Raw genomic sequence first — 72,089 nt, forward strand, 5'->3', positions numbered from 1 at the left:
GGTGAAGCATCTTAATAATTCATCCATCACTGTTAATGACTGATGTGTTACTACAGCACATTTATTAATCATTTATTATCAACAATATTCCAAACGTAACTATCAAATAATGACAAACACCAGCCAAAGTTTTAAATTCAATCTGGCAACCCCAAATCTGTTCTTATTAATAGCTTTCGACTCATCTATAAATCACACCCAGGGAGTGATTAATTTAGAGTTAATAAAGTCGAGTTTAAAATTCATGTTAGAGGATATCTTTCAGTGGTTTCTGAAGACAGTCAATGCAAACATTGGAAAATAAATCAAATGTAAATTAAAGCTTATATTTAAAATTTCCACTATTTTGCAGACCACAGTTGCACAGAAAAACAAAAACAAAGGTTCATGCAGCAGTAGTGTATTCAGGGTCCATGCGTGCTTTGCTGTTTGTTTAGCTCACTGCCTCTCCATTTGTTTAAGTATCATATTTGTGAATACGGTGTGAGCACACACTCAGACACAGGCACATGCACACATGCACACAAACCATTCATCACCTGCCCAAGACTCTGAATTATCTCTGCGCTTCAAGGTCAAGGAGATGCAGCAGGTAAATTGAAGTCTGAGAGGTCAGCAGTGTTTGATCTCTCTGTTCTACCCAATCCGAGAGATGAAGACAGGAATAGACCGATGCTTTCTTTGTTTAAATGTTGATGATTAGAGACATTTCCTTACTTAATCTTTAATGGGACTTATCTCTCTTCAGCCACTTCTAAGCCCATTTCCTCTGACCCTTGTTTCTTTCCACCACCCAGCAAGAAGCAGTTTCTCACCTCTGCACATATTTCACACAGAATACAGCTGTCACTGTTCCTCAAACACTTCTGCCTTATTGACATGGTGAGTGTTTCCAGTGTGTGCGAAAGTTCAGCACACACAATTACATTGTCTGATTTTCTGTTTGCAATCTGCTTGGTTGTTATTGTGCAGAGGAGGATATTACCCTCATTACCTCATGATGAAGAGCTCAGTAGATGGTCATATCACTGATTTATCCTGCCCGCTTTGTCTGTGTGACTGATGGCGTTGTACTCACAGGCCAATCCCTCATCAAACTGCACAGTCACTGACAGCTTAGGATTTATAAATGAAGCAAACATTTTCAGGACAATTGAATCACCTTCACAAAACACTTTAATTGAGTCATCTGTATCTTTTGACTTCCTGTTTTTTTTTTTAATCTAAACATATCACAACTTTGTTAAAACGAATAAAACTCTGCTATGCCTCCAAATTTGTTTTACTTTGCATCTTTTTCTTGCTGCCTCTCATTACCTTCCTTTGCTCTGTGGATCTCCAAATGTGCATGTGTTGCACGTGTTGTGTGTGTGTGTGTGTGTGTGTGTGTGTGTGTGTGTGTGTGTGTGTGTGTGTGTGTGTGTGTGTGTGTGTGTGTGTGTGTGTAGTCACTGAGCACATGGCTGCATGCACGTGTTTATTTGTTTCTCTGGGAGCACTGCATGCATGGGTGTGTGTGGTGTGTGTGTGTGTTTGTGCATGCTCATATATGTGTGCGCGCGTACGAGTGTGCTCGTATGGGGCAGAGCAGCCAGCTGGGTTGGAGGGGTAATAAAGAAGGAGAATCAATAGGCCATGCAGTAGAGCCAAGGTGCTGCCATTTATCACACCGCCTCCCTGACTTCCATCATTCATCATGCCCAATGAGGCAGCAAATAGGAAAATGACTATTTGTATCAAACACATCTGCACTCATCCACTGAGGTATTTTATTCCCATTAACTCAAAGAGTAGAATACGCCAGTTTCAGCTGCTGCTGCTGTTGTTGCTGCTGTTTGTGTGTGTGTGATTCTATTTGTTCAGGCTTGTAGTTGTAGATTCATTGGGAACACATTCGTGGCTGCTGTTGTTTTTTCCCTGGGAAAAAAAGAAGAAAAAACAAAACAAAACTGAATGTGTGCTGTGAGCCCTCCAATCCCTGAGTTGATGTGTTTAGTCTCTATCTCCCTCTCTTTCCCTCACTTGACTGTCTCCCTCCTATTATCCACATTCTTTCTTGTTTCAAAACCTTCCTCTTTCTGCACCCATGGAGTGATGGGGCGAATAATATCGTGGCGCCGAGAAGCCATTACATTAAGCTTGCCTTTCATTTTCACCTATAAATTAGCAACGACACTGGTCTGCCCAGGGGTTGAGGTGTATATCTGTATGTGTGCATAGCCTGTAGTACTGTGGGGTGTAGAGGGGTGGACTGTGGTCATTATGGTCTAATATCCCATGAAATGGTGAAATTATTATGCAGCCTATTTTATGAGCTGCCTGTGAATATTAAAGAAGGATATTTTGTGTGCTATCCCTCACATAAATCATTGTGATTGGGTTTGTTTTTGGCTTGCGTTCGTCTTTGCTCTTCAAACTCAATCAAAATGTTTCTTTCTTTGAATAAGCGGATGTTAGCCCACAACCTCAATGTGTAAACTCTTTAAGAGCTAAAAAACAACAGCCGTTGTTTACCCTTTGGGGAAGATTAAAAAACAAAATAATACTCGTGGAAATGTAAAGTTCAGCAACAAATTGTATCCACAACTATCTTTTTTAAGCCATTTATCCCAAAGCATCATAGTTCAAACATTAAAAGACAGCACTTCACTGAGAAATGTTAATGAGCTTGCTTTCTTCTTCTTCTTTTTTTCTTTTACATTTCTACACCAAACAATTAATTACAAAACGTATCTGAAGGTTAATGGAAAATAAATAAAATCTATAGTCCCAGCCCTTCATCAAAAACAACAAACAATTCACGTCTACAATCATTTGCAAACGTGCGCAGAAGAAAAAGGGGGGGGGGGGAGAGTGGCTGGCAACAACAGTACCTGCACGCATTAACCTGCCATTATTCTTGTAACACAGTCTGGACTGTGAGAATGGGCGCTGCTCATAAACACAAGCATGCAGATATGCACAAAAGCATACTTTACATCGCAAGATAAGGGACAATCTTCTTTGCTGCAGCTTTGAAGGAGAACGTAATGTACCAAGGTCACTTAACACATCTATCTCTCAGACATTCATCAGTGCTCTTAGCGTCCCTCTTTACTGCTTTCTGATATACGGCTCTCAGTGGGCTAAAGCCCTTACACGAGGACACACACTCCACCAGCACTATTACCAGCCAGGTGGATCCTTCATGTACTATTCAATCTAAAGTACACCACAGTGTTGGAGAGTCCCACTAACTAACCTCTATTTTTTTTGTATTTACATTTTCAGTCACTGATAAAAGCAATGTTTATAATTATGTTAATGTGTGTGAAAAGGGTATTTCCTCTTATTGTAGTGATTATTATATTTAATATTTGATATGCTCGAGGTGGACTGTGTAAGAGGCAACTAGGGTTAACATCATTACCTGCTCACAGCCTCATAATCATTACTGATTGGACAAATTTCTAAAATTACCTTCTTTATTACCAATTACATAGAACACTTAGCTTTCTCAATATCAATCAGCACACTGTGATAATGCATAATTAAGTCTCGCAGACCAATCTGGATGAATTATCTAATATAAACCTAATGACAAAATCAAAGGCTTCTTAATAAAACCCTTGAAGCCATATTGTTTGTTAACTGATTGAAACTGGAAAAGATAACTGTGGCCCATCTAATGCTTAATAAATCAGTGCAGAGGCATAAAGCAAATTCCTCCACAGACCACAAATACATAATCTTATGCACCCTATTGCTCTACTACTGCGCATTTATGTTGGATTAGATATCAAACAAAAACATTTTTTAATATTTAAATACTATTTTTATTTTATTTTTTTTACTAAACAAGGATTGCTTCAACATTTCCCCTACAGAGAACCGTAAAGCTCATGTAACCACCTCAAACACCGAGTGCTTCTGGAGCGCACAAGGAGACGTGACCGTGCCCTGCGCACCCCCACCCAGCTTCCTCTGGGAGCTGAGGCAAAGTCACCGACCGCAAGGGGATGGCTTTCAGATTCATAAAATTCATAGAATTTTTCACAAATGGATGAACACAATTTCCTCCCAATTTCCTCATTATGCAAATATGCAAAATATCAAATCTAGACCAATTAGGGGCAGCCACAGCTTCAAATTTACCGGTTTAAGCCGTAATTGCAGAAACCCTCAAATAATTACGCGGCTAATTGGGAATATTTGTGACAGATACAACAAATTCTCCCCACAAATTACATTTCACCCGAGGAAACACCGCGCCCCTGTGAAATCCTATTGAGGTCTAATTTCTCTTACATAATGAAAGGAACTGAAAACTTGTTATCACATTTGAGCACTACGCAGCTTGGTAATGTGGAATGATCAAATAAATTAAACTGAAATTCATACATATTTCTCTAATCTCTTTCAAAGGCACTTTATTTGTATAGGAAATAACTCCAGGTCGTTCCACTATGAGTAATAAGAGACAGTTAGAGCGCATGAGCACTAAGGAGAGGCAGGGTGCATGTAGGACGTTGTCATTTCCAGACGCGTGAGGGAAAATCACGCAGTCACCTTCAAAACTTCAGCAATTTTTACTGGAGTTTCTGCATCCGGGAGCCTCTGGTTTGTCTTCTGGCTACCTGGGGTCTATCAAGTCCTCGCAGGTGACCCCCTGTAACTGTGCGCGATGCACACAAACGGGCTGCACACTCATCCACGTCGACACACATACACGGTCCATAAACGCCTGGAACTGAAATGGAGCCGGTCTATGTAAACAGGCAGTGCGCCCGCGGAGCGTAACTGCGCCTATTTGTCAGAAAGCCTCATAAATACGACCGCTTCTGATATCTCCATTTCTCCGCCCCGCCGGACATTGTATAAATGGGGAGCACAGATACAGCGAGCAAAGGCTCCAGTGTTTGTTTTTTAAATTATTTATCCATCCATTTTCTTAACACCTTATCAATCTTAGGGTCACGAGGGGGAGGCTGGAGCCTATCCCAGCTGACTTAGGGAGAAACGCAGAGTACAACCAGGACAGGTCTAAAAATAATTTATAGAGACGTCAGAATAAATATGTAAATCATATTATACATATTTAACCTGTTTCTAATACCCTGCATTTTAGACTTTATGGATAGCATTCAGAATTGTTTAGGAAAATATTGGCTTAATTATGAAAAAACTGCCGGAGAAATATTTATTCGATTAAATTTAAACATGTGATTTTACTTTGTAACCCCAGATCCTCCCACTGTGCAATTAATTTTAAATGAAATAAACATATTTTCATTAAAATGACCTATATGTTTTTTTTAAAAAAACTTTTAACAGAAAGCGTCGTCAGTCATAAATCCTAAAATTAGAGAAGCCACGTTTTAAAAATGTAATCATTTTGTCAGTCAGTGATTCTATTGCTTCCTAACCTTTAAAAGTGCCATGATATTTTTCCAGTTTGTGCCATCAATCATTTTGTTAGGGAAGTTGTCACTTTTGTGGAGTGGTGGATATCTCATTTTCTTACGGGAAATCCCTCCTCATAATAAAAATTACCTGTTTGAAATACAGGATCTATTTGCACATGTCTATACAAAAAAGAATAGGAGAATATTTGTGTGTGTGTGTGTGTGTGTGTGTGTGTGTGTGTGTGTGTGTGTGTGTGTGTGTGTGTGTGTGTTGTTCATACACTCTAAGGTCATGCTGGTGTGATTGATGAAAGGACAAAGTGTTAGCACCAGAGACAGGAAGTGGACCCTGCCGGGGAAGACTGAGGTGAGGCGTTTCTGTCACATGGAAACCCAATTCATCCCTCCCCTCCCTGCGCATTCCCACAACACCGCAGTCTATTTCAGTCTGTTTGTATGAGTAATCAGTTGACCTCTCCTCTTTCTTTCTCTCTTCCTCTCTCTCTCCCACTTTCTCACACACACACACACACACACACACACACACACACACACACACACACACACACACACACGCACAAACATTCACACCTCAGTCAGCCCCGTTTATGCTGTGATTTTCTGGACACGACCGTCACTGACATCGGATAGATGAGGCTAATCTCAGCCGCAGGCAGGCTGTCAGACAGCTTTGCTGAGGTTCAGTGTGTAAAATGGCGCACGACTGCCACGCACGGATTTTTTTTTCTAAACGCCCTTTACTTTTGATAGACAAATCTTGACCAGAAAAATAAGATGCACATACCACGGCATGCGATGAAACCAAACAGACCACTAAAAGCAGTCTTAACACAAAACCAAATTTCAGGCCAATGTTTAAAGCACAATTCTAGTGTTTGGTTACATTCATTTTTCCATACGTAATGTAAAAAGAAAAAAAGAAAAAAAAAAGAAAAAAGTTTTTAAAAAAATTTCCACGACGTGTCGAAACCGTTACAAACACCATTTAACACAATGTCAAGATCAAGAAAGCAGGTTTCACACAAGTGGGATTTATTTTACATTGCACGCGGGTTCCTGTTTTTTTAAACACTCATGCAAGTGTTCGCGCGACAACCGAAGCTTTGATTGTGTGGTTTTGGGAAAGGACGGGCCATGTCATGTGAAGAACATGTGCACGGTTAGCTACACGTGAGTGTGAGAGTGTGCATGTGTGCGCATCATCTCTAATGCCCTGTTAATTGCCTGACAGTGTTCCTACACACACCTCTGCTAATGTTCCGCTTGCTATTCAGTCTGTGGCCTGCCTTCCTCCTGCCTCTCCTCTTCGCGCGTGCTCTCTCTCTCTCTCAGGCACGGATTGTTCTGTTACAACAGCAGCAGGAATCTCAAGCGCTAATTAGCTTACCGCACCAGAATTGTGATCAGAGTCTCGCGCGAGATGTAACACAAATAACTGCGGGATTAAGAGTAAAATACCAAGGATTATTATTGTTGTTATAATCTCGTGTGGCTCGAGGTCATCGGGGCACTTAGGTACGTGAGGTTTAGTTACACAAGTTCAGCACTTTGGACAGCGCCTCATTGCTTCGTTCAGGTGTTTCTGACTTGAAGGAAAAGACCGTCACACCTTCTCCTCCTTAAAAAAGCCATTTCCTTCTTCTAGCTTTCTTTAATCACGACAATTAGACCCAATATTTTCCCCCAGACTCTGACAGACGTCGCTTGTAAGTCTCTTTTCTCTCCGAGCGTGCCGCCACTCTCATTACACACGCTGATTAAAGCATAGATTAGCCAGCAGTGGCCCTGCGCACTCCTCACCAGCAGCTCGCTCAATATCAATTAGAGGCTGCGCCAAAAGCAGCTAGTCCACCGGTGGCCCCCCGTCTCCTGATTCCAGCCTCCTAACAGCGCTGGCACTCCGCTGCCTAAGAATAAATAAATAATAATATTACCAGGATTAACAAAGAGAACAGTATAGGGGGGAAAGGGGGAGGATAAAGGCGTAGAATAAAGGGAATCGCAGTTAAGACAGCATTCATCAAATAGTATCTCTGCGACTGTAAGAAACTTGTTGACCAAATTTAAACTTATGCAATCACAGATCTGAGAGACTTTTCTTATCGTGCCCAGACTCGCTTAATCCAGAGGCTCAGATTCAGAAGCAAAATGAGGGAAAAGTCACTTAGGCCTATTAGTCAAGGCAGTGTAGCCTACCTCTGCGGAGTTCGCTGCAGAAATGAACAGTGTGTGGACACAGAGCGAAAAGCCTTTCAGCACACCGTCAGTAGGTCGCTTCGGCTTAGAGGAAATTAATTCCCATTTTTCCTCGTCTCTGACCTCTTTGGCTCGGTAGAAATGAGGCTAATAGTGGCTGATTTCATTTACTGGTTACATTATCGGATATAGTTCTGTCTAACCTTATTGAGTCCACGTCTTAAACACCAATCTACCTATATTTTTAGAAGAGTGGAATAAGTCGTGTTTGGGTATAACAGACCCACTCCGTTCAATTAGGCTTGAATTTCATTTGCATAATGGTAGTTTCCTCATTTTCTAAGAAAAGCATGGGTTGTTTCCGAGTTAATGTAATTTAACTGGCCTTAGTTTGTCAGGGATTATATTTTTGCTGTGAGCAGCGACGCTATGCAGAGAAACGCGGACTATGTGAAGCGTTTGAAAGAAAAGCACGGTGCAGTTTCTTTTTCTTTTTTAAAGAACTGCTTGTTACATTATTATCGACAAATATAAACAGTGCTATTTTAGTCTCTTTTCTTTCATGGAAATTTATGAATGTTTGAAATGTGAAATATAACTGATCGTCATGCAACCGCAGAAGCAATGAAATGCATTTTAAAGCGAAGAACTCCGACCAAATCTCCAATAAGCACGTGGTAAACACAGTTTTGCTCAACCACTTCACAACCTGCGGTGTCCACTAACAGACAGCCTGTCCAATTAAAAGTGGCCATTGATTATAGATAGCTACCTGCTGGCATATGAGGGAGACAATGTTGGATGCTATGCCACTGCCAATACAGGCTACAGTTAGCCATGCACTAACCAGAGCTGACACCAGCATATTAGATCTGGACTGGGTTAATTCACCTGCAGTTGGCCCCTGTGTTGGCTCCACAGCGCAGTGGTTTACCTGCCCACTCTAAATGCTGATCATTAAGTTGCTTCCAGCAGCCATGATTGGTGCAGAGGGGCTCATATCATTGATTAAAAAGGAAGGCTGATATCGCAGTTATTTCAGCTCCTTCCTTTTCTCCCTCAGCGGTCAGGCTGAAGAGGGCGAATGTAAATCAGTTCTGTTCGCTGAACAGCGCGCAGCAACATTTCATGCTACCGTTTCTACATGGTCCACGCTTAATGGGATTTTGCCATTTTAGTTTATTTTTTAATCCGATTTCAGACCGCGCAATCGCGTCAGTCACGTTTAGCATACATTTCTAAATATAAAACTAAAACAGCATTTTTAGTTAATAGCGTCAGGCTGTGACGAAATGACAACTCTAATTTGTATGTCTGTGGGGAAATAGGCCCGTAGCTCATACTTATCTCTTGTTATTGTGTGTGAAAACCTCTGAACCTAATTCCATTTTTCCCTCTCCTATTTTCCAGCAAGCTGCTTTTCCATTAACTTTGGGAAAACACGGTGGCAGGTCCATTTAAAAAGCTCGTGCCCCACCCTTCCCATAAGCGTCTCAGCTCCGGAAAATAAGAAATTAAGAGTAGGGCCCATTTCATCATCAGCCCCTGTCTACCCCAAATGCAGAGACAGCATCCTCCGGCACAGCTCCCGGAGGGCGGGACAGGGGAGCTTTACCTTAGCATATGTTAACTATTACAAGATGTCTTGATGGAACACAACGAAATGACTGGTAATTGACATAAAATATGACAAAGTGTTAGAGTCTTTCTGAGGAAAGCGTCGCGTATTATGGCGTATCAGCTCCGTAATGTGACTGATTAATGAAAGATCGGCCTCGCACTCACTCAGCTGATTCTGTGAAAAATGAGTTTTGTGTTGTCATTCCGACAAGCCAGCAACCACGGCCGGAAAAGACTATTAGCCGGAATCATTATCAATAGCCATATTTTCAAACTCTATTATGGCAATCAGGCTAGAATTTATTCAATAGATTTAGTTCATTTGGTTGTAATTGATAAATAATCAAAATTTATCAATGTACTTGCACACATTTCACTAACAATCAGGGAAAACTGCCCCATTTACCAGCTGACTTGGTCCAAATTAGAGCTAAATTGATGATCAATTAATCTTGGGAGGGGTAGTGCGCCGTGTTTAGAAGAGGAGCGGCAGAAATGTGGCGGAGAGGAGGGAGGAGAGAGAGGGAGGAGACGAGGAGAGGACGATAAAGAGAATGGATGGATGGGGAAAGCGTGGGATTTGTGAGAGAGTGAGAGGAGCTGAACTGGCTGGTGAGTAACGCACTGAAAACACAAGGAAGCTGCAAGGCGACAACAACACAAAAATACAACAATGAGTGTGTGTGTGTGTGTGTGTGTGTGTGTGTGTGTGTGTGTGTGTGTGTGTGTGTGTGTGTGTGTGTTCGTTCTAGCTTTATTTTTAGAGGGGTTGCTGCATTGCTGTCACACTCTGCCTAACCTTTTTGGTATGTGTGCCAATATATGTCTCAGAGTGAGTGAGCCACACACTTGAAGTATCAGGTAGCTCAAGTTCGGCAAATCAGACTGAGCAAGGTCAAAGAGACTGATCCCATTTATTCTTTAATTTGCTGAGGCATTAAATTGCATGATGTGGCTTTGCTGCAGTTTCATAATTACCAGCACATGTTTCTAATTTCAAGCTACTCAGAGACACTACTGACCCAAGTCCTCCCATTTATCTGGTGTTTTAAGAGCACAATTGTGTGTAGAAAGTATATGTGTTGACCTAAATATATCTATAGTTTTTAAATCAGGATAATATTACTAAATTGTTCACACTTTATATAATTCTTATACTATAATTTGATGTTTATTTTCTCAATTTTACTAGAGTAGCATACAATTGATATTTTCATCAATAAAATCATACATAACACATTACTAAATGTGACTCGGAATAGCCTTTGCTAAAACACAGTGACATCAAGCTAACACCTTTGTGGCTGAAATTACTTAAACTGGCATTGTTTTCAGACTACAGTGTAAAAAAGGGTCTCGTTAACTGTGTCCAAGGCTCCCTGGCACCTGTAATGTAAGGCACTCATTACCTTCAATGATGCATTACAGCTTCCTAATGATGGAGCCACAGTAATAGACCTAACTAATGACCAGACTTAAGAAAGAACATATTCTAATAGCTGGAGCAGAACTGGAGGGAAAGTCAAGGTGTCAGGGAGGAAAAGGGATTAGATCTGCAGACAACTGGAGGAGCTTAAGTGACTGAGTGTAAACACAATAGATCAACAGACTGTGCTAAACAGTTGTGAAGACTTATTTGAATAATTTATATTGTAGTTAAGTTTGCTTGAAGTATGGTTTTTGTTGACAATAGTAAGAGGTAATGAAAACACGCAAGCTTCAAGATAAAGATAGATAGATAGATAGATAGATAGATAGATAGATAGATAGATAGATAGATAGATAGATAGATAGATAGATAGATATTATAGGTTATGTAAAAGAGAAATAAACAATCACATTTAGCAAACCACCCTTTTACAGAACAGTTCATGAACAGCTGACCCTACATTTTACAATATAAAATGCCTCGAGGCAGCTGTTGTTGTGAGTTGGTACTATAGAAATAAAACTGAATTGAACTGAATGGAGAAAAATCAAAAATGGTGTAATTTAGACAGAACGTCTTTTTACATGTGTTATCACAGACCACAGCAGAGCAACAGACGTTCAAAAGCACATAAAGAGATTTTGGAACTAAACAACTAGAGAGCTTTAGTCTATGATCTGAATAACTTGCTTAGATATAAAATAAATGTCAACTGTTTCATTTTTGACCAAATGTATAATTTGATAGTGAACTTACTTCGAGCATCACACATCACACAAGCCACAAGAGTCTACTGCAACATACCTGGAAAGGTGTATGTGTAAGAGTACGGGAAATACTGGCATGACTTCATTGGGCATTGCTGTTCATTTAACTGAAAAAAGTGAAATAATTATTGTTGTAATCCTTTACAAAATAATCCATTGGGCTAGATTAGACCTTGGTGGTCATAATTAAAGAATTTTCCTCTGTATTTTCAATAAAAAAATTTCAGTGTAAAACTTTTTAAAATTACATTTTAATTTAATGCCAAAACATGGCTTTGTATGTTGGTGTACCTGCAGCTACATTCAGCTTCAGTGGATGATATTTGATAAATGCACATTTATCTGGGTTTTTAGTATTAACCTGACTTAGACTGTAAATAAAAGAACATCTGCAGTCCCCCTGGACTTTAAATGACCTTTGAGTCATTTTGGTGACTACTTTGGTAAGCTCAGAGAAATTTAGCAGCATATAGCAAATGATAACAGTGGTCTGTGGAAAATATTTTTTTTATTTAATACTAAGTAATACTATATAATAATAAATATTCTTTTCCACATTCAGAGAGGTTTGAAACTTTTGTACTGAAGACAGAATTTGACTATGTCAAGAAAAAATTGATGGGATATAAAGTGTAAGAAGAAGGATTTTTTTTTAAATCTTACTTTTGACCAATAACTGTACAATTTGATGGTGAAATTATTGTGGCGCATCACAATATATCAACAAGCTGTAGAAATCTACTGAAACATGGCTGGGTAGGTGCTGCATGTATGCGTGAACCATGTTTTCTTTATACATACTAAACTAACAACCATGTTGAAATATTTCATATTTATGGGTAACTTTGACTGCCATGAGTCACATTGATGACATGAGCCATATATCATCAGCAGCATGAGGTTGTTCACATTGTTTCTCTTAATAACAAATGAATGAAAATCAGAGCATCCCACACAGAGAGCACCTGAGCATGGGGTCGCCTTTTAACACCACATATAATGAGACGTTTTGAAAGCTGCTGAGACTTTGAACACCAATATGTAAATGACACCTATTGTGACTTTCATTGCTATTTTAATAACCTCTCAAATACACACACACACACACACATGCGCGCGCACGCATGCAAACACGCACACACACGCACTCAAGAAGACCACACCACCTTCTCCGTGACATACGCCTCTTCTTTCTCATTAAGGAAATCGTTCTTCTTTGCTGATTATTTTATTTGATGCCGTGATTACCGCTCTGTGCACCGCATCAAGCAGTAACGGACACCAGGCGGAGGGCAACGGGCCTAATTGGAGCATGAGATGCACAGGGTGGTGCAGCCAGGATGGGTGGCCGGAGAGGAAAGCCTCTAATGGGTTCGCCTGTCTTCGGCTCTTCGCTCTCTCCTCTCTCGGGCTCTGATGCAACGCACTTATTGGTCTGCTTCTTATTCCTCTGACTGTCAAATCACCTGCACAGAACTACAGCGTGATTTGTTAGAGAAGCGTTTCTGCAGATGGAAAATCGATTTTCCTTTTTAGATTTCTATAACTGAGTGAATGCAGATGCCTGGAAGGCGATGCAATAGGCCTTAACATAAGAAACAACCAGTTTACCTACTGGCTCAGGTTACAGTTCAGTTGTGGTGTAAAGGCTCTTATCCCTGCATCTGCCTTTTGTTGCTTTGTGTTATTGTAACCTGTTCTGCAAAGGCTCGTATGAGCAATGGATTTAACGCAGTTTGATTGCTAAAAAACCGCGGAGAGGGTGGACACGGAATTCTTGATCTTTGAAATTGCTCTACAAAATTGCATTTGTTTTTGGTGCGCTTCCATTAAAAGTGTCTCCTCGCGTGTAAACAGCCGTTCCGCACTCAGATGCGCCGCATTAACCCGGGAGGATTGTAGGCCTATGTGAGTGTGTTTTTACTGGGGAAGATTGATGTGGTCCAGTTAGGGAGGCTGAGTGCTGAGTGAGACATAGACCCATTTCAAGTGGGTCCTTCTTATTACAGCAATAAGTTACAGTCTGTGGATCGGACAGCTGAGGGGATATCTGTCATCCAGGCCGTTACTATACCATGTAGGTCTTCAGATGAGTAACTTAAAACATATAGGCCACGATCGATTTTTAACACGTCTCATTTTATGTCCATGTAGAGAAATTAAAATATGGTGTTTTCCATTAAAATATATGGGATTTTAAATAATATACTTTTAAAAAAGTATTATTATTATTATTATTATTAGATTTTGATTGCATTTTTTGTTGTTGATTAGTGGTAAAAGGATAACTCATATAACAAAAAAGTGCCCAAAGTTTGGCCAACAACAATAATAATAATAATAATAATAACGACTGTATATATATATATATATATATACTTTCACAAACACTTTCCACAGCATACAGACCATCTCGTGGCTCGGGCCCTTCACAAACGCAGTGTTGGCCCTACAACTCCCAATAAAGTGAGTCCCTCTCCTCTCTCCTGGTCTACACGTCTGAATCAAGCGAATCGAGCCTCTGCTGCTGCTGCTGCTGTTGATTGCTTCTGCTGAACCTTCGGGAGATGGTCACAGCTTTCCTCATCTCAGTGCACCATGCACCAGTCCATTTCCTTAAGTTTTCACGCTGTGCCACATATAGGCTACTTCCCCGCGTCCCGGCAGATTGCTGTTGAGGAGCATAAAAGATGAGCTGCCTCCATGTGGTGCAGGAGGGGAGAGAGAGAGGAGTCCTCGCTCGGACGCCTCCTTTGTGTGGCTGAAAAGAAACCTATTTAGTCCCAGGCGGTGGTCTATTCACCAGGCTCACCCTGACATCTGCCAAAAGCCTTCTCTAACCAGCACTGTCTGGAGAAGTAAGAGTGGAGCGCAAATCAATGCGCTGTCCTGTTAATTGTATAATAGACCTACTTATGGACTTCTGCTAAAGGGGCACAATCGTTTAGGGTCCACCACGTCTGATTTTGTTTGAACCAAGCAGGCCTAAATACCTTTAATTGGGCCCGTGTTGATGAAAAGTCGATGGGAGTTAAAGCGGCCGATCACCGACGGTGTTTAAATCCATCTGTACTCGTTTATTTATTTATTTCCACGATTTGTCTCCACAAATCACCTGCCATGAGGGAATGGGAGCTATATTTGTTTTGTTTGTGAGCCAAGGACGGGAGGGAATAGGGGCTCTGAGGGGTTAGAAGGAGGTCTGGTGTGATAACGTTTCTTGTTCTTATTGCCTTTGTGTTTTTTATGACCAATGTCCAAACTGATAAGTACAAAAGAGACTCAATTTGCTCCCCTTAATAAATAAACAGCAACCAGCTTTAAAATTGTAACCGTAGATTTCGGTCCCTTCATTTGCTAAATGAATCCTGGCTTTACTGTGTGAACAGTCTGAATTACACAGTCAAGTGATTAAAAAATTAAGATTTTGATGTGTTCAATTAGAGTGACAATACAGTTTCCCTTTCAAATAAGTGTCACCTCCTTTAACGAAGTAAAACAAGCCTCTGCATGCGCTCTCCTCCCGTATTTTACATGTGTTTCTATGTACTAACGGAAGTCCTGTCAGGGCACGGACTATATGAGATTAAACAAACACATTAAGATGTTTAACGTGGGATAATTTGAGCATGAAAAGCTAATAAATCAGAGGACGGAATGGCAGAGGATTGAATTGTAGTATTTCGTGCGCGTTTGGGTCTGCGCGTGCGCGCTTACGTGCGCGTCTGTGTTAAAAAAAGAAGGGGGAGTCACGTCGCTGACATTTCCAAGCTCCTGCTCTGATTGGCTCTTATTTGAGGAAGCTCACGGGTTCTTTCAACTAATAAGCGCCTCCCCATCGCTCTAAAGGACATTATAATGCAAGGGACCTCCTTTTTAACCACAAACCGAATTTTCGTTCATTTAGACCATATATACTTTTTAAATTGACCCAAAGTTGTAGGATTTTTTTGGAGCGCATTTCGCCCTGGAGCGGTACGCGATGCTCTCTCATGCCGACCTCCTGGATGCTCGGCTCGGTGAGTTATCATCACTAAACTCCGGCCCTAAACTCCAGTGTAAGATTTCAACTTTTTGTCTAACGTTGTGAAGTGATAAATAGACTGTGTGGTTAATTGTGTTAACAACTAAGTGGTTTATCGTTGGTCGAAGCAATTTATAAGTAATTTATCAGCACAGAAAAATTATACCATAAAATACCAACGTGAATTTTGTATATTGTGTTTTTAATGCCATCTGTGCTGCCTGTTATATTTTAAAGACTCAAAGCATTTCATATAACTTTGTTTATAAGACGCTGCGGTACTCGGCATATTTACTCAAATCCCCTCTCCTACTCATCCTCTCAGGGATGAAGGATGCTGCAGACTTACTCGGACACCGAGAAGCTCTCAAATGCCGGCTGGGAGGTGGAGTTCCAGACCAGGGGCATCCGGGAGACATGCCTCCTGGTTCAGACTCTGTTGAAGGAACCACTCTCCTGCCGGGTGAAGACATCGCCACTGTAGGATCCAACTCTGCGGGCATGCCGGTGAACGGGAAGGAGCAGGAGAAGCAGCAGCAACAGCCGCAGCAGAACTCCGGCCAGACCACAAGCCAGCAGAAGCAGAAGCGGCACAGGACGCGTTTCACACCGGCGCAGCTCAATGAGCTGGAGCGAAGCTTCGCCAAAACCCACTACCCTGATATCTTCATGAGGGAGGAACTGGCGCTAAGGATCGGCCTCACCGAGTCCAGAGTTCAGGTAAATACAATAATGCAGAGACTCGCATAACAATTCAGGGTGGGGCTTTGGGAACAGTTTTTTACGATTTGTAAATATCCAAAATAAATACATAAATACAAAAAAATTTAATAGAATCATCATCACAATAATTACCATTTCAATCCGCCTGGAAGATAGTGAACAGAATCTGTTGTGTCACAAGAGGAAACCACGTGCCTCTGTGTGTTATTAAAAGACATTTTTATTTTTAATCATTTGTCATTTTACCCTAATTAATTTGTAGTTAATTTTCACCCAATACCAAGATATTTTGTGGACGTTTCAAGTTTGGATGAACTGCTTGGAATTTCAAAGCTAACCATTGAAATGGCGCCACTTGCACAGTCTAAGTTACAATAAGCCAAGACTTAAATGAGAGTCTATACAATATACTTCAAGTGAAGGAGTACATTTTGCTTTTTCAGGTACCGCGTGTGAAATATCTCTCCCCAGTATCACTGTGCATAAAAACGATAGCATAGCCTCGCCGTGTCCAGATTTTCCAGTAATAACTGTTTAAGAAAATAGTTTCTGCTTAAATTGAGTTGCATGACTTAAGTATCCCATAATATATTCAACTTTAACCTGATATTTGACTAATATTTAATTGTGAGAGCATCCGGTCCACAAAGGGCTCTGTCCAAGGTACTGAAACATTTCTCATTTGAGGATGAGGAATTCGATGGTCATCTGGCTTTTACAAATTTCAGAAAAAATCCGTGTAACGCCACTTATGGAGACTTTTTTTCTTCTTTTTTTCGTTTCTTTGTTTTCTTTTGCAATTTTGTACTTCCAACAATTACACGGGGAGCATTACGGCTTTGATCATTATCTCTGATTTTTATTCATTTATTTAACCATCTAATAAAATAAATCTTCAAGTACTTGAAGATTTCCTTCCAGATATTTTTCCCGGACTGCATTTATGAGAATTTCCGTAACAAAATATGATTACACATTTGTGAAAAAAATTCTCTTATTAATCGCACGTGATTATTTGACAGTTTTGAGAAAACTAAAGAGAGAAGGAACATGCTAGGCTCTAATAAACAAAACACATTACCAACCAATTTCAATCTTATTTATAACAGTGAACGGGTTATTAAACCGTGATGTGAAATTCATGCAAATTATCCCACTGAAAGCAATAAAACCAGTATAATCATTAGTCACCGTAATAATCCATTCTTTATTCCAACCAGTGCAGGATCCTAACCGCTCAGTGCATGCCGGCTCCTAGTCGGTGTTGGTAAACAATAGTGCAGGCCGTGCAGGTGCAGCCTTCAGTGGGCGTGTTGGCCCGAGCGCGTGCCTCCACACAGCCTCTCTCCTTTAAAATGCTCTATCAGCGACGTCTTAATAGGACTCAAGAATATATTGTACTTTTTTAATGGAATGAGAAATTGCATTTTCTTTCCCCCCGAGTGTAATGGGTTTGGGCGACGTTTCACGGCTGGCTGAGCGGAATGAGAGCGAGATTTCACTTTTAATATGGAGGCATCGACTCACGGCCTCGTGCGCGCATTAATCACACCCGAAGATGAAATCTTTATAAAGCCCAGCGGTGTCGCGCGTGCGTTTTCAGCTGTGTGGCTCGGTGTGTTTGTGGGTTTTCTCGCGTATAGCCAACAGACGGGCATTTTTTATTTTCGCATAGATGCTGTACAGCGATGCGGGCCATTTGTATTTAAGCCCGCGCAATATTTAGGGCAATTTTCAGTTAATCTGCTTGTAAATAAGATGTTAGAAAGATAAATTGCTCGACTCCTTGCTGCAGAACACGAGTAACAAACCCTCTGACGCACACATTTTTACACCACAGCTATTTCTGTCTCCTACAGAATATAAATGTTCTCTTACTTTTGTTTTATTTACTGGAACATTTTTTTTACAATTTCTTTCGAAATACTTCGCTTCATCTTTAGAGATTCGAAACTTTCGACACTCCCAAAAGCTTATTTTGAGGTTTGGGGTTATAAGTACACTATTAAAATTTTCTCTGACTGTTGGCCAACAATTATTCAAAGTGGTTAGAAAAGTCCTGGGCCAAGAGAAGAGGGCTAATAATAATTCGATTAAATTTAGTTTGCTCCACCTCAAAATGAGATTATTGTGGTGAAGAATGCTATTATTGTGTCCATTGCAATATGGCTTCATATGGATGAGAACGTGACATCTTTCCTGGTTAAAATAAACACACAGTGCCCAAGAAATATATCCCGTATGTTTCTCAGTACCTCTAAATGTCGATTTGTGTCTCTGATTTCAGGTTTGGTTCCAGAATAGACGCGCTAAGTGGAAGAAAAGGAAGAAGACCACTAATGTTTTCCGTGCACCGGGTACCCTGCTCCCAACACCGGGCCTGCCACAGTTTTCTGCCGCTGCCGCCATGGAGAACAGCCTGTGCTCCTTCCACGCCAACGACTCTCGCTGGGCTACGGGGATGCCGGGGGTCTCCCAGCTGCAGCTCCCCCCCGCTCTGGGTCGCCAGCCAGGCATGGCGCAGTCACTGTCACAGTGCAGCCTTGGTCCAGGCCCGCCACCAAACTCCATGGGTCTCTCTAACGGCCTGTCCTCCAACGGCTCCGGTCTGCAGTCCCACCTCTACCAGACGCCTTTTCCAGGAATGTCGGCCTCCCTCTCCGGCCCCACGAACGTATCGGGCTCCCCACAGCTGTGTAGCTCCCCGGACAGTGACATGTGGAGAGGAACGAGCATCGCGTCTCTGAGGCGCAAAGCGCTGGAGCACACAGTGTCCATGAGTTTCACTTAGTGACTTTTGACCACACCGCACCCTATTCCACCAAACACCCCTCTCCCAGCCCCGCCTGGCTCCTTCTTTTTTCCTGTTTTTAATCCAGCTATTTAGATCAAAATGAGAGAACGAATGAAGTAATCAGGCCTTAAATGTGAGGAGAAAAAAAAGAGGTCAATGCCACCTCATAAAGACCAAATAATGATAATAACAAAAGGACAACATTTATTGACAAACGGAAGAAAAAAATGGGGTTATTTATCTCGTTAATTCAAACGGATTTTTTTCTTACCAGCTATTGTTGATAAATACTATTGTAATGATCTTTAGACTATAGGCCCTAATTACCGAGAGCCAAACAATCGTCGTATTTACGTTGTCATTGAGCGTGTCTTTACGCACGTTATTGTGTTCAGGTGAGGTTGTGTTATGTCAAACGGTTATTTATAAAATTGGGTATTTTGATAGCAGCCTGCCACACACGCACCAAACTGACAGTGAGCCTACTGAACTGGGTCTCGGGCATGCACTGTGCATGTGGATTTAATAATTAAAGGAGAAAACGGTGCCCACTCAGACTGAACAGGTGCTTTTGTTTGGTGACCTCAGTCTCGTCTGCATGGGACGGGATCACACACACACACACGGGCGATCTTTCAGTAGGCCTACTCTGTTTTAGGATGTTTTGTGTAGATAAAACATTCTTGCTATGTACCCGCTGGTCTTTTTTGTGACATGTTTTAACTTATTGTATGTGATATTACTTGACACATTTCTTAAATGTTTGATCTTACATCGAAATGCACCACATTGACGGGTTTGTACCAATTTAAAATGAGCAAACAAATAAAAATAATTTTCAAGAATGTCAAAACAAGAATGATGTATGTCTCCATTAAATTTAAACGCATAATGAATACTTTGAATACATTTCCAAGGACGGTGAAGCGTTTGCTACGATATCTATTAGGGCGCAAATGTAGCTTTAGTCTGAATTTAAAGAAAATACTGTACGTATGTTTAGTTTAGGCGACTTGAACTATCCATTGCCTTGGATTATCCACAGTTACATGTTATCAGTACGCGTCTGACTGCTATATGACATAATTTTGTTGCACAAATTATTATTTTTTTGGTTATTGCTCAGTGACCTAAAGAGGTGTTTTTGCAGGGTTTATGAGGAGACAGGGTTAAAGGGTTTATGAAGGGTGACTGGTCTTATGGTGGCAGACAGCAGCGGTAAAGATACCAGGCTGAGATGTCAGCGCTGTGATGTGACGGTCATTGATTTTAACCATGACGGTCATCCCACTGAACACACTGGATGGACTGAAACTAAACGGAGGGATCGCAAGGCTACGACTCAAAGGAATACACCAGCCTATACTGTATAACTTATATGCTTAGGTAAAGGTTGGTGCTATGACCCTAGCACGCTAAAAAGGAAGTTAAAAATTGCTCCATTATGCTATCCAAAGAGGTCATTATAGGAGTGCTAGACGACATGAAAATATCCACATATTATTCTATGAATGGAACAAAACCAGGACCGTGGAAAGCAGCAACCACTTTATTTGATCAATGATTTAAATGTAAAGTTTATTCTAATATGGAGCCAGAGAGGAAATAGTAAATTGCTGTCATTTGCTCTTAGCTAGTGGATGTTTGTTAATCATATTGTTATTATATCAAAACCGGAGATACCTCCGTTTAATTACTTACAGTTTATAACATATGGATCAGTTTATGACTTTTCCATCATGCAATTTTAACTCAAATAGTTATAGTTAGCAATTTTAGACCAGGATGTTGGATAATACCAATGTAAATAGCATACCTGTTAAAAGTGGGATTGTCAGTAAGCTAGAAAACACAAGGATCCAAACCCATACTAACAATATATATAAAAATATTAAAATTATGATTAAAATACAGCAATAAGCTCTTGGCAAGTGTATTAGAGGTGTTATGTAAACATTAAGCGTGGAGCTCAATATTGTGCGCTTCAGTCTGTTCCACAATGCATTAGCAATAACGTGTTCATGGGCAAATCACTATTTGTGTGCCTGTCAGTCAGCACCATAACAACACCATATTAATTAAATCAAATTATATTTTAGATGTTGCTTTGGGAAGTTTTCTTACCATTTTCTACATGTTACACATAAGAAAAGTTATATATAAGTTATATATACATATTATGTTTTGTCACTTCCCACAGGACAAAATTGATCCATGTGGTTAACTTAACCAATATAGTAGACTCACAGTTAGTGTGTAAAGAGTCAGCGATTAAGCTGGTAAAACCAAGCTGAAACAGATAATAGAATGGTAGTTATATATTTAAAAATGCAATCCAGTGAGGCATTTATGAATCAAAACTAATCATTAACCCAAATCTGGTAAATTGACATGTTTTCAGATGTAATGGATAATATTCATTATTCATTACATCAGATTTATGATTAGCTCTATAATGTTTATAACATTACATGCACATCATGACAAAAAATACAAATCAACTGTATGAGGCAGTTTGCTTTTGTACCTTTTCATCATTTGACATTTATCTAAAATTCCTCATTACTTGCCAATCAGTTCTGTAATAGGAAAACCTCTCACCTTGTTTATGTTGCTTTGATTTTAAATTATCCTGATGTGATGTGTGATGTCTATAGCCTCAGAAGCAGCCCTGAATGTGGTAAATACAATTTTTCCATTATGAAAGTTAGCAGACCTCACTGTCTGTGTCAAAGAGTGTAAGTGTCAGCTTAGCCTGAAATCACAGTAGCTCAAATTAATCAGCGTGTTAACCTCATCTCGCTGCCGGTGCTGAGGCCAATTTATGGTCACGGGATGGTAATTGATGAGATATGGCATTACCATAAGCAGTCCCACTGCCTGTAAACTTATAATTGGAGTTTCTGTAACAATGCTGTGAGGTTAAACAAAGGATTAATCATAATTAACAAAAGTATATTACTTTCCCCATATTAAACAGTTGGCTCCCACCTTTTCTATTAGCATAAATTTGTTTGCAGTCATTTATGGAATTATTGGAAATACCAACTCAAGTCGAGACCCTGAAAAATTCATTTATTCCGTTCTGTGTGTATATATGAGAGAGCCAGAGAATAAAAGCCTGTGCTTCTGCTTGGAGAAATTAACTTGAATGAGATGGCCTAAAACAAAGTTTTCCACCAAGCAATAAAAACTTTTTTGACTTAAGGTATTTTAGGATGTGTCATATGTTCCCAGCAGGATCACAAGTGGCTACACTAACAAATGCAGTGATTGTGTTACATTGTATAGTTTATAACACACCAGCATATACAGAGGAAGGAAAACCTAAAAACAACTGAAAGCAATGGAAATCGTTATGAATGTAAATGAAAATGGAAAACGCTGCAATCCAGCACCAGTGTCAACCTGAGATATGAAGCAGATGTTTAACCCACTCGACCAACCTTTCTGCTTTCACTTTACATTTCAAAGTAAATGCCATCTTTTGCAAAACAGAAATTTAAAACTTACTAATTACCAAGTTGTTGTTTTTTTTTTAACTGATTGACTGTTTACATTCTAACTTGAGGCCCTTGCTTATCCGTCTTGTAAACAGTATTTACATCCTAGTGGGAGTCAATCAATGAATCCAGGAGGCCCACCCACTCTCCAGAGACTTGCAATTACCAGATACTGCATGGCAGTTGATCAAAAACGATAACAGCCACAGCCAAAATGACTACTGCTCCACCCATTCAGACAGGAGCTGTAGTTGTGTCAGCCTGAGTGTATGTTGTGTTTCTGCTAAATCTAGTTCTATGCATAGCTCAGCCCACCAGATCCGGCCCTGTGCTGACTACTGTGTCCTGGGCTGCAGTAACAGATGTGAAATCACATTACCCAAACGCTGCAATTAGTCTCACTCGCTCGCGGGTTAATGAGTTTGTGGAAATGTGCGACCCATTCCTCATTAGGTAATTTCTCATGCACTGATGAGAGAGGGAGAGAGATGTGGGTATACCAAGTTAGTAGAAATGACACATAGTTTGCTGCAACGTATACTGTAAAGCAACATACAGCTCAGGGAGGGGGTTTTATCACCATACTCACATAGGTGTTCTTCTATTTGCATTAAAATAAAAATATTTGTTACATATGACTTGAATTCATAAAAAAGGGTCACCATTTCCTCTGTTATGTCAAGAGTTCCTTTGCAGAGGGTTTGTAGTGCAGCTTCTGTCATCTGCTGCAGTTATATATGACTTTCTCATTATGGTGTGACTATGCTTTTTGCCTTGCTGTGAGGCCACAGAGCCTGCGTGTGAATAGACAGCCCAGGGCAAAGCTCTGTCACCACACAATGGACAACAACAAAAGAACTAATTAGCAATCAATTACCGACATGTTTCTGTCCTGCACCTTTTATGTGGTTAGAGTGTAGGGCAGGTTACCACCACTCAACGTGTCCCATTCACACAGACACATACACACGCACACACAGACCACCTTCTGCCTGTATGCGTGTGTGCGTGTGTGTAGTTTCTGGTTGATTTGGATGATTGCAGGGATGTACGTCGTAGCCCAGGGAAACACGGTTTTCCGGAAGAGAATGTAACCTCTCTCATAAAGGTAAAAAAAAAAAATCTTCAAATTAATCCAATTTAGGCCTTTAGAGGAAGTTGCTTTTCACCATGTCTGCACCCAAGAGTGCAAAAGATAGTTGTTCATTAGCCTCATCTGTGCCAATCAGTCTCTAAACTCTCCTTTGTTGTATCTTATTGCTTCTCTTCATTGTTATTATTACTTGTAGTTGATGTAAAGGGCAAATTTCATTTCATTAAAGAAGACTGAATCCACAATTTCATAAAAAAACAGCATCGGTAAAGTAGATTTAATGTCTAATTTGAGCACGTACCTTGCTCATTTCACCATGTTCCTCTCTGTTGCTGTGTAACACACGCACACGCACACCCACACACACACACACACACGCACACACAGTGACATCTGGGCGAAAGTATGCTGTGAGGAGTCTGCGAGTGCCTCTCATGATAACAACTCTGCATCTCAACAACCTACATCCATCATCATCAACACTAACATCTGCTCTGAGCCTCAGCCTTAAATCTCTTTCTACTCCCCCAGCCCTTTACTCCTCTCTTTTTTCCACCCTCTCTTCCCCTTTCTTACACTCAGCAGCTCTTCTTTTGCTCCTTAAGATGTTTATGAAAAGAGGCCCCTTTTTATATAACTCTCCTTCCTGTGCTCTGACCAAATCCCGTCATCTGCTGATTATGTGTAGACATGCTTTTGTTTAAACCAGCCTTAGAAATCAATATTTAATGATGATGTTATCAGTGCTTTTATGTGTAATTTAGCCCGAATGTCAGTATGAATGAGACTCTGTCAGATTTATGACGTCAAGCATTTATTTTCTGTTAATGGGTGCTCCTGGTGGTACACAAACCAAAACCCAGTGGACGTCTGATGGATTTGTCTGTTTCATTTCTGTTCACGCATGCATTCACAGGCAGGCGTGCATGCATACACCACATAACCACCTTTAAACACACACACACACACACACACACACACACACACACACACACACTTTATTTGATTATTATTTATTATTTTACTATTGAAAATAAATGAAGTGGAAATTTGATGTGTAAAAATAGCTGATAAATTCCAGAAATACCACACTGTGATTGCTGTATAGTACTAGAAAATGGCATTGAATGCAATGGCACTGTCCACATTAGTCTGAGCTTAAAACACAATCAATCAAAGCAAGTTTGTTTCCAAACAAACTGCTTTTTTTTTTGACAGTCACCTCTTCAGCTCTGGGAGCCAACACTGTTGAGAGGCAATAATCATGATAGTTTTTTCAGTCATTTTTCTCCCAATAACAAGCCATTTTTAATCCAATTAGGAGTGCTAACGTGAGAGGCATAATACCACGGCCCCTGGGACAGATGAGAGAATATGCAGGACATTTATCCCGACAGTCAATATTGGATTTCTCACTAAGCAGCTGTGCCTGCTCTCTCTGACATTCTCCACCTCTGCACAGTGATCCGTCCTGATTAAAGCGGCTTTTCTACTTTATCAACATTCATTACATGACCTGGTCATGCATGGCCACGGAAACCAGGAGTAGCAAAGTTACATGCCTCACGTCGGGGTTTTCCTACTGCACTTTTTCTTTTTATTCAACTGTCTAGTGAAAAATGATATATCACTTGGCATTCTGTTTCATTCTAGACGGGGTTTTGAAATTGTAAGAGCAGACAAGTGTGTTCTGGTATTCCCCAAAAACGTTTCTCATCTACACTGAAAGAGTAGATTTGTTTTCAAAGGTTAAAGCAGAATACAGCTGGGTAAACTGGTTTAGTATTACAGCATAAAGCAGGTATGTGACTAAATCATCCAACTGTTGTGATGCCTAATTTTGTGATTTGATTTTCTGAATCCATGAATTTTAATCATGGGTGAATCTGATTTTTGCTTGTATTTGTTGTGTTGCTATTCGTTCACCTTTGTTAAGACAGAAAGATAATTCAATGTGAAACTCTTCAGGTTGAACAAGTAACAAAGAACTGCCAGTAAAGCCAACAGCAGCTAAACAGTGCCACCTTCTGGTAGCTGTTTGGTAGCTCGCAGTGCTGTTTTTTAATCGTTCATGCCATTTTTTTTTCTCAAGAAAAACCAGACAGATGGTCAATAGATTTTATTTCACCTCGGTATCACTTAATCACTTAATGAAATATGTCTGTTAACTCTGCAGAGAATTATTTTTCCATCAAAACCTAGTTAATAAAACAGAAAGTGGATGAAAAAAGGGCTGCTGTTTATAGCTGATTGCAGTCGATAAATTTATGCAGTGTACTGAATCATTGTCATTGAATACATTGATTATGTAGACTAATCAATGTGTATTAGGCTGGATAAGACTGCCCAGACCACAGTGAGCCTGAATGATGAAGGAACACATTTAAAGGTCCACCCATCTCTGCCTTGAGCAGACATGTTTCAGAGTGTGAGGAAACTCTAAGCAGGTGGAAGAAAATGTTTATTTTATATTTTTTAAACTGATGCACAAGATCAGTATGAGCTGTATAAAAAGATTTTCATTATGCTGGCATTCAGGCAAAGTCTGTCAATATATAAAGCAAGAAAAGTTCCCCTCCTCCGAAGAGTTAAGAGATAAATAATGTTGCCCAGGACTTAGCCAGAAGTATTTGGAGCTGACCTAAAATCATTTTTTGAAGGAGTAAGAGGTTTTAACAGCCAATTAAAGACCTTCAACTATATACTTGTCTTCTGCACTGTTCCTGCCTTACAAATGGCAACTGTCTTGCCACAAGGTACTCTCAGGCTCTCTCAAGTTAGCCACTGACTCACATAAATAAAAACATCAGACAAGTGTCTGCTTTTTTTCCCACAGTCACTGCTTGAAATTGAAAAAATGATTTCCAAGATATGAGCTGAAAGGCCACTGTCTGACATACAGGAGCCTCCAGAGACTTTGTACAAATAGGAGCATGGCCTGAAGAACCAAAAACAACATCAAGCCACCAAATCCCTATGACTAAGGGTGATTTTTGCCTTATTTGTTTAAAGAAAGTTTAAGCAATAGCTTGTGTTATTTTACCATACCAGGTTTGGTGAGCACTGATATTGAGGATCATGCTTGAGTTAGTTACTACACTTTATGTAAGACTATGCTTTATCGAGGCGACCGTGGCTCAGGGGGTTGGGAAGTGTATCTGTAACCGGAAGGTCGCCGGTTCGATCCCTGGGCTCTCTGTCCTGGTCGTTGTGTCCTTGGGCAAGACACTTTACCCTACCGCCCACTGGTGTTGGCCAGAGGGGCCGATGCTGCGATATGGCAGCCTCGCATCTGTCAATCTGCCCCTCTGGCTACAACCATAGCTTGCCTCCACCAGTGAGTGAATGAATAGTGGCATTGTAAAGCGCTTTGGGTGCCTTGAAAAGCACTATATAAAAATCCAATCCATTATTATTACACAAAAAAACAAAACAAAGTGTATAAAGAAACTAGTATAATAGAAGCATACACATGAAATAGTGAGTTTTATTTTATTTTTTAGTTTGAGCAATCGATTTCATCATCCAAACAAAACTGGAGTTGATTTGTTTTAAGTGATTATCTTACTCCCTAAGCTTTTCTGTTAAATCCTGCTCTCTGTTTATATCAGTTTACCTAATTGTGTTTCATTGGGGAAAGTGGTCCCTGTTGGCTCCAGAACAATTATTTTGCATCACACTTTGTAATTATACTATTATGTAGAATTATTCTCATCGTCTGCATGCACCATCAATCATCCCAGTATAATTTGTGAATGTGCTTACTAGGAAACAGACAACAAAAAGCTCTTCACATCATGTTCCAGTTGCTCATTTCAGTGTATACAATACCTCAGTATTTTATTCTTAATATTAGCATAATCCGTGTTTGTTCAATAGCCTCGCCAATAATAGATTGAAGATTTTTTTTAAAAGATGTACGTTAAGAAAAAAAACTGTTTTTATCTAAATGTATTTTGTACATTTATTATTTTTCTTTTTAACGTGTTGTCCCTATAACCCATAAATGCTTCAGCATGATCTCTTCTGACTACATAATGCATCACACAAAAGTCTAACTGGTAAAAACCAAACCAAATAAACAGGCCAGTGTCAGATGGGAGTCACCAGACCTCCCCTGAAGAACTTGGTTGGAAGGTAATTAAAAGAAGAGTGTGTTATCCATCGCTCCTCATTAATGCACTTTGAATTAGCCACTTTCAAGGGAGAGGAATGGGGAGGAGGGGACAAAGGAGAAAATCCATGCAGACTTTAAAGTAATCTCTCTCTGTCAGGTTGGTCCAAATGGGGAGGGTCAGCTCATTACAGCCCACACAGGAGATGAATGGGTCAGTCAGGCAGTGGGGAGAGCCGGGCTGGACCGCTGTGTTGACAGACAGATCCGCACAAGAAATGTGTGTTCCTATGTGTGTAAAGGAGGCAACACACAATGAACAAAAAAATCAAAAATACTTAGCTACATGTGCTACGTTTGCCAGGGAGCAGGTGTTCAAAAGGAGGTTGCATGCTGGGCAGTAAGACAGGGTTAAGACACTAATGTCTGCAGTCAACAATCACTGTGATTTAACTTTAACCACATGGAGGGGTGACTGTCACATCTTGCCAGCTGGGGCAATCATCCCAGATACAGCAAATCACACTCCTTTGAGTTTGTTTTAAACTGCTTCTATCTATAGGAAAATCCTGATAAACCAAATCAGTTGCCTTTTTGAGAAAACTGTGGGAAGGATTTGTCATTGCCACTTGGAGCATCATTGAGAAGTTACCACTGATTCGTGCATTTCTTGAAGCAAAAATAGACCTGTTTCTGCATTTGCCACCAGATGGTGTTGTAGCCTTTTGTCTGGTGAAGACAGAAGCAGCTGGCTCCTCGCTTGTTTTTTTTTTCATGATGATATTTATGGTATCTAAATTTAAAACATTTTAAACACATCTGAATTTGATGTTCTGATTTTAATATTCAAATGTACTGAGTTTTTTTTCTGTCCGTTTTTTCATATCACAATTACTGGGATATTCTTGTGTGCTGTTGGTTTAGTCATGCTAGTACTGTATTTTTATGGTTCCCCAAGAATAACACATTTACAGAGAAAGTTCATCCATGGGTAGCACAGGATGGCAATTCATTCATTCTTTCTCACCCTTCATTCAGTCAGGGTGATACACTGGGGAGGTAATAGGGGAAGAGTGGTTGTTAAATATGGTTATTAGATTAGAAAATGAACTCTTCAAATAGGCCAGCACTGAGGGAATTGCTGTATCTGTTCATCATTTAGAGCAGTATAATCAGACTCTGGGGTTACGTGTTCATTAAAATCTATCAATTCATTTAATAAATTGGATTTTAACAATTACAGTATGTATCACAGCTCCGCATCACACATACGCACACATCACATCACATGAAATTGCTAAGGGACGAGCATTTAACACCAGGAAATACACACACATGGGCACTCACCACGTAGCATTTTGCGAGCATTTTCCCTTTCCTGTGGTGTCATTCGGATTAGCAAAACACACTTTAAACAGTGAGACTCTGGCTAATAGGTTGAGGCATCTTCACAACGCAATGACTCTGTGAGGCAACTAATTATTAACACTGACTACTGGCTTTTAGATGAAAGTAACACACCTCGAATAGGTCATCAGCATTAAAAGTCAACAGGCTGACAGGCTGTTATAGTAAATGTTATTCATTATGTTCATTATTTTTTTTGGTTTGTTGTTCTGTGTGGCATCATAGACCTTAATAACGATGGAAAAAAATGTCAGCTATAATTAGCTCAAGGCGCACTTACGCACAGTCTCTCATCTTCATTTCAGACGAATGACAGAAATAGAGGGCTATTTTATCAGATGTGTGTATGAGTGCTGACAGGCTGATCATCGTCTCTTACACTCAGATACATCTGAGTTTGACCTTTCACAGCGGCAGCACAGGCAGCTAAAAGTGGTCAACTCTAAATGACTTTCCTATGTCAAAACAAACTGAACTACATCGCAGCCTCTCACTCTCCCTTGTTGGCTCTTTCTCACTTTCTCCTTCCGGACACATATTCCGGTCTTTTTTCTTTTTTCGTGTGCAGTATACGGTATGACTCACTGCTCATTTTGTTCTCACTTTGTCCAAAGATGTTATTTAGACCACAGCTGTCCATTTTGATTTCCTGGCTGTCAAATTGGCCAGCAAAAACAAGTAAAATAAATAAATAAAAATCTAAGCAAAGCGGTTATATCTCTCCAAACACAGAAGAAAGCAGGCTATAGCACAAGCACAAATCTGTGGCAAAATTTGGTGGTATTCTACTCAGTCTAATAGAGGTCTGCTTGCAGTATCTGAAACAGTGGAACACAAAGCACCTTTTATCAAACTTCTATCAAACTGCTATGTGAAATATAAAAAATCATTGTAGTATCCTCTCTCTAATTATCCTCTCTAATCTGATGAGTGTTTGACTAACTGACCTCAGTCAGTAAGTCAGACTTCAGACTTCTTGCAGAGAAACACCTCATTTCCTCACAGTTCCTTTATTAGAGACGGGGAGCTAAAACACGTCCTTAAAAAGATAGTTATCACAGTTGTCACAGATGTCTCTTAAGTCTTAATAGTAACCAGCAAGTGAGTCAAAAGTTGTCGCACATATTAGTCCCATCAGGCCACAAGTTGCTGATCAGAAAGCAGAAGCAGGAACAAAAAAGATTCTTTATATAAAATCAAAGATGTATTAATTAAAATAATTAATCATTATGGAAAATATGCTTGGTATAAACTGAGTGTTTATCAATCAAGTAAATTTCTTTCAACCGAATTCCATCATTATTTTACATTGAAGGTATGCAACACAATGGCATCGAAAATTTACATGCAATCAAATTACTTAAATCCAGCATTTTGGAAATGGGGATAAAACACAAAATAGGCAGGAACTCCAGCCTATCCCACTTGTCAGAGTACACTTCAGCTCATAATTCAAATAAAAAACTCGATTTAGGATCAGTGAACACTTTAACATGCTTTTCACTGAACTGTGAGAGGTTGTTGAGGTGCACAGACAGAACATGCGTGCTCAGAAAAACTCTAAACCAAGCTAGAAGATTCATGGCAATCTCACCGTGAGGTAGCAGCACTAACCACTGCAATTCTGTGCTCCCCGATGCCCAAATGTCAGGCAAAAGTAATAGACTGAAACCAAATTGAAAGTGGTTCTTTAGCTGAAGGTTGACTCATGACTGGCACTGTATAAACTCTGACTCATTCAGTATCTCAAAGGACATCTGAGAATTCATGACTTTTGCAATCTGAGCATTCATGTCCGAAAAGTGTATATATAAAAGAGCGCATGAGGTTCATTTTTTCTCCGCCAAAGTCTCAATATATTCATTTGTGTGACAAACTGCAGGAAAAAGTGGAGAGTGCAGATGCTTCCACCCTGGACCACTGCACCATACAATTAAGCAGTTAACATCCAGTCATCTATAAAAATTCAGAGCAGGCCCATTCAGTTCTGCTTTTGTATCAAGATGGCAAGAGGAAAAGATCGAAGGGACTTTATAAGAGGGCTTATTGTTGGGGCACAGATGGCAGGTGCTTCAGTCAAATAGCCTATTCCATTAACAGGTGTTTTCATAGGAATGGTGAAGTGACATCAGCATTTAGATCTATGGAAATTTTACAGAAACACAGAATATTTGGTCTGACATTGCCTATTTGATGATTGTGATGCTCCTGCATTAGTGTGATATGCAAGTAAAAATAAAGCAGGAGTTCTTCCTCCTGACAGTGTCAGTAAGAAGAGTCCATCAAAAAATAGAGTCGTATTGTATTAAGATTCATTTCAATCCTTATTACAGAGATGAATGCACACTGAAGAGTTCAGTGGTGCAAAATCCAGAGGTACTGGTCTAGAGACACATGTGGGAGAAGTGGTATCAGATGAGTCATCGTTCATCACAGTTGGGCAAATGTGACGCACAGAAAGAGACTGGTACAGGCATGAATGCTTGACCTCCACTGTAAGGGGGATCCATAACCTCTGTAATAGCTCAGGAGTATTTTGCTATTATTGTTTGAGAGCATTTCTCTCCTTAGAGTCAAGGATCACTGCAAATCAAAATAAAGTTGTTCGGAGTGATCCTAGTAATCCTACCTACCCAGTTATGCAGTTATAGTGAATCATTTCTATCCTTATGGGAGTGGTCCCATCCAGGGTGACAACACAAGAGATGTCACAGCAGGACTTATTTGAAATGCAAATAACGTGAATTATTCAGTTTTGCTGGAGCAGTTAACAGATTCCAACCTTACTGAACACAATGAGAGTTTCTGGACAAATGTGTTTCCAGCACCACCATGGCCATCAAAACAGCAAATGAGGGAATATCCTTTGGGAGAAAAAATACGGTTCATCCCTCTTATCAGTGTTCCTGAGACTTGAAGAATCAATATCAACAGTATTTGGCAGTTCAAATATGTCCCACGAGCTATTATTTTTCAATGAAGAGTCACCAAATTGACCACAAAGCACTATGTTAGCCAGTCTACTCAATGTTAAGCTGTGTAGCGATTTTAATAAACACCGACATGTTTCAAGTATTGCATTTCCTCCAATGAATTCATACGCAGTAATTATTAGTTTCTAAACATCTGAATTCCCTAAAACAGCCTTGAATGACCGCTTTTATTCACTCATTATCAAAGTCATTTTTAAGTCCGCACGGCTAAATGTTTGTCACTAACCCTCTGATGTCGGCCTGCCTGCCTGTCTGGGCTGCTATAAAAGCTGCGATCTCACAGGCAGCTCCGTTATTCTCCCCTCAGCTTCGGGACACACTCCTCGAGAGACGCACTTCAGCATGTCGGTGGCTCTGCGCACACAGCTGTTTCTCTTTCTTATCTCCGTTTCATTAAGGATGGGGCTCGCTCGCTACATCGAGGTAAGGTCGCGTTTGTAGTCGAGCAAAGTGGAATTTTTGATCAAGTGAGGCAGTCTGAACTCATGTCTGTCAAGTTTTTATGAGCAGCCCAGAGGTGAAATCTTAGGTTTTCTGTTTGTTTATATTTACTTGTTTGTTTTCCTTCTTCTTTTCAGGACAATGAAGCCTCAGAGGGATTATATTCTTTGCTGAGTTTGGCCCAGAAAAGAGAATCAGAGGATTTTATTTTCCGCCGACCTCTCAGTAAGAACTGCTTAAAAATAGCTTTAAATCACCGAATTATAACAATTCCTGGATTTGAAACAGTAATTGGGTGAATGTTCATTTATGCACCAGTGCCCATTCAGTCACTTAATTAGAAGGCTACTAAAGACGTTAAATAATTAATGCATTAATCCAGGCAAACATTTTTAAATGAAAACTGATGCTGTGCTCTGAGTAACACTTTGACCTCATGAGAAATTATTAAGACTAAACTCAAATCCAGTATGTTTTCTGAACCCAATATATGTGTAATGTATTTTGTATCTGGCTGTGTGTGTGTGTTCATATGTGTGTTTGCCTCCCCTGTATTCTGGGGGTGTATATATTTCATAGTCACTTATGGGGACCAATCCAGTTTGGTCTTTAATCTTTAATTCTACTTTGGTTACTTGGTGTGGTCAGGGTAGGTTTGGGACTGGGCTAAGGTTAGTTAAGGTAAGTTAAAGTTTAAGAGTTAGGCGAAAAGTTGTTATAGTTGGGCTTAGGGACCAACCGTGGCTCAGGAGTTAGCATGGGCTGTCAAGCATTTGGAAGGGCAGTGGTTTGATCCCCAACTCTTCCATTCTACCTGTTGAAGTATCCTGGGGCATGATGCTGAACCCTGAGCTGCCAAAAAAAATGAGTTTGGGTGAATAAGACTTGTAATAAAAAGTGCTTTGGGTGCTCAGCTGGGGAAGAAGAGCTCTAAGTACTAGTCTCCAGAATATTTATATGTATTTTTTGTCTGAAATGGAAAACTGACTGTGTGTGTGGTTTGTAGGATGCTTGGACATGCTGGCCACTGATGGCCTCTTCACCTTTGTGGCATCAAAGCCACAGCTGGCATGTGCAGCTTTCATCATAGCTGAGCCCAGTGAAGTCATCAGTCTGGAGCTGTCTGACGTCAGCATCGACTGCAGCGCTGGAGATTTCATAAAGGTTGGCACACACACTAAAAATAGCCCCCACACATATCCAACCCCTCTTTTAAGTGAAAGGCAGGGACTCCAAGGCTTTTTTTGGTTTAAACTCTGAATTCTATTTCATCTTCTTCCTGTGCGTTTGAAATTAGGCCAAACAGGGTTAAGGCGGCGTTTAAGGGCCAAACACCACACTGGATGCTTTCTGCATTGGTCACATTACCCAGAGCAAGAGTGGGAAGAGAAGGCTTTAGTTCTGAAGCCAAGCCTGCCAGTGCAGATTTCAGTTCATGGCATATGGAAAGGGGGACATTAGAATTTCATAAAGCCTAGGTTTACATGCATGTGATCTAGAAACCAAGAGCAGATTTGTGTAAATATTAGTAGGATTAATGTGCTCAATAAAACAAAACAACACACCTCATTTTAAGAGATGAGATTTACAGAATATTTTTAGAATGAAATTCATGTTGGATTATGCTTGTAATTAAATAATATTCACAGCACAGCAGTGTAGAATGTGCTGTATGGCATGTCGGATTACCCAATAAAACATGATGATTCATGGCTTAAGTTTCATAGAAAACACAAAGATTTGTTTTCACCAACCCACTGGATCAGAATCATTTTTATTTGACCAAGTCTGTGCACACAAACCAGAAATGTGACTCCAGTTCACTTACTGCTCTCAGCATGCCAGAAAGAAACATATAGGGGGAAAAAATCTTGGCAATTAGATTGCTTGTTTCTTTCTGTAAAACCGAATTGGTTTCTTACATAAAGCTGATGAGTTCTCTCTTAGTCATATAGTTAACAGCTTAATTTGGACATGCCAGCTGTCCTTGGCTTCTTCCACATTTTAAAAATTAATGCCTTGTATTTTCAGAAACTGCTTCATGTTTTGTATTTGAAGGTGTGGAATAAGTGTGCTGAAATTAAGTATGTAAAGGCATTAATGTTTGTATTTACTCCATATCATATGTTCCTCTTCAAGATATTTGATGGCTGGGTTTTGAAGGGAGAGAAGTTCCCCAGCAATCAGGACCATCCTTTACCCCTCTACGAGCGCTACACAGACTACTGTTCCTCCACAGCACCAGGAGCCACCAGCCGCTCTTCTCAGAATGTTGCCATGATCTTCTTTCGCATTCACAGCCCTGCTAGTGGCTTCACCCTCGCTGTCAAGAAACTATACAACCCTTTCCGTGAGTCTTGTTATGCATCACTAAGATCAGTTTGTGGCCAAAACATCTAAAACCAAACATAAAACACTTTCAAGTCTTCGTGTAAAAGATTTGTGTTATTTTTTTGTTTTTGTTTTTTTTATATGTCTTGTGAAATGAGGGGTACATTTGTGTGCACGCATGAGTGTACTTCCTGGACATTTGTGCTTGGTCGAGCTTTAATCAAGGCCAAGAGCGAGCGTAACGAATTGAGTGAGAAGGATGCACCTGTTTTCCAGCTGTTTGACAAACACAGCGTTAACATTGTGTCAAGAAACATAACTGTCACCGTCTGGCTGTAAGACAAAGACAAGGAAATAAAGGCTGCAGACAAAAAAAAACCCCAGCAGCTTCAATTAATTATTTATAGGTTAACAGTGGTTTATCCCCTTTTTCACCATTAAGTGCAACCGTCTGCAGTTTAGGCCTTATATATGATCTAATCAAAGTGACAATAAAGCTACCTCACATATTTTTCCATGCAACATAACAGTGTTACTCATTTATTACATAATAAAAGTCAGAGTGTTTCTAGAACATTCCTTAAATCTAAAAGTTTGGCTGGCAAACAGAATGGAGCTAACAGCTATATAAAAGTATGGATAAACAACTGGAATTGTTAACTAGCACCACAGTCTAAAGTTTAGACTGTGGTGCTAGTTAACAATTTCAGTTTATCCACTGTGTTTAGCAAGCTTGCTAAACACAGTGGATAAACTGAATGATATGTATAAATGTTTGATGGAGGAAAAGCAAAAGTAACAATGAACGAATGATCGAAATGGTAAGGTAACCGTTACTGATGGGTAATATTTACCAATGGTAAGCTAGATAGTGACTGTGATAGTGGCTCTTACCAAAAATTGGATGTAAAAGATACAAATACAACATTTAATTGTTTAATTGATTAAGGAATCTCATGAATCTAAGCTTCAAACGTCTCTCTTCACATTTGATTAGCTCGGTTTCTTTACCACAAAAATGTGAAGGGAACAATATGAACAAAGTGGCAACATTTTCAGACTCCCTTTTCCGTAATGCTTTTATGAATTCACTTTTCTTTCTTTCTTTCAGTTCTGTGATCAGAACTAGAATTGGATTTCCTTTCCAGCTTCCACCCTCTGATTCTGTCCTCTTTGTGATGTGAAGTGTCAGTAATGAGTTTCTCAGGTTATGGAGAACTGGAAATGTGAAATCTCTTCTCCTGTCTGTGCATGTGTCGATTTGTTCGTGTGGAAAGCCTGTAACATCATGTCTCAGAGTCCAGAGGGAAGCTTCACCATGGTGATGCCACATCAGCGCAAGAACTGCAGCTTCTCCATCATCTACCCCGTGGAGATCCGACTGACAGAACTCAGCCTGGGGCAGGCCAAAAGCAATGAGCTAAGTCCACAGGTAGATCACACACATGCATACACGCATGCATGTGCCCACAGTCACACACACGATCTTCTTTTCTCTGTGAAATAAATATCTTACTGAGGCCAAATTCTGACACTTTAAATAGACCTTTAGCTTCAGTTGGACATTTTAAACGCATTCAGAGTGTGATATATATTTTTTTATTAAAGCTATTAATAATATTTGCATGTTTGTCTATGTCGTCACACAAATTTTATTAGTACTTGGCAATTTTGATTTTAATTTTATTTTAATTTAATAAAGTTTTGTTTAACTACAGAGATTTATTAATTTCATTTTCCTAACTGTAATGGGGAAATCACTTTAACTGATCGATCAGAGCTCAGTAGGCGTAATTAGCACAAGGATGTCATCTTCCTACATCTAGAGGGAAGCTGATGAACACAGGAAATGAAAAACAAACAGTTATGAGACTGAAACTAAAGTGAAGCCTGGAGCTTGAATGAAGCCTTTCAGTGTAGAATTTCATGTTCTCATTGTGCCAGAGATGACTTTTTTCAGGTATTCAGGCTCAAAAGTATGTTATGGTAGGTTAGGTTAATCCAGTGGTCCTCCAACTGTGTGGAAGACTAAGGGAAAAGGATGTAAACTAAAGTTGGGCATGCCAGAAAAAGTTTGAGAACAACTGGGTTAATTGGTGATTTTATATCATGAATGATGTGATTGGTCCACCGTCTCACTTTGTTAGTCCTATTACAGATGGATGACCATTCTACTCATACCAGAATCTATTAGGATAGTTTCCAATTTTCTGTTGCATTCACCACATGCTGATAATAAACCACAGTCAACTGAAAATATTGTCATTGAAAGTAATCCAGGATTTTGGAGAGTCATCCAAAAACAGTGTTATGTTTGGCAAATTGGCTGCTGAGCCACACTGCCACTGTAAATTACTCTGTGTTCATAAGTCCCACTCCAATAGGTGAAAAAAAAGAAAACAGAAAATAAATCCTCAATGGTAAATGGTCTAATGAGACTAAATGAAAACATCACTGTGGTTAATAGATGGAAGAGTTTGAGCAAACCACTTTAGCTAAACTAAATATTATTCATTGTGTGTAGATTATAATGTTAAACCCTCATACTAAATGTTTATAGATTATCCTCAGTTTTTAATGTTAAATAAGGAAGTCAAAAATAATAAAATAATAACCATAAGTCTAATAAACATTTTTAATAACAGTTTATGAATTTTAGAAAAAAGCTAGCAGGTGAACACAGCAGAGCACTTACCAGTCATATCGAAGTCTTACCCCTGAAATACACCATGTCCTTGACTTTTCATCTGTTACACAGTTTTGTCCGGTAAAGTGCTTCAAATACACAGAGGGTGTAGTTTCCACGGGATCTTTTATTTTGAAAACTGAGCAGATTTTCTGTGACATTCCTGTGCCTGATGTCCTGCCCTCCTCATCTACTCTGTGCAGCTTGACAGAGCCTCTGTTAAATAAACAAACAAATATATAAATACATTACATATAAATACAACAATGCAGAGAAGCTTCTCTGGTGTCTGGTAGAACCAGACGATCACCAGAACGCTAAGCAGAGGCTCCCAGATTACTACAATTTCTACTATAATGACAATTTCATCCACTATTAGATAAGTGAGGTTAACTAACGTTAACAAGAGCTGAAGTGTGTAATGGAAAATGTGTTAATGGGAAAAAAACCCATAAATAAGTAGTACTTATTAATTAATTAATAGTTAGTAATGAGTAGTCATAAAAGCTATTACATGAAATGCAACTCTCTATGAATAAGAGAAGGAGAAAAGTGGTACAAAGCATGCTCATAAAGGTGTAATATAATAAATAATAAAGTAATAAAGTAAAATATTCATTTTTAATTATCTGAAAAACAACATCCTGTCAACTGCTTCTGTTTAAATTCTGAGGAAAACTGTATGTATTCCAAATTCAAATATTACAAAAATCGTTTGTGTAAACATTTTTCAGTCAAATGAAGTCATTTCATTTGAATCCTTTGCAGTATTACTTTTTCATTGTATTACAAGCACCCGCTCAATAGAGTACCATGAAACCCTGGAATCACATCTCCACTTGGTTGGCCTTTTCCAGGTTAACATATAGTACTTTTATTGGTCCAAAGAGCTCCACAGGAAGTTTTAATGGCAGTTTTCTATGTAACAAAGTAAACTCTTTATCTGGACTTCACCATCAAAATATTTTGTTGATCATTTATTTTACAGAGACTGGCGTGGTCTGGCTGCTCAGGGTCAGGTGACTATGTGGAGCTGCTGGGAGGGAATGGGGTGGATACCTCTAAGATGTTCCCTGTGGCCGACCTCTGTTTCTCCCTCAGTGGACTCGGTGAGTCTGTGTCCATCACTGTGTCCAAGAAACACTTTTACTAGTAATTATGATGTGCTGTAAAAGAGTCCTACAAAATAAAAACATCCCACATAGTGAAATATCCAATGCAATTCAAATTTTATGTTTGCATATATTTGCTGTTTTTAGTTGTAAAAATACTGCAATACAGATACAAAGTAAATGTTTTTGCTGCCAATGTAAACAGAGTAAGTAGGGCTGGCTACAGAACAAGAATTCTTGGATGGCAGAGTGTAAAGTATGTGTTTTCCTCTCCTTGTGGCCCTTCAGCCCAGATGAAGATTGGTTGTGATAACTCAGTGGTGAGGCTCGTGTCCAGTGGGAACTATATCAACCGCGTTTCCTTCCAGTACCGACTACTGGAACACAATGAGCTTCCCAAGGCCCGAGAGAACAGTTTGGAAAACTTCTGCACTGTGGAATAAGATGTCACAACACATACGCATATGTACACTTGTGAGCACACACAGTCATTCATCTCTCTGTTAAAAAATACCACTTTAATGAAAGTGTCACATTTAACTAATTGTATTAGTAAGTATTTTGTATTGTATTTGCCAAATATTTTATTAAGCTATTATGTTAGCTTTGATCATAGCCTATTTATTTAAAAAGAATATTCTCCTTAAAGTTATGGGTGATAGTGGATTTTTTTTCCTTTTTAATTATTTGTCATTAAAATTTGTTGTTTGTGGTTTTTAGTTAGTTTGACATCCCTGCTGCCTCTTTTCTTTATATTGCCTCGACGATTTAAGAAATAAATATGAACTGCATGATGAAGCACATTTTCACTGTTTTTGTGAGCAGCTCTCCTTTTCCAGGTCTACTTCGATTTCATTATATAACTGCATATTCCCTCAGGGCTTGCTTTACTGGTATGTTTTGTGGCATCCACCCATTTGACTGATTAACGCTACTTTCTTTAGAGCTGAAGAGAGAAATGCTTTAATCTGGCCAGGCTCTTAATACATACGAGCTACTGCATTTTTATGAGTTTCTGTGAGACTGAATTTAAGTGACGTGAACTTGAATTGCATTTCATTAAATTTAATTCAATTAAATTCAAGTTAATTTATTGTAGCACTGAATCGTGACAGCAGTTGAGAAGTTCCAGTGCACTTTATACTGTGAGGTAAAGACCCTGCAGTATTAGTGAGAAAACACCAACAAGTAAGCACGATCTTGGTGACAGTGGAAAAACTCCTTTTAAGCAAGAAGAAACCAGCAAAACCAGACCAGGTTCACAGAAGGGCAGCCATCTCCTGCAACCACACTATCTGGTGTAGCGGCAAGCCTGGGTCTTTCTGGGTGGAGTTTGCAAGCACCCTCTGTTCCTGCGTGGGTTTTTTCCAGACACAACTTCCTCCCACAGTTGAAAGACATATAAGTTTGCCATAGGTGTGAATATGAGTATGAATGGTTGCCTGCTTCTCTGTGTTAGCTCTGTGATGGACGGGTGGCCCGTTGAGGATATACCCCAAATCTCACACTATGACAGCTGGGAGAGGCTCTACCCCACATCTGGCCCTGAACTGAACGGATGATAGATAAACATAGATGGATGGCACTGATCCTTACAAGTGAAAAATGTATTTCATTAGCATACGCTAATGTACATTATGTCCAAAAGTAAAATGTTCATATTGCTGCACACAGATACACCACCTTATATCAAAACTAAAAAAAACATGAAGTCTAGATGGAATCTTTGCATTTTATTCAGAGATATCCTTGATATACCTTTAAATGACAGCAATTTGAACATGTATGAGCATTTCAGCATTAAGATTATGTTCCTGGCAATCAGTATTAAGCAATGACGCATGCACTTCTTCTATTTTTTATAATCCAATTTGCTCCAGATGCAAACTCTAAAATAGCTTTCATAGTGGTTCGTCAATGCTCATAATTAAAAGGGATTAATACAGACAGCATAGAATTATAACACCACATTTTTCTAAAAGTATGACCACTCTCCGTCACTGACTGTTTAACCCTAATCTCTTGCATACTATAGGCCTACAACTGTGGATCATAACTCTGAATGAATGTGCAGCTCTTAATGGGATTATCCCACAAGCCTCAGCATTCTTATTCCTCTCGACATCCTTCTGAGTGGCTCTCTTTTGATCTTCTCCTTACGTGGAATTAATCTCAAACCTGCTCAGCCGTGATGATTCAATTAACCAGCGGATGTCTTTTTTCGCTCGATCTGTTGCAATTTTCAGCCTTCATTAGAGAATGAAATGCACTTTGGGTGCCATTGAAAGGAAAATAGTCAGATGTTTTGTTTTCTTTCTAGCTTTATGCACACCAGCATCAAATACTCCGTAATGTAATTTTAGTGGCCTATCATCGTGGACTAGAAATGAGTTTGTCAGGCTAATATGTGTCACAAGTCCTTGTGGATGATGTGTGACCCTTTACAGAACGAGGCATGCTTATATTATTATTAACACTGATGTAAGAAAATGAGAGAGTAATGTTTATTTAAGATATTATTTACACGGGACTGGTTAATGAATACACATCAACAAGAAAAATCGGTCACTCCTATTCAGTATCCTCCTCCTTTCCTTCCCTGTCTCAATCTGTTCCCAAAGAGATGCTCTCAACAGTATGTGATTTGTAGCATAACATTGAATTTTTTTCCTATTATAAAGACCCTTTAAAAATATACACACAGACCTAGAAGTGGCACGCTGGGGACTTTATTTGTGTAGCTTGTATCTGTGGGAATAGACTTTTAATGAACTGCTATTTAATCCTGTAAGAGAATATATATAAACATTCTTGTATTTTACATGTGTTTTCAGTGGCAGCAGCAGCAGCTTTGAAAACTAGAAATTCAGTCTTTTTGTACTTAGATAATATTTTACAGTTCTGGCCACTGGCTTGTTGGCTATGATAATAAAACACCAGGCAGGTTGGTGAGCAGTGAACAGTGTCCTCTATCTGTGATGAGTGTTACTCTGGAGGTCATTCAGCAAAATTATGTTTTGTGTTCATCGCTTATTGTTTTGCTAATAATTTACTGCACTTTAACGGAGAGCTCTCATATCACTAATTATTTGAACGATTAAAAAGAAGCTTCATATATTAATTTATATTTATAAAATTTTAAAACATACAAAAATTAACATGATTTCAATTAGCAAAGCTGTTTTTAATAAAACGTTTTGTCTCGTGGTGGAAGTTGGCCGGACTGGCAGCAAATAAACCCCTAATATATATATTTTATGAGACTGATGGAAGGACTGTGAATTAACTTCATTTCACTTCAAGACAAATAAAGGTGATATATTAAACTGATATTGTAACTGTTATCACTGAACACACACACTTACTCACACATGTCTAGTGCAAATCAGTCTACTTCAGATGTTAACAAGAGCAGCTGACCTGCAGAGCAATCATATCCAATACATGCGCTAATTTTTTCACCCACTGCAGTGATTTACTCAACTGTATCAGTTGACTCTCAAAGTTCCATCTGGTATTATTCCTAAAAGACATAATTATGCTGTTTCTACTGCTATATAGCTTTCCATTCATTTGAGAATTTAAGCAGTTATGAGGACCTACAGTGGTGAATATTTTTTTTATATTGTAATATAATATATTTTTGTATTAATCAGCTAACTGATAACATGGTTAGTAAAAGTTAGGGTAAACAAGGAGGTCATACCTTTTCATTATATTTCATTGTATTGTCTGGATACAGCTCATTTTTATGTGTGCTACATCAAACAGTAGCCATTAAAACAAAACTGCAGTTCATGGAGTGGACGATTAAAATAAGTCAGTCCCATTAACTCCCATGTTAAAACATAAAACTGAACTGCTAAGTGAAACTACAACTTCAGCAAAGAAATAGATGGTTTGAACCACTCATACTACTCATTGGTTTTGGTCTTAGCATTCTGAAACTTCAGCAAACTTATTTTGTATGCTGCCATGTTGGTTTTTTGGAGCCAGAAGTTATTTTACATTGATGAAAAGGTGGCCTGCTAATTTATCAGTTAACACTATCAAGCTTAGTTAAGCTATACAGGTACAATATACAGAAAAATTATGGTAAAAAGTATAGGACAAATAAAATTTTAGCATTTTAATCACCAAAACTGAAGCACAAATTTTTGGCATGGTTTAACCCCATAGGAAGCCATGATATTAATCTATTCAAATGCTCCAAAAGGCATGAACAGCACACACATACACACACACACACACACACACACACACACACACACACACACACACACACACACACATGCGCACACAGGCACACGGACATGCACATGCAGACACACTTACACACAGTGAAGATGTCCACTTTAATTACTTTAAGTAGTGGTTGAGTCCTGCCAGACTTTAACTAGCTCCAGCTGCCCAGTTATGCACCTATCTCAGGTATCCAGGTGGATGAGTTATTATAAAATTCCCCCTACAGCAGCGGTCCCCAACCTTTTTTGCGCCACGGACCGGTTTATGCCCGACAATATTTTCACGGACCGGCCTTTAAGGTGTCGCGGATAAATACAACAAAATAAAACTAGTACCAGTACCGAAAAAAGAAGATTTATTCATAACACACGTGAATAGACCCAGAAAAACCGAGCTAACGATAAAAACCATAACAAAATAACGTTGAAAACCGATAAAAACCCTGAAAACCATACATTTCAGACCTGAGCCTCAACTCTCGCGGCCCGGTACCAAACGACTCACGGACCGGTACCGGTCCGAGGCCCGGGGGTTGGGGACCGCTGCCCTACAGGACTGTTATGAGCTTATAGAGCCTAAAACTGTGTGTTTTACCAGGTTTCAAATATGCTTTCTAATGGTGTGAATTTTGACATTTTAACATTGGAGGATTGATGGGGACTGATTGCTGTTTGGACTCAAGTTCCACCTAAAGGAAGGAACTGCAATTTTTGACAGGTCTGCATTGGCTTGTATGTTTGTCCATGAACTTGTCCGTTTGAGTACTGTTAAGGTATGTGCAAAGTTAAAAGTAGGGGTGTTGCTGCTTTGATCTACAGGTGTGTGGACACAGGCAGCGGTAGCCTCATCTAATTGGAGTCACTAATTTGGACTCAAATTATCTGACAAATATAATGTCTTACAGTACAGAGCTTTTTAGAAGTCTGTAGTCCAGTTTTGGTGAGTCTAATTATAGTACTTAATTAGTATCTTACTTCCCAATTAGTTATTGTGCATTACATCCACATGGTTTATAGACACAGCTTGCTTAGTGTTTTAGAGCTGCTATCTTACTGTTCAGTCCTCTTGTCTAAATACGATTATTACTTGTCCCAGAAACCAGTGGATACTGGTTTTGTAGACAACCCTTGGTTTAGTTATCTTTGAACTGTTTTCTGATCTAAAGAAATTTATAAACTTAAATATGTAAGAGTATTTTTCTACTTGTGAATATTTTTCCAAATTTTAACCAAAATCAAAGAATGATTTTCTTGAATCATGAAGATTAGATTTTCCACATAACTACAAGAGGAAGAGTAACATTAGGTGCATGCAAGGCCAAATTCCAGTTTCTTTCCTTTTCACTCTGTATTGGCTCAAGACTGATTGAGAAAAGCATTCTGAACTTTTTTTCATCAATACAGTCATTATGTAATAAATCACTTTGAATAGAGTTTTGTAAGTAATACCCTGCTTGGTGTAAACTTTCTCTTTCAGAACTGCAGAACTGCTCATTTACTGGCTCCACTTTGAGAAATTAGATTTTAATGCACGGCTATAAATATCTAACTAAATAAGTCTGTAAATACTGGAGATCACTAGCTTGCACATTTTGAAGGTAACATTGTGTAATTTTATAAGTGCTACTTTTTTTAACTACAGTGGATTATTATCACATTACATCAGGAGAAATGCAGCACAAAAATAATGCTGAGAGTCAATGCAATGAACAGTTCTTTAAATTAATAATAGAACATATTTATATAAGAAAATGCCAAATACAAGAAGCCAAATGACTGTCATCATAGTTTGCATGTAAAAGCTGATTCACACACTCAATAGATTTGATCATAGTTATATAGTTTCTATGACTCCAATAACTCTGATAATCTCAGGAATCTCAAGAGAGACACCATTTGATTTCTCCTACACTGCCCTCTGCTGCATGGTTTCTATTACTACACAGATAATGAGGCAATGCTATGTACCAGATGGAGAATATGTTGTCTGAATAAACTAGCTGCAATTTTCTTGATGAATGCTTTGTTATTTGGTTTTTCCATCCATCACTTAAGATTTAGATACATTACATTTTTATACAATAAAAAGTCTGAAGAAGATAAAGTTGTTGTTGTTTTAATATAAATAAAAGAAAACAAACATCCGAAATATACAGTATCTGAATCAAACATTAGAGAAACTGCAGAGGTTGTCATCAGAATAATTGCAGATAAACAGAATCAAAATCAAAATCCTCTCAGTAGATCATTTTTAGATTTCAATGGCTTCCTTTTAGCTACAAATACATTTGATTACCAGTGTGTTCTCCTCCATTTTTGAAAAATTTACAAAACTAAAGGAGATTTAAATTTATGAAGGCATGAAAATAAAAATGATGACCTTCAGATGAAGAGTGTAATAATAGCCAATGGCGCTAAAAGCAGAGGCACAAAGACGCCAGTTTGCTTTGCTCCATTACACAGGTCTTCACTACAACATCTGATACCCAAAGAATCAGCTACATTGCACATATCTCTTCTCAAGCACTATTTGGTGATCATATTTTCAGCAACTGTAACAGAGAAAGACAACAAACATGACCTGGCAATTTGTTCAGGTAAAGTTTAAAGTATGCTGTTAGAAAATGCAGACATTAGGGCCCCTCATGGTGTTAACTGAAGCCTACCTAGGATGGTGGAGCAGTAGTCATAACCCTGAGGACAAGTCCATATTCGAGTACAGCTGCCAGGATTTGCACCCCAGCAGGTGTAACACATTAATCCATATACTGAAGGCAAACAAAAATAGTTTACAAAGACTGAGAAAAAATGAAAAAAAAAAGAATAAATAAATGGATGCTGGTCATAAATACTCTTACCTGGTGCCAGTATCATACAGAAGGAAGCAACAGACACAAACAGCCTCACTGTGGGTCTTTGATCAAATGTGCAAGCACAGAGAACTGGAAACCTTTCAGACTTTTGGTGTCAAATGAAACTTCTCCACTGTTTTGCGCATTATATCGTTTCAAAATGCATTGTTTTGTACCAGCAACTTTTTATGTCTGGGTACTTGACTTGTCTTTTTTTAATGTTGGTCTTTATTGTAAATGTTGCTCTCTACAATTCCACCAATTCATCATCAACCCATTTTCCAGGAATTCCAGTGCTGATAAGAATTTAATTATCCTGAGTGAAACCATACATTTGTCTGGTGTTTGTGCAGTACATACCAAAACACTTAAGTGAAGTGATTGAAGCTGCCACACCCAAACACTTTAATTTCTAATGAATTAGAGTTGAAACAGGAAATTTAAAAAGTCTGCAATGACGTTAATAGCACTGTAGGTTAGACACAACACAAGTGCACTCATGATACCTGCCGGTCTGTGTGTGGCAATTGGCACTCCCTCCAAGAGAGACCAGCTTTAGCATCCATCAAATAAATTCTAGCTTAATTCAAACTGTAACAATGGCACCAACAGTTCTCTTCTAGCACAACAGTCACACACACACACACACACACACACACACACACACATACAGGGTCTGAGCTTGTTGGTCTATAATAGCATTAATAGATCTGCGTCATTAATCTGCTCCCAGAAAAGGAAGTCTCTCAGAGCATCACAATTTAAAGAGACAACTCACCCAAAAAATTCAATCAATCACTTTGGCAGTATGCCTTTAATTATAACATATAATCGCTCCTTCATCACGCCAAAAGATTCCAAAAAAGTTGAAACTGTCAATATATGGCATAAATCAGCTCACCTCTGTTTGGCCTGTCTGCTCTGTCCAGCCATCACTAATGAGCTTGGCCTTTTACTCCTGGATTAAAGGCCTTGTGTAGGAGGCATTTGAGAGGTTGAGGTTAGAATGTCGCGCTAACTTCAGCATGTCATTCCTTTTTATTCTCATTCATTCTGTTTGTTTTATTCCAGACATATTTTTATTTCTTGTTTATAGACAGAAACAAGTCTAGTCATCAGAGCGATGTGGACTCAGCGCTGTAAGAATAATAAAGTCTTCTTTGTGAGTTAAAGCTCAGGACAAGTAGGGTTCAGCACTTAATTATAGAGCTGTAAAGGTCATGACATTATTGCCCAATATAGCTCGTTCTTATTGAGTCAGCCAGCCACAACAGACAATGCTCCTCTTTCCCTTGTGTCTGGAAAAGAGAAGGAACTAGCAGAACGCTGGGCGGTCAAGTGTGAGCATTAACAATATTTTATAGTGCTGTGAGTTATACTTTAATCATTGTAACTCTCTTGTTTCTCTCTCTCTCTTTTTTTGTATTTGTGGCATTTTAGCTTTATAGTTAAGAAATTAGGAGCATGTCTTATTACATTATAGATACATATATATGATATTAATAAGATGTGATTAACAAACACCAATAATCTTCAGATATAACAATAAAAGTATTGAATTAATGTATAAAAAGTGCTATTTTATTGCTGTTTTCAGAGCAGGTTTGCTTGTTTCAGTTACGTTTTTATTGTTTGTAAATGTTTACTTTTAATATAGTTTTTATTAGCATCAGTTTTGGTGTTAGACTTTTTAATTGCTGTTATATGGAGTGCATATTACAAAGGCAAGCTCTCAGAAAGTCAGTACAGGCAAAAGAAGTAAATTAAGCTCTCTGAAACTGAATGGAGTCAAACTATAAACAATGCTGAGTAAATTATTTTCCTTTGTTCACAAGTTACCTTTTTTGCAGTTACTGTCTAAAAGGCTGTTAATACCACCAAAGTTGTAAAAGCACCAACCAGTAACACAAAACTTAATTCATCATTGGAGTTTATTAGTTTTAGAAGTCATGTACATGTAATGAATTTATTTTGCATGTCAGTTAGTACAGTGTTATACATGCAATAAACATTAGTTAAATGATCAGTGATCGGAGGACGCCCACCGCTCAGGATTCCCAGTCGAGGTGATTCTTACTTCCTGAACTGAGGAACCGGGGACGGGATCTTGATGTCCTGCCCCCTCTCCAGCCTCTTCTCACATTCAATAAGGTAGTTAACACCATCAATCACTAACTGCACCAGCTCAACCTGTGAATGCAACATAGCCAGTGTCAACAATATTTTATTATGAGCATGTACAAAGTTATTATAAAGGTTGCCTTTAACTGTAACTCAGCGGTTCATCGCTACATGTATCTGATCCTGAAACTCTATTGGATATAATTGAATGTTACAAGTACTGATATCAAAGAGTAGCTCTTTTCACAAGTTGAAAGACATGAAATAAATGAAATAGTTTTTTGTTATTTGGTTGGATAAAAAAAAAACATAAAGCATTTATTTTTTAAATCAGTCCTTTTTAACTGATTCCATATAACATATGGCGAGAGTCTGGAGTTACAAACACAATCATAGTATTTATTTGTTGACCTTTAAACTAGTTCTAACTTATTAAGTGAAATACCAGAAAAACAACACCACCAATGTATGTACTTGTGAGGCTATAATTTGTGTACACTGCATACAAGAAATAAGAAATGAAAGCATTGCAATATTAAGCTGAGCTGGATCAAACAAACAAAGTTTGTGATGGCGTTAATATCAAACAAACAAAATAAAATGGATCTTAGCTTTTTCTTGAACTTTTTCTTGAAGTTCAGCTAAGATACTGTGTGTTTTGTTGATTGCCATTCTTTGCTATTAACCCCTCCAACACCAGTACACACCTGGTTAGCATTAACTGTACTGCAAAGGCTCATGTGACGCTCTGGCAAATTTAACTTAAACCTTTACACTTGTGCCTCCTGAGATTACCCTCGTCAGGCAGGGGCTTCCCCTGAGGCCATTTACAAACTTTGCCCCGTTTGGCCCAAATGGAAGTAACCACAGCACCCCACTATATCCCTGACCTTAAACACTAAGGTCCTTTCACAGCATTTGCCAAAGCCTGCAAAGACATTCTGCTCAGGAAAAAGCAGCCATTCAACCTTCACTGGCACACCCCTGCCTGGATTACAGATTAAAGAACAGCATGGGGTACAGTTATTCAAAGCTTACACCTGTTGTGCTACAAATGTCTGCTCTCCTCCATCTGACTCTGTTTCTCTCTGCCTGCTGTTCACTTTTGAGCTTTACTTTCTTTAGCTGTTGTCTTCATTCCCTGAGGATTTACCTCTGACTTGCCCAGACGGTCAAGGTTAGAGATGTCAAAGGTATCTCCGGTAGCGGCTGTGTCAACACCTCCCGTGCCTCTCTTCTGTAGTCTCAGATTATCCAGGATCTTTTTGAAGCGAGCATCCTAGATCATAAACACCAAACAAATTCAAGTTACTGTCAGATAGAAGAAGAATACGTGACATCATGTGTATGTGTTTGCAGTTAACGTGAGATGAACTGTCATTATGATTCATGAATTACCTTACTGAGGAGGGGCAGACGAATATGCACACCAGCCCGGAGTCCCGTGCCAAGATTTGAGGGGCAGGTGAGGATATAGCCCAGACGCTCATTCCACATGAACTCCCATCCTCTCTCCTGAATTAGATGCTCAACCTAGAAGTTAAAAAAAAAATTCTAATAATGTTTACTTTTTGGATCTCTGAACTAAAATCTTAGATCTGAATTAATCTGAGTCTTTGTTTCTTGATTTTTGGTCACTCTACTATAGATTAGTTTATAGACTCACAGTCTTGTAGGCAAAAATGACAAAAAGACAGTGATAAATTGAATTGATGGATAAACATTTAACTTGAAAAATTCACACTGGACCAACAATAACTCAAAGATAAAGAGATGTGCATACCTGCTTCAGCCCTCTGCAGAATCTTTCAAACACTCTTTTCATGTTTCCTCCCTTCTCCATGGATATGACCCTTGTGTGATCCTCTTCATTGATCCAGATCAAGAAGTTCTTCTCATTGTTGTGCCTGAGTGTCAAGAAGAAAGGATTAAACTCCAGTTCAAAACTATATTTATATTTTCTTGTTAAGACACCAGGGCATATAAGTGAATCGGTTTCAGTCACATTCAACATAAGAACAATTAAAAAAGCATATGTGAGGGAGAAAAATGGCATTCTTAAAAAAGGAAATGGTGTTAAGGTTTGTAAAGGACGAGGAGAGATGTAAGTAAAGATGCTTTGAGTTTTAAAAAAAAAAGTGATCTGAAAAGCATAATATGGTATTAAGTCTCGACTTTAAGTGACTGATTTTGATTTTATTGGAGCTACAAGTACAGGTCTAAGAATACTAACAAAGATGTATTATGAACTTTATGTTTATGAATGAAAAAAAATCCTGGAAAAAGAGTAGCAGAAATAAGGTGGCAAGATGGAAAATTTACACATTAAAAAAATCAGCCAATACTAGAACTTATGCTACCAGAAAGCTGACATTTCATTCACTGGAGCCAAACTATAATTAATTGAATAGTTAAAATAGATGACACAGACTGACTTATTTTAATCATTTGTTCATAACAGACTTAATAAATAAATAAAAATTCAGTGTCTGCGTTGGGTTTTTTAAGTAAATCTCTTACTTCCTTAAAACTAAAGTGGTGCCTTTTACTATTTATATCATTTTTATTCTTTGATTTATCAAAAAGTTACACTGTCTCGCTTACCACTATTTTTCTCTTTTAGCTAATTCTTTCTCTTAGATATATCTTCTTTAGTTTTCTCTTATTTTCTTTGATGGATTACTTGCTTCTCATTGATTTTCTGCAATAAATGTTAAGTGTTTTATGTATGTTGTAACTAAAAAATTATTTACTAAAAGAGATATGACAGGATAACATCACATATCATGTGTCCAGTGTTTGATCATAGTGTACTGATGGAGCCTCTCTCTCACTGGTTCACTCCTAAAATGCATAAATAATTATATAATCACTGACATTTTATATTGTATTATCTCTGGGAAATTACATAATATTACTTAAAATCCTTTGCTTTCCTCGGGATATTATCCCTTAAAAGTAAGCTATACGCTTTTGTCAGAATTTGGCGATTTTCTTAAAGTGATAGCTAATACCTAATGGTGCCTGATGTTAGACAATATCACCAAATCAAACTGTTATAATTAACAAAGTGGTACGTCAGCAAATAACATGTAGAAATCAGTGATGAAAAGAATTTAGAATTGCAATGCATGTGTGGTTGGTTGAGATTTTAGCTCAGCTCCAGGGGGGATGTGGGGCAGAGTGTTGTGGGAATAGTTTAGTTTGAGTAACTGGGACACCTGTTGTGCATTCTCTAATCAACTTGTCCTCTTGAAGAGCACACAGACACCGAGAAGCTGCAGGAAGCAAACTGAGTTATCAGTAATGCAGAGTGCACCCTGGAAGCTGGACGTGTCCAACATGTGGATACTATTCTTCAGTAAATCTCTAACTCGAATATCTCCAAAATCTAGATTTCTAGGTCACTGAGCTACAAAACCACTATATTCCTTCTAGTCTGACTGTACTCCTAGTCTTACCAGATCCCACGAGCATCAGGCCAATCTCTGGCCATCCCAGCTGCCGTGAGCAGAGGTGACACAGGCTTATCAAACAGGAAGTGCTCCTGATTGGCCAGTATGGGGACACAGGAATCACGGGGACATTAGATAGCAAAAGAAATCAAGACAAAAAGAAAAATAAACCTTGCTTCTAAAAATGTGTAAATCTTCACTAACATCAATAAGCTGTTGCTGCTCTCTTTCAGTCATATCTCCCAAGCTGTAGTATCGACCAGAAAGGTCTCCCTTCAGGCCAGCCAGAGCCGTCACAACCACACGCTCCACTTCACGGCGCTCAGAGCGCGTGCATGCAGGGGGGAGACTCAGTCCACGGATGCTGCGACCGGTACGAACACGAGATGACAACACGTAGCGCTCATCAAAAAATCCTGAGGTGATCTGAGGACGACAAAGCTTTAGGTTATGTTAGGCATGTAAGAGTTGATACACGGACTCATGGATGCTCAAGATGATGTGATGCAGAGAACAGAAGAAAGTATAACCTTGGAAGCGTCCAGGTCAGTCGGGTGCTTCATTGTACGAGGGTCATAGCCATTGTGTCTATCCTTAATAACAGGGTCAAAAAGCTCAGCAAACACCTGATTAAAATAAAAATGAATCAAACATATAATTTCCCATTTTATTCGGATGGAAGCCACATCAACATGGTGCAAATCTGAACGCATACCTCATAGGTCTCCTCATCCCCAGCCACCATTCCCACAGTCTTAATAAAGGGGTGTCCAGGGTTGTCCACTCCAGTCTGGATGCACTGGTCCAGGGTCCAGTTGTTAGGTGTTGTCTTATCACTCAGACGTGCATAGATCCCTGGGGTCAAGGCCGAGGCCATGCAGTTGTTGTGCTTCCTCAGGTCAGGGAAATCAGCACTGTAAAAAGTTAGCAAGATCAAAATCAATGTTTATACAAATAAATAATTTTCATAGCCAGGCTTGTAACCATCTAAATATTGTTTGAAATAAATTACTTGTCGTGATGCTTTGGTTGTATTGGGGAAAAACAGTCTTTTTGCTATCTGCTTTTCTGCTATAATTCAAAGAAAGTTTTGCCAAGCGATCCTGCAATGTAGGCCTGGATTCATGCAATAACTTGATTGACCAGTTAGCTAGACAACTCTCAGTTTGATGTCCCTTCACTTTATGGCACCAATACACACATATACACTCATTTTCAAGTACCTGGGTGGATAGAGCCTTCTCCTCTCAGCAGCTTCCATGTTGTCACTGAGTAGGTATCCGGATGTCAGCGTGCCAGCTCCCATGGCCAACATCACTGCCGTGTTACGGCCAGAAATCACACGGGTGAAAGAGCTTGCCATGCTTGTGAGGTCTCAGTTGTTATCTGGTAAAAGTGCAGATGACAAAGGTTACTCTTTGAGAACTTCTAAATTGTAATTTATTGGCCCTGGATAGTAAAATTCCAATTTTCAGTCTGGCGGATTAAGAAACGTGAAGTTGTGTTTGTGCAGGAATGTACTGCAGTTGAGTATTAAAATCCATAATGAATGTTATGTAATGGTTACAATCTCACTGGACTGTTTCAGGCCATGTCTTTCATGCACTACCGTACAGCACGCTGAGTTTCTCGTTTAACGAATAGTGATGTGTCGGTCGCGAACGAAACGGCTCTTAGAGCCTCCTCTTTGAAGTGAACGACGCGAGCCGTGGTTTTTTTTTTCTTTCTCTCACCCTCTCTCTCGCACTTTTTTTTCGCTTCACTCCGCATGCGAGCCTTGTGCTTTGCGCTGGGAAGAGGGGGGAGGGGCAGTAGTTACACTCGCAGTAGCACAGGAACAGAGCGGGAGGGAGAGAGAATGAGAAAGAGAGCCAGGGACAACAACGTCACATTAGAAAGGTATAGTGATCACCCACAACTATTTTCAGTTGCGGATGATAAAGGATTCAGAAAGTTTATTCATGCAGACCCATATGTGCATCATCTTTTTGTTTTCATATTTTAATTTATATTTTATTGTGTTGTGGTTTGCAGTGTTTTGTATTGTTTCACTTTAAATTTGTTTAAAAGGAAAACGCTGAAAATTTAAATAGTTAAAAGTTGAAATGTAAACAGGTGGTTTTTGTATTATATGATTTATTTATTACATTTTATGTGGGGTGAATAAATAAAAGTATATTTACGGTGGCCCCTAGAGACAAAGCACGTACAAACTCCGAAGCACGTAAAAAACACAACAGAAGTGCTCCAGGATGCTAGGGGCAGTGTTGAGCTTTTGTTACCTAGTGGCTACACAAGCCAGGAAGTACCAAGGACTGGATTTGGTGTGTGGTAGTAACAGGTAAATGAACTTTTTTTTTTAAATTATTTGAATATATATGAGTGACTGTGTATAAATACACAAACAATACACATATGCTTTCAATTGTGTAATTTAAGTGATCTAGGTAGCTCTCTTTTGGAAGTTCAGTTAACGCTAGAAATGTGTTTTGGAGTTTGTACGTGCTTTGTCTCTAGGGGCCACCGTATATATTTATATATATGTTTATATATAAACATATATAAATAAAACCACATGGTTTTTTTTTAGATTAGTAATTCCTTCTGTGCATAATTTCATATTGTTGTTAATAATAAATTAATTAAAGCAACAAAACAACCTGAAGAGCCGGTTGGGAGCCGAAAGAGCCGGATCTTTTTAGCGAGTCGAGCCGAAAGAGCCGGTTCTCTAAAAAGAGCCGGAAATCCCATCACTATTAACGAAAGCTGAACTTTACAGGCATCCTTCCTGAAGGTCACAGGTGGCATTCAGGGAAAGCGGATAATTGGGAATCAGATTGTTAAACCAGACAGCACTGAGAGGAGAGCAGAAAAAGTAGTTACCTCCACAGCTGAGCAGAATATTTGCTTTAATAATTTGTACAAGTCTGTGCTGCAGACTGAAGCTCGTCGTATTTTTCTGCATGCTGTCATAAAGTTCAACAATCTCTTAAAGTTTACATATTAAATTAAGACGTCTTAACACATATTCGCTTTTTGTGAGTACATACTCAGACAAAACCACTAATAGCCTTAAGCTATGAACTGCTTAAGTAACAGATACGCCTGCAGTCTGTGCGATGGGATTACTGGTGAAGCACACAGCAGCCTTCTGATTGGTCACCCGAAGAAAGTCACCAGCTCAGGTGATCAGGTGATTTGTGATTGGGTGCCTTGACCATATTAATAATTGCCTAATAATGTTTTTTGTAGTTGGTTGCAAGACTCCTCAGTCTGTTAATCAGAGCTTGCAAAGAAGCACAGTTTATTTTATTTTTATGTATTTTTTAAGATACTTTAAATTAAAAATATGATGGGTTAAAAATTATTTATAGCATTATATATATACAACATATATTAACATGATATTAGAGAACTAGATTTGATATTACTGTATTGTTGTAGATTACCTATATTACAAAAGTGAATTTCTTTTCTTGTCTGAAATTAGGAGTCACAAATCATATCATTTTCTCTCTCTCACGCACACAGACTGATAGTAAGTTAGTGAAGTTAAGCTAAACTGCCAGCTTAGAGTTCGGATCATCCGTGGAAAACACGTGATTCTTTCTCAAACAGGCCAAGCTTGCACAGGACAAACAGAAGAAAACATATAGAAAGAAACCAGACATTCTTCAAGAAACCCAAGAAAGAAGAAAGACCAAGAAGTGGAGTAAAGGTCTTTAAGGCCACGTTAAAGTCAAGGAGAAAAGTTGGATTAAAGGGATTTCTCTCAGGGAGTGAGTAGTAATTAGAGTGGGAGGCACCTGCACCTTTTGACCCTTGATAAAGACATACTGCTAGGCCTACAAAAAAATTTTTAAATAAAGAAATATAAAGTAAATGTAGGTGCAGGAGACACTGCTGGCTGTTTGACAAAGAATAACATTTAAGGAGAATAGTAGTTAGCAGATGGCTGGGAATAGAGGGCAGCTTAAGTGGTCTTAATGCAAGTGGCTGTGTGTAGACTATACTGTGTGGTGTAAATAATAATTTAAGGAAAAAGGATTGGAATTACAAAGATAATCAAAGTATTTATATCATAGAATAATAAAAATACATCAAAACTGTATCAAACTGAACTGAAAAAAAATCATGTGATCCATGAAAAGGTCTGTTAGTGAATGTGAAAGCTACTGCACTTTTCCAAGTGAGGTGCATGAGCAAACAGGAAACAATAATGAGGAAAGGAGCTGAAAAAAATTCATAATGTGAATTCTGGAGGCAGAATCAATTACTTACCTTTTGATAGCTGAAGAGTGGAGGTAGCAGAAGATCCTGCAGCTCAGTCCAACGAAGCTCAACCTGCAGAGTGAGAGCAGACAGAAGAACAGGGATGGGATCAGAGGAAGACGGGGCCACTGGCTCAGGATTAGCCTCTCACTAGGCAACAGACTGAAAATCCTCTTTCTGCTGTCAGTCATCGTGTCTGTCTGCCTGCCTCTTTACACCAGCCATGGGTGCTTTCACGTATACATAAAAACTCACCTAGTCTTCCATACAAAGCTGCAAGTTGCACCATCCCTCACGCACATGAATAACAAATGCAGGCTAATCAATCAGCTGTAGTCTGCTTCTGCTGAAATATAGCTGTCAGGTTGCTGTATACATTTAATATACAATCAAAATAATTTTCTTTGGAGTTTTTGTTAATCACATTTACTATTGTTGTTATAAATGTGTTCATTCTGGCACTGAAAGGCATGTTTGCCACTTGTAAGACAAAGTACAAAAGGAATATTTAGCCTATAGGACTGATTTAAAACTGGGGCACGGACATTTCACCTGTGTGGTTGGATATCTGCACGTCCTCAAAATGCTCTAGCATTTCAGTGGTGCTCACTGGCGTTTTGCATTACTTAGTTTAAAGTCCAGCTTTGTTGTTGTTATTTTACGTGTGGCAAACGCAAACGTTTGCCATTGTACAATAAAAGTACTTGGATGACTTAATCAAATACACGGTCAAAGACCCATTTCTGTTAAACCTTTTAGACTACATATTCATCATTACATAGCGATTGTCTCTCCAAATTCAGTTCCCTTCTCTTTCGGCATTACAAATTGTCACAGTGTTGTCATTAACTTCAACTGTCATCCATCTGTCTCTCAAAAACAGGAGTTGTGTTGGTTGATCTGCTATAAAATGCCCGCTGAGAGACAACTGCTTACAACCTAAAGCTGCTGCCCTCCCTCAGTCTGTTTATCCACACTAAAAACTGACAGTAAATCCCACACTAACAACTTGCCACATCCCCTCAACAACAGTATGAATGATGACTTTATCACTAGCTCAACTTGTCTGAGATACACAGCATGCCATTCTGTTTATTTCAGGCCTGAATCGCTCTGTTTCTGCTCCTTTTCAGCACTGCTAGATTTTTTTCCTCTAACAATTGAAAAATATTTCCTTTTCATATTTAAATTTCACTTTGATATGTTAACTTGCTGGGTAAACCAAAAACAATCACTGATTGATTAAGGCTACGTCCACACGTACCCGGGTATTTTTGAAAACGCAGATTTTTCTATGCGTTTGCACCTTTCGTCCACACATAAACGGCATTTTCGGTCACTGAAAACGAAGATTTCTAAAAACGCCTGCCAGGGTGGATATTTTCGAAAACTCCGTTTTTGCATTTACGTGTGGACGAGAAAAACGGAGAAAACGCAGCATCAAAGGTGTGCGCCTTTTTTGACGTCACACTGTGCGCCGTTATTGTTTCGGTGAAATGAATTTCTACAGTACTGTTACTGTTAATTGTACTCTCTGCAGTGTTTAAATGCTTACATATACACACACTGTTACTGTCCCTCCTAGGGATGGGTATCGAAAACCGGTTCTTGTTGAGAACCGGTTCTCACTGTTTCAATTCCTTGGAATTGTTTGCCATTTTTGCAAACGATTCCCTTATCGATTCCAGTCGCCCCGAATGACGTCACCATGTTGCGGAGCGTCATTTACCTGGCAGGAAACATGGCGACTCAAACGCTCAAAAGTTTGGTTATACTTTACGAGAACGGATGACAACAGGGCAACTTGCAATACTCGCAAAGTAGATATTTCATTTAAGGGAGGAAACACTACGAATATGCAAAAGCATTTGCTCACAAAACACGCGATGACCTGAAATGAATGTCGTGTTTTTAATTCCGCTCCGGACTCGTGAATCTCAACCCAGCAGCAGCGGTAACGTTTGCACGTCCTCTCCCGTTAATGCGGCAGGTAAATAATCAACTAACAGTGCATATTATGTTAGCGCGATCTGCCTTATCACAAAACCTGCCATTACTGTGCATTTAGGTGACCATGATGAGAGAGACAGAGTCTGGCTAGCTCAGATGCTGGCAGTTCTCGCTGCAGTATACCGGTAGCGTCTCCTTTCAGGCCAGGATAGACGAATGTCACCGAGCAGTGACTAAGTTTGTGGTCAAAGGCTTGCACCTATTTGCCACAGTAGATGCCCCGATTTTCAGTAAGTGAATGTGTTTAATTGTAGGCAGGGACATTACTGGATATTCTTGTGTAATTGCTACAGAATAATTTATGTTATACTTTGTTATTGCTACAGAAGAATATTTATTTTATTATTTTACATTTACTATTTTTTTTTCCTGGGGACCCTGTGACACCCCATGGAAGAGCCATAGGCTGGATCTCTTAAGATCTCACTGTTGGGTTTGTAAGGCCATGTTACTCCTAAATTTCTATCTTGTTCAAAGAGAAGATATAAAACAAAGTTCTAAGCTAATCGACCTTAGTGTTCTCCTTTTTTAAAAAGAATCGATAAGAGAATCGATAAAGAATCGAATCGTTAAACAGAATCGAAACTGGAATCGGAATCGTGAAAATCTTATCAATACCCATCCCTAGTCCCTCCACACATACTACTTGGTTCTGCTTCTATGCCCCATCTTTGTTTACTATTTCCCACCGAGGCTTCTAGACTTCTGATTGGCCAACATTTCTACACGGTTAGGAATGTATCGCCACCTGTTGCTTTGGCATGTTCCTAGCAGCGTTTTCCTTCATTTCTGCGTTTACGTGTGGACAGGATTATTGTTTAAAACGAAAACGGAAAATCTCCGTTTTCAAAAATACCCGGGTACGTGTGGACGTAGCCTAAAGCATTTCCTCTATGTCTGTTATTTCTTCAAATGTAGATATTAGGTGCTCACTGCCCTTTTACTACTCTACCTGAGCACTTGCATACCTCATTCACCCATTGACTTTTTTTCTGTGTTTAACCCTTTCACGCACAGTGGTCACTACAGTGGACAGCTATTCAAAGGCTGTTTTCTTGTATTTGTGTCAGTGTTGATGGTATACTTGCACATAAACAACAACATTGGACACTGATGTGTCACTCCCTACACTGCCACCCACTGGTTGTTTAATGTTACTATAGATGTATAAGACGATGGTCCTCAGCCGAAAAAGGGTGGAGTGCCCACTCCGGGTCAGGGACGAGACCCTCCCCCAAGTGGAGGAGTTTAAGTATCTCGGGGTCTTGTTCACGAGTGATGGGAGAAGGGAGCAGGAGATCGACAGACGGATTGGTGCAGCGGCTGCAGTGATGCGGACGCTGTACCGGTCTGTTGTGGTGAAGAGAGACCTGAGTGTAAAAGCGAAGCTCTCAATTTACCGGTCGATCTACGCCCCTACCAATGTTCCCTCTAATTTTTCATGTGTCTGAGCGAACACACAAACTCCCTGAGTGGTCCTTTGTTACATGGTTTATTAATATAATCAAATTACAGCATTTACATTTATGTTAGACTACTTTTAATTAACTGCTTTATCCCACTTACAGTGAAAATGTAAAAAAAATCTTGTTCATGACCTGTGTAGTATGTTAACACTATTGGAAGTAAAAATAACTTGAACTCCAATTTTGAAAACACAGCTTTCTTTTTTTTTAATTTATTATTATTATTATTATTATTATTATTATTATTATTATTATTATTATTATTTGCTCTGATTTGTATTATGAGTATGAGTCTGTGATCGGGGAGAGAGAGTCTGTAACTCTCTGTCTGCAAAATACAGTATGTAATGACCAATGTTGGGCAATTAATTATACAGTTACTTCTTCAAAAAAGTAACTGAGTTTTGCAAACAACAAAGTTTTTTGCAGCTGTTTACCTAAAAATGCAGCCAAGGTGTCTTTTTAAATAAACAATTCAAACTATTTACAGAACAATCAGATGTTCTGCATCAAATTTGATGCCACTCCAAAACATATTTTCTGTCCACTATGAGATAAAGGAGAACAACAGCCTGATACCTCCAGGCCTGACAACAGAAGATGTATCACTCCTGTAACACCCGTAACATTCAGCAGTCGCCTCATTGTTCTGACACACACAGCAAAACTATTGACTACACTACACACTAACTACACAAGATTTGCGCTAACCGTTGCAAATCTCTCACATCTCAAAACACCTCTGTCACTCCTAAAACTTCCCTCTTCCTAAACAACTAAATGCCATGTTGCCATATCATTCTTTGACTGGTCGACATAGTACATTTTTCCACCAATAGGAAAGGCTGGGTGGGGTGGGGGGGCGTGTTTTTGCTCACAGGCGGAGAGTGCTTTCGAGCGTTTTCCTTATAAAACGCTGTTTTTACCGTTTCTTCCCCAGAAAATATAAACAATGATAGCATTCAGGAAAGAAAACAAACATTGCATATATTTTTTTTTATCATAACTATGGTTTTATGTGGCCTATCAACACAATTTAAAAACTGTTATAGTTTTTAAACTGTGGTATAAAGTCCACACTTTTTCTGTCAATTGTTCCGTCTGTCCTCCTGAGGAACCTTCAACCTCATTTTTGACCAGGATATGTCCTTCAATGCACATATTAAACAAATATGTAAGACTGCTTTCTTCCATTTGCGCAACATCTCTAAAATTAGAAATATCCTGTTTCAGAGTGATGCTGAAAAACTAGTTCATGCATTCATTACTTCCAGGCTGGACTACTGTCTTTCATTATTATCAGGATGTCCTAAAAACTCGCTGAAAAGTCTTCAGCTAATCCAAAATTCTGCAGCAAGAGTACTGACAGGGACTAGAAAGAGAGAGCATATTTCTCCTGTTTTGGCTTCCCTTCATTGGCTTCTTGTTAAATCCAGAATTGAATTCAAAATCCTGCTCCGCACATACAAGGTCTTAAATAATCAGGCCCCATCTTATCTTAATGACCTTGTAGTGCCATATCACCCTATTAGAGCACTTCGCTCTTGCTCTGCAGGCTTACTTGTTGTTCCTAGAGTATTTAAAAGTAGAATGGGTGGGAGAGCCTTCAGTTTTCAGGCCCCTCTTCTGTGGAACCAGCTTCCAGTTTGGATTCGGGAGACAGACACTATCTCTACTTTTAAGATTAGGCTTAAAACTTTCCTTTTTGCTAAAGCATATAGTTAGGGCTGGACCAGGTGACCCTGAATCCTCCCTTAGTTATGCTGCAATAGACGATAGGCTGCCAGGGATTCCCATGATGCATTGAGTTTTTCCTTTCCAGTCACCTTTCTCACTCACTATGTGTTAATAGACATCTCTGCATTGAATCATATCTGTTATTAATCTCTGTCTCTCTTCCACAGCATGTCTTTATCCTGTTTTCCTTCTCTCACCCCAACTGGTCACAGCAGATGGCCGCCCCCTCCTGAGCCTGGTTCTGCCGGAGGTTTCTTCCTGTTAAAAGGGAGTTTTTCCTTCCCACTGTCGCCAAAGTGCTTGCTCATAGGGGTCATATGATTGTTGGGTTTTTCTCTGTATCTATTATTGTGCGATCTACTGTACAATATAAAGCGCCTTGAGGTGACTTTTGTTGTGATTTGGCGCTATATAAATAAAATTGAATTGAATTGAATTGTCCTCCTGCTCACTAGTGATGGGATTTCTGGCTCTTTTTAGAGAACCTGCTCTTTCGGCTCGACTCACTAAAAAGAGTCGGCTCTTCTGGCTCCCAACCGGCTCTTCGGGTTGTTGGTACTTCCTGGCTTGTGTAGCCACTAGGTAACAAAAGCTCAACACTGCCCCTAGCATCCTGGAGCACTGCTGTTGTGTTTTGTACGTGCTTCGGGGTTTGGACATGCTTCGGGATTTGGACGTGCTATGGAGTTTTTACGTGTTTCGGAGTTTTTACGTGTTTCGGGGTTTGTACGTGTTTTGGAGTTTGTACGTGCTTCAGAGTTCGTACGTGTTTTGGAGTTTGTACGTGCTTTGTCTCCAGGGGCCACCGTAAATATACTTTTATTTATTCACTCCACATAAAATGTAATAAATAAATCATATAATACAAAAGCCAACTATTTACATTTTAAACTTTTAACTATTTAAAGTTTCAGCTTTTTCCTTTTAAACAAATTTAAAGTGAAACAACAAAAAACACTGTGAAGCACAACACAATTAAATCTAAATTAGAATATGAAAACAAAAAGAAGATGCACATTCTTTGTCATATAGGCCTGCATGAATAAGCTTTCTGAATCCTTTATCATCTGCAACTGAAAATAGTTGTGGATGATTACTATACCTTTCTAATGTGACGTTGTTGTCCCTGGCTCTCTTTCTCTCTCTCTCCCTCCCGCTCTGTTCCTGAGCTACTGGAACAGAGCACAGGCTGGGCTTCTCTGCTTGGGCTGCTGCCCCCGCGACCCGGCCCCGGATAAGCGGAAGAAAATGGATGGATGGATGGATGGATAGATGTATGACGTGTTTCATTGTAATTATTGTTTTTTAACCCTGTCATGCATGAATTATGAAAACCTCAATCAGGATTCTTTTCTTAAGTATTTTTATTAATATTTTCATGCCTGAAGGTGAATAAAAATACTTAAGAAAAGTATCCTGATTGCGGTTGTCATAATTCATGTATGAAAGGGTTAACAGCTTTCTATCTAACATTGACACACAAGTATGAATGAGCAACTTGGGGTTTGTGTGTTCTTCAAGGATATTTGGCATGCAGACTGGAGCGGTCAGGAATCCGACCAAAAGCTTCCAATTAGTAGATGTCCTGCTCTATTTCCTCACCGCTTTAATGCTCTCTAGTTTGATACTTGTTAATTTCAGCATATCTAAGACAATTATTAACCACTACATAATACGTGTCCATGAAGCATACAATCACTACATAGAATTAAATATGTCACCCACAATTAAACTGAATATAATGGACTGGTATTTATATAGCACTTATTCTATTCTTGCAGACCACTCAAAGCACTTTGGACTAACATACATATTTAACGATTCATTCATTTATTGCATTGTTCTGTTCACTATTCTTCCTCACCTCCACAGCCAGTGTAGAATCGCAGATCACCATAAGATCCATATTTTAGGCGAAATCGACAAAAATAGATATTAAAAAGAGTTTATCATTTACCAGTTTATAAGATTTATAAGTGTACTAAAAGGGGCAGATAATACATCTAAAACCTTTGATGGTCTTGTTGAGCCCATGCTTGAGTGTCCAGAGCTTTGGCTGATGGATGTGTGTACTGGTGGATAAAGACGCAAAATCAGTTGTGACCACATGGTGGCAGGACAACCACAGTCATGGGTCATCATTCAGAGACAGAACCTGTCATTTATGAGGCAGATATAGTGATTACAGTTGTTTCACTGACATATAGAACTTGTAGCACTTTGTTTTTAGGTGGCACTAAGAAGTATACTTTTTTCCTAAAATATAATGTCGTGTTACAGTGGATGAGTGTTTCATTTGTGCACCACTCTGAACATCAGTGCAAAGCAGTCAGTAGTACTTTGTAATTTTGTGAAAAAGTGAAAGAAAATAACAGTTGGAAAAAAAGAACGTTATGCTCTTAAAATACCATCCTCCATGCAGTGCACTGAGTATGTTTGCCTCGGAGCTGCCTGGTTACTCTTTCACAAAGGACTACACACATGTAAGCAGGTTTTATAGGCCAACGTAGAATACTGTATGCATGAACTGTACTTGTTGTTTTCAGCACTAGTCCCAAGATAGAGCACTCTTCATCAGAAGCAGCAATGCAGCCTGAAGCATATCCGAATAGAATTTCTTATTTCATAGCATGCTTTGCACATTCTTGTATCCCTAACAATCAAAATAAAAAGTGGCTTGGAGCAAATTAATTATACAGAGGGGCATAAAATTCAAGGTCCTAACTCTGAAAATATCCCAAGTTCAGTATCTGCATGAAATATCTCCAGACAACAAGGATAGAGATTTAGACTTTCAAATATCGTGTTGATTGTTATTGCAATGCTTCAAATGTGAATCTGCAACATTTTAAATTACTTAATTATTCATTATTTGAAGAGCACTATCACATTCGATATGCACAACCCCAATTTCAAAAGAGTTGGGATGCTGTGTAAAATGTAAATAAAAACATAATGCAATGATTTGCAAATCTCATAAACTCATATTTGATTCATAATGGAAAAAAAACATGTCAGATATTTAAATTGAGAAAATATACCATTTTAAGAAGAAAATTAGATCATTTTGAATTTGATGGCCACAACACAGCTGGGGAAAAAAAAGTCATGTTTACTTTTATGTAGCATCCCCTATTCTTGTAAACATCTGGGAACTGAGGAGACCAGTTGCTGGGCTTTTGGGGATGAGGAATGTTGTTCCCATCTTGTTGGATTCCAGCTGCTCAACAGTCCTGGGTATGCTTTGCCATATTTTTGATTCATTATGTACCAAGTGTTTTTATTTGGTGAAGGGTCTGACTGCAGTTGGGCCAGTTTAGCACTTAGACTCTTCCACTACGAAGCCATGCTGTTATGATAAATGCAGTATGTGGTTTAGCAATGTTTTTGCTGAAATATGAGTCTGAAGGACACAGTAAATTTTTTTCAAAACATAATTTAAAATTTCAATCCATCTGACCACAAACCAGTTTTCCATATTGCCTCAGTTAATTTCCAATGACCTTTGGCCCAGAAATGATGGTACCATTTCTGGATCTTGTTCACACACAGCTTTAACCTTTATTTGTGGATGGCACAAGGGAACTGTGTTCACAGACATTAACTTCTGGAAGTGCTCCTGAGCCTATGCAGTGATTGCCATGACAGACTCATGCCTGTTTGTAATGCTGTGTATCACAGGGATCCAATATTGATTTTAGCCTTGTTCCTTGTGCACAGAGATTTTTGAAGATTCCCAGAATAGTTTTTTCATCGAAGAACATTATTCTATAGCCAAACTCAACATTATAGAATAATATTCAAAGGGTGACTGGACTCTGGTGTAGGTATAGAATGAGGACCTCTGCCAGTCAGGAGGTGCTCATAGTAAAGCTACTACTCCTGCACAGTGAAAGGAGCAACTTGAGGTGGTTCAGCTACCAGGAAGAGGCCCCAGGACAGAAGAAAGGGAGCTGGAGAGATTATGTCTGTCAGCTAAATTGGGAATGCTTCAGTGTCCACCTGGATCAGCTGGAGGAGGTGGCTAGTGTAAGGGAGGACTGGTGATCTGAACCTGGATCAATGGCAGAAAAATTCTGTACATAATATATTACATGTACAGTTTTTTAGATGCAGCATTTTGTAGGTTGGAGAACTTCTGCCCATCTTGACTTCTGAGAAGCTCTGCCTCTCTAAGATGCTCTTTCAATGTTAATGACCTGTTGCCAGTTAACCTAGTTAGCAGCAATGTCCTTTCAGCTGTTTCTTTTTATAATCACTTACTTTTCCAGACTTTTGCTGCCCCATCCAAACTTTTTTGAGACATGATGCTACCATCAAATTCAAAATGAGCTAATATTTTTCATGAAATTTTTGTTTACATTTTTTTCTGTGCATAACAATGAGTTTGAAATTTGCAAACTACTGCATTCTACTTTTACTTACATTTTACTCAGTGTCTCCAACTTTTTTTGGAATTAAAATCTATTTCTGGTGTCTGGTTTTACAAAGTTTGGCCACAATATTTTAGTGATATTTTTTGATGCATTATTGAAAGGAGCTGAAGTGGACTCAACATTAGTTGTAATATTACTGAAATTCTTACTAAGGACTCCAAAGAAATATGCAAACGTATAAGGCATGTTGAATTTATTTCCCCTGCACCCACACATGAAAATGCAAACAAATAAACACAAAGATAATATTACAATACAAACATAGCATACTGTATTCCCACACTTTTAATGTGAAACAGACACTCAGAATTACAGACACAGTGCAAAAGGGCATGTTTTCCCAAGAGCAAAGTCTGAAACATTTCCTCTAATTGATTTTGAATAAGGTTATTGTTCTGTGAGAAAAGTTGCAACACTGCTACTGCATAACAACAGCTAGTTTTGCAGAAGACACAGCCAAGAGGCTTAACTTTGTGAGGTACACTAAGAGACAAACGTGCCTGATTCGATGGACAAAGTATTGTTTTTATACCTTTCTTATTTTTTCCTGACAGCTACAGAGACGATATTATTATAGAGAAGCAGAGGAAGAAGGTAAAGGAAGCGTCCAGTCAGACATGCACAACATGCAGCTGTTGTGTGCATGCAGGACAATTATACTTATCATATCATTAATACAGAAAACAATGTCTGATTATTGAAGTGCTACATTTTTTAACCTTCAAAAGGCATTTTTTTAGAATAAAGTTGAACAGATTTTTTTTCCTATACAAGAGCCTCCGATGCAAAATTAAAATTCAACATGAAAACCAGAGAGACAAAGAAAAAAACCCAACAACAACAGTAAAATCAGTATTCACAGCATAACAATTCCAAGTATTTCTTCTTCAATCGTACAATATGTGTAAAGTCACTATATACAAAAAATAATATAAATACAGCATCTGAAATAAATAGCATGGTAAATAATGATCACCCTTTCAATCAAGCAAAGCTACATCTCCGGGAGTGCACTGTGTACTGTCCCAGTTTAGACTGTAGTCGCCCCAGTTACACATAGAGGCCTGATGACACCCACTAGCCCAGCTGACAGTCAATAAATGCCAAAAAAACAAACAAATTGCACACACATGCTGCAAAGCTTTGTGTTAGCAGAGGTTATAACAATATTTAAACAGTAGAGGGAGATATATGCTCATTGGATGCTGCAATGGCTTTACTACATTACAGTGACATGCTACTGTTTAGTCTACATGATCTTAAAAAAAAAGGAAATGAATGAGTAAAATTACAGTCTTTATTTTAAATAAAATTTTAATATTTTAAATTTGAATTTATATAAAACTTTGTGCTTGCAAATTTTCAATTTGGGAATGTGGGAGATTGACCTACACTAGTGGAAGGCACTGAATAAATGTTTTAATTTTAATCATTCATATGTTCTTTAAAAAAAAGTCAACCAAATTAAGCAATCACAAATAAATATAGAATTAATTGCTTAACAAGGGAAAAATCTAAATTCGTTAAAATATATCATGTTTTCGTCTTTCTGCATTATATGTGAAGGTTTAAAGGCTTTTGACGCATTCAGCCCACTGAGGATGCATAATGGCTTAAGAAGTCACCCTGGCAAAAGCGGTGCATGCTAAGCAGAGGATCAGGGGTCAGAATGAAGGCAATTTAGACAGTTACATCCTAAGCTGAATTCATGCAAGTTTTATCCAGTGACCTTCATGACAGAAAGCATTTTAGGGGTCTTGCTCCACAGGACATGGCACGGAAAATGCACAGGCAAAAGAACACAGACAATAGTACAGAGACGTAAGCTCAAACACCTCTCTGTCACACTATCTGTATATGCTACATCTCTGTTACATCCATTAACTCCTCTCTCTCACCCTGTCCTGGACTCTCAGGCTGCCTCAGGAAGTGTGATGCCATGTGCACCAGACAATGACATGCAATTTCCTCAAAACCTTCATACAATGCAACCTCTCTTTCCCCTCGAAGACGAGCTGTCTTACAACCTTACAGGTGCATTTCTCATTCTTATATTCCCCTTTCTCTTGTAAAGCTCTCAAACATGTTCAACTGACCGCATGCATCGATATCTGTCTCCTTAGACCAAATCTCATTCTATTACCAAGTTGCTCTGAAATTCTTCTTCCAACTTTCTCTTGATTGATGAGATCACGTGGGCGTTTTGCCCTTTTGGGGGTCCAGGTTCAGCAGGCTCCCACAGGCCACAAACAGCTCTAACTCAGGCGGGAAGCCTGGGCTCTATCTTCAGGGAGAGATCGTAAAGTGTATCCTCATCCATGATCAGAGTCTTATCCAGAAGGTATTGGGTCACCTGGTTATAATCAAATATGGATGACAGGCATGATGATTAAAATATCTTTACGGCTACAGCTTCAATTATTTATTTTCAATTAAAGATTGATGTGATTTTGACTATAAGATGATCTCACAGGAAATACACCAATAGGATTTTGCAAATAAGCTATTCATTAAAGTAATCTGTTTTCTGGTTGGTCCAACTAATACCTGCTTGAAAGATGAGTATGTTAGAGCAAAAACAGGAGACTGGGCAATTTGGGATGGCTTCTGTTGTTCCATGCATTCTTTAAAAAAAAAAAAAAGACTACCCATATATCAAAGGGATTTTCAGTAATCCTCTCAGAACAAGAGCCAAGACAAGCACATCGAAGAATAATCTGTGCAGTCAAACCAAGCAAAACTAATTCCTTAAAACCACTCTCAAACCTCACTTCTTCAGACTAGTTTTCTTTTATTATTTTAGAAGCTTTTTGACAGTTTAAATGTTATCCTGCCCTTTGATTATATTGTTTAAGTAATAATAATTGCATGTCGTCTAAATGAAATAATGCCTTGTGATGTTTTTGATCTTTAGATAAAGAAAGGTAGTACAGATAAAAATAAAAAATAAAAGTACCTTGGGCTGATGCTCTATTCTGTACGGCGTCTGCTGGAACTGTCGGATCTCTCTGATGATGTGAGATATCTGAATAAAATATGGAATTTATCTTAATACTGACTTAACAGCGTGCACCTCACCGCCTTGAGGCGACTTTTGTTGTGATTTGGCGCTATATAAATAAAATTGAATTGAATTGAATTGAATTGAATCTGCTTCCAGTGCATTTATTTACACATGCTTACCATCCTCATTTTGGAGAAGTTAACAAGACCCTCCTCTGTAAAATTTGGTGTTCCCTCTTCTATAAAGGCCAAGTCTGTTAGATACATTCCCAAATATGGCACACAAGGAGGGTTGCAACTGGAATGAGAGAGTTAAAGAATAGCATACAAATCAACTTGCTTCCAAGTCCATAAAAACTCATTTTTTGATACGTCCGTCCGTCTATTCTCTCCTGCTTATCCCTATCAGGGTTGTTGGAGTGTATCCCAGCTATCATAGAGCAAGAGGCAGGGTACAGGTCGCCAGTGTGATGCAGGGCTAACACAGAGAGACAGGCAACCATTCCCTCCCACATTCACACCTATGGGAAATTTGAAATCACCATATAATCTAACCCACTAATGAATAAAGCCGAAGCCACTGAAAGGCCTCGGCCAGATGACAGATTCAAACCCAGGGCCTTCTTGCTGTGAGCCAACAGTGCTAACCACTGCACCATTGTGCTGCGCTTTTTCTTACATATGATGGTATTTTAAAAACAAATGCAAAGTCTCACTTTTTCAGCGTCTCCCTCAGATTTTTAAATCGTCCTTCTGAGGACACAATCTTCTGCAGTTTGTCCATCAGGGCTTTAGTCTGGAAAAGATCACAAACAGGCATTTATAATGATCTAAAATGGCAAGATTTGAAACTCCAGCCATGAATAGCATTGCAGGCAGCCAGTCTGCTGAATGTTATCAGGATTAAGTAAAGAGCAGACAATAAACCTTACCGCTATTAACATTAAGTGCGATTAAGCACTCGTCTCTTCTCTGAAACCCTCTAATGGTACAGTATCAGTGCCAATGAAAGAATTCCCATTTGTAAACATTTTGGACAAAAGATGTTTTTGTCTAGTGCTTCACGATGAGATTAAGTGTTTATACACTTTAGATCTTTAAACAAGTATTTCAGGTTTTTCATATAGAGAGGGTTGTTCAGGATTTACCCCACCTGTTTGCTGACTTTAGCCCAGGTCTTCTTCAAACGGTAGATAGCACTTCGATTGAGTGCGGATGTGATTTCCAATACTCCGTTGTAGTTGTTCAGACAGCGACATATGTCTGCCACAGCAACCCACTTCTCAATGGAGTTGGCCCTTGAGCCCACATCAGTATGGGTCATAATCTGCGATGCCACCAGGTTACTCATCTTCAAAAGAAAAAGAATAGAGTAGTATGGTATTAATGAAGAGCTATAGGTACTGAATCTTTACAGAAGAGTCTGGAAAAAAATGGTGCTTAAACACATTGGAAGAAGTTACATCATTGAAGTGCTGACTCGTTTTCATGATGTAAGGTGTTCTTTCTGTCTTATCGACCTTCATCCATCCCTGGCCCAGGAACTCTCTTCGAGAGGGAAGACAGAGATATACCCAAATGAGATCACACACACTCAAGTATAGCAGAGTATAAGTTTCATTTTCTAATGCCTCTGAAATCAGATGGTAAGCAAGTGCAAATCTATTCTCTGATGTTTGGAGTTCTAAAGTTGAAATAAAATACCATTAGTTTTCATTTATGTCCTTCTAAAAGCATGCCCAGTGCCTATAAAGGGGATTTATGTCTATTTGACCTGATGCAGATCACATATGAGAGGACTGACTGGGTTTCATGAGAGGACTGACTCATAAGGGATGCTCCTGAAGACGATGTGATCCAGCAGAGTGATCTGTTCAGCCAGCTCCATCGCTGAGAGAGATTCAAAACACTCTGCCTTCGGGCAGTCCGCCTACACACACACACACATTCAGAGACAAAGACATAAAAAATAAATGACCCCAAACAGAAGTGAGATAGTGAGATATAAATATCTAATAAAGAGACAGGCTGTGATAAATATGGTTTATGACATTTGACAGTTCCCTGGGTAGCATCGCTGTCAGCACAGAGTCTATTTACCCCTTCTGCCCAGAGCTTAGAACACTGTGAATGACAGACGCTTTTCACAATTTACAAACCCAATACATCTATTTGTTTGTGATTTCCAGAGATAACCGATCCAATCTAGGAAATTGTCAGTGCTTGTGATTTTTTTTTGTCATCATGTGCAACAGGTGGTGATAACTGTGAAAGTATTTCGCAGAAATTTGTAATACTTTGTAACTACATGAACAAAGCCATAAAATTATGTATTGCAAAACAAGACGTTTAAGCTATGTAGAAAATTACTTTTTCTCTTTTTATACTGGAGATAGAGTAGATAGATTAAAGCTTGCTAAATAAGCTCCTCCCTTATTGGGTTGCCAGAGCAGGTAGCTCCACATCCAGCATCCACATCACAACCCCAAAATGACTGGTGTCTCCTCCTGGTCTTGAATAAGGACCTTTTGCATCTTAAGCAAATTTATAACTCGCTATATTATAGAGTCACTACTAAAAGCTAACTGAATAAAATACCTTGAGATTTCAAAATAATCCTTTTTTTTATCTTATAGTGGGCATTCGTCAAGATGCCCACTGTTGATCCACTGCCTAAAACAATCTGATTTAGCTTTCTTCACCCTCCCCTTAAATCACCTTTCTTCTGAATGCAATGAGAAAGTTTGAACAGCATGTGGGTAGTGCTGTGCCTACAGCCAGAGCTGTTTGCCTGGGATAAACATATCGATGACATCTCCGCTCCTCACTTTGATGTAGATCCAAGAACAGATACTGAGGGTTTAGGGAAGCTGAATTTTGAAATTTGGCTCAAAGGAATTGTTAATATCAGTACCCAGGATGAAAAAGTTTGTATATATGACAGAAGATTTTCTCACCATCTGTAAGATGTCTTCTATTCTCAGTTGGGCATCTTCCTGATCATCTTGAGAAAGCGCACTATCAGACAGAATAGAGGAGAACAGTAAAAGTATTAGAACAAGAGAGTGTTAAAAATTTAAAACAACACTATTTGATGACATATTTTTGTCATTCAAAGGTGCCAAAGTGCTTCGTGTACATGCTGCTTGTTTGTACGAGAGCATGTTTTTGTGCGTATTTGAGTTTCAGCTGTACTTTAGTATGTTCGCAGTAGCTTTCCTCTCCTGAGGCAGAAGGTCTGGATCTCTAAGCACCTCCTCCAGGAGACAGATCACTGACATCTTAAGGTCCCCATTCATCTCAAAGTCCTAAGCACAAACAAATACATGTTTACATTATACAGACTTTGGTAGTAATGGTAACAGTAACACAAGCCTGATTTTGATTCAAACTAAAATCTTAACCAGAGAAGTGAAGATTAATAAAAAGTAAACAAACAAACAACACAACTGAATTAAATGGAAAGTCTAAGTGGGAAAAATGTCCTCTATCATGGTATATTTCATTTTAGTTGGTGATATAATACAGAGTACTTTTCTGTTATTAGTAATATACAAAGCAGTTTGTCACATCCTCCATCAGTATAGCTCTGATCCATTTGGGCATGTCATTGGGACCTCTGTCCTGTGGCACCAAGATGCTTTTGTTCTGGTTCTTGTGGTTTTAGGCTCTTTGGATTTGTCTCGTTTCGGTGCATCCTTCAGATGCTTGACCAGACTGGGATGAGAAGAATTTATAGGCTGGGTCTTTAGGCTCTTTATTGTGTTTCTTGTGGAGGATTTAGGTCAGTTTGCTAAACTCATTTGTTTTACTCAGAACCTACATGTTTCAGCCATGTAACTAGTACATTTAACC

The 72,089-nt window shown here is 39.0% G+C and overlaps 4 protein-coding genes across 6 annotated transcripts in view; 2 read left to right on the forward strand and 2 right to left on the reverse strand.

The window, feature by feature from the left end:
- Window positions 1-15,268: 15,268 nt before the first annotated feature.
- Window positions 15,269-19,817, forward strand: LOC146376382 (homeobox protein orthopedia B-like). 2 transcript variants are annotated; one of them, XM_084947429.1, is made up of 3 exons: window positions 15,269-15,475; window positions 15,767-16,161; window positions 18,452-19,817. In XM_084947429.1, the coding sequence occupies exons 1-3, from the start codon at window positions 15,400-15,402 to the stop codon at window positions 18,953-18,955; spliced, it is 975 nt and encodes a 324-aa protein (XP_084803555.1). In that variant the 5' UTR covers window positions 15,269-15,399; the 3' UTR covers window positions 18,956-19,817. The 2 variants fall into 2 exon arrangements, with proteins under 2 accessions (XP_084803555.1, XP_084803556.1); XM_084947430.1 differs by having other exon boundaries at window positions 15,269-15,436.
- A 12,524-nt stretch (window positions 19,818-32,341) lies between these two features.
- LOC146376383 (corticotropin-releasing factor-binding protein-like) lies at window positions 32,342-39,441 on the forward strand. The gene is made up of 7 exons (XM_084947157.1): window positions 32,342-32,491; window positions 32,647-32,734; window positions 33,516-33,673; window positions 34,649-34,859; window positions 36,118-36,272; window positions 38,515-38,635; window positions 38,927-39,441. The coding sequence occupies exons 1-7, from the start codon at window positions 32,411-32,413 to the stop codon at window positions 39,079-39,081; spliced, it is 969 nt and encodes a 322-aa protein (XP_084803283.1). The 5' UTR covers window positions 32,342-32,410; the 3' UTR covers window positions 39,082-39,441.
- An 8,195-nt stretch (window positions 39,442-47,636) lies between these two features.
- LOC146376384 (creatine kinase U-type, mitochondrial-like) lies at window positions 47,637-55,700 on the reverse strand. The gene is made up of 10 exons (XM_084946595.1): window positions 55,592-55,700; window positions 52,534-52,696; window positions 52,026-52,224; window positions 51,841-51,936; window positions 51,515-51,736; window positions 51,317-51,402; window positions 49,639-49,762; window positions 49,254-49,388; window positions 49,009-49,134; window positions 47,637-47,924 (listed from the first exon to the last, which is right to left on the reverse strand). The coding sequence occupies exons 2-10, from the start codon at window positions 52,671-52,673 to the stop codon at window positions 47,808-47,810; spliced, it is 1,245 nt and encodes a 414-aa protein (XP_084802721.1). The 5' UTR covers window positions 52,674-52,696; window positions 55,592-55,700; the 3' UTR covers window positions 47,637-47,807.
- A 9,707-nt stretch (window positions 55,701-65,407) lies between these two features.
- rasgrf2b (Ras protein-specific guanine nucleotide-releasing factor 2b) overlaps window positions 65,408-72,089 on the reverse strand; it is a 42,419-nt gene continuing 35,737 nt past the window's right edge. For both annotated transcript variants that reach the window (XM_084945509.1, XM_084945508.1), the window contains 9 exons: window positions 71,430-71,542; window positions 71,192-71,252; window positions 70,061-70,164; window positions 69,698-69,782; window positions 69,388-69,585; window positions 68,951-69,030; window positions 68,415-68,532; window positions 68,188-68,256; window positions 65,408-67,584 (listed from right to left, as the gene is read on the reverse strand). In XM_084945509.1, the coding sequence (XP_084801635.1) occupies window positions 67,492-67,584; window positions 68,188-68,256; window positions 68,415-68,532; window positions 68,951-69,030; window positions 69,388-69,585; window positions 69,698-69,782; window positions 70,061-70,164; window positions 71,192-71,252; window positions 71,430-71,542 (921 nt within the window). In that variant the 3' untranslated portion in view covers window positions 65,408-67,491. The remainder of the gene's footprint in view (window positions 67,585-68,187; window positions 68,257-68,414; window positions 68,533-68,950; window positions 69,031-69,387; window positions 69,586-69,697; window positions 69,783-70,060; window positions 70,165-71,191; window positions 71,253-71,429; window positions 71,543-72,089) is intronic.

The sequence above is a fragment of the Perissodus microlepis genome, chromosome 12 (assembly GCF_051167445.1).
Source record: "Perissodus microlepis isolate ML-2025 ecotype Zambia chromosome 12, ASM5116744v1, whole genome shotgun sequence".
Classification (NCBI taxonomy): domain Eukaryota; kingdom Metazoa; phylum Chordata; class Actinopteri; order Cichliformes; family Cichlidae; genus Perissodus; species Perissodus microlepis.

Coding starts and splice junctions, on each gene's coding strand:
- LOC146376382 (XM_084947429.1), top strand. CDS start 15,400: ATGCTCTCTCATGCCGACCTCCTGGATGCTCGGCTCGGTGAGTTATCA. Junction 15,476..15,766: donor CTCCGGCCCTAAACTCCAGT/GTAAGATTTCAA, acceptor TCATCCTCTCAG/GGATGAAGGATGCTGCAGAC. Junction 16,162..18,451: donor TCACCGAGTCCAGAGTTCAG/GTAAATACAATA, acceptor CTCTGATTTCAG/GTTTGGTTCCAGAATAGACG.
- LOC146376383 (XM_084947157.1), top strand. CDS start 32,411: ATGTCGGTGGCTCTGCGCACACAGCTGTTTCTCTTTCTTATCTCCGTT. Junction 32,735..33,515: donor TATTTTCCGCCGACCTCTCA/GTAAGAACTGCT, acceptor TGTGGTTTGTAG/GATGCTTGGACATGCTGGCC. Junction 33,674..34,648: donor GCGCTGGAGATTTCATAAAG/GTTGGCACACAC, acceptor TTCCTCTTCAAG/ATATTTGATGGCTGGGTTTT.
- LOC146376384 (XM_084946595.1), bottom strand. CDS start 52,673: ATGGCAAGCTCTTTCACCCGTGTGATTTCTGGCCGTAACACGGCAGTG. Junction 49,763..51,316: donor CCTGATGCTCGTGGGATCTG/GTAAGACTAGGA, acceptor CTTGACACTCAG/GCACAACAATGAGAAGAACT. Junction 49,135..49,253: donor GTCTGCCCCTCCTCAGTAAG/GTAATTCATGAA, acceptor TTTATGATCTAG/GATGCTCGCTTCAAAAAGAT.